Raw genomic sequence first — 57343 nt, forward strand, 5'->3', positions numbered from 1 at the left:
CGAAGAAATAGAGGGAAACAATAGAATGAGAAAGACTAGAGGTCTGTTTAAGAAAATTGGAGATACCAAGAGAACATTTCATGCAAGGATGGGCACAATAAAGGACAGAAACAGTATGGACCTAACAGAAACAGAAAACATTAAGAAGAGGTGTCAGGGATACACAGAAGAACTATACAAAAATGGTCTTAATGACCCAGGTCACCATGATGGTGTGGTCACTCACCTAAGCCAGACATCCTGGAGTGTGAAGTCAAGTGTGCCTTAGGAAGTATTACTATGAACAAAGCTAGATGGAATTCCAGCTGAACTATTTAAAATCCTAAAAGCTGTTGCCGTTAAAGTTCTGTACTCAACATGTCAGCAAATTTGGAAAACAGCAGTGGCCACAGGACTGGAAAAGGTCAGTTTTCATTCCAGTCCCAAAGTAGGGCAATGCCAAAGAATGTTCGAACTACGGTAGAAGTGTGCTCATTTCACATGCTAGCAAGGTAATGCTCAAAGTCCTCCAAGCTAGGCTTCAGCAGTACATGAACTGAGAACTTCCAGATGTACAAGCTGGGTTTAAAAAAGGCAGAGGACCCAGAGACCAAATTGCCAACATTCATTGGATCGTAGAGAAAGCAAGGGAATTCCAGAAAAACATCTACTTCTGCTTCATTGACTATGCTTAAAGCCTTTGACTGTGTGGATTACAACAAACTGGAAAATTCTTAAAGAGATGGGTATACCAGACCACCTTATCTGTCTCCTGAGAAACCTGTAAGCTGGTCAAGAAGCAACCGTTAGAACTGGGCATGGAACAACAGGCTGATTCACAATTGGGAAAGGAGTACTGCAAGGCTGCCTGCCGTCCATGGAGTGGCAAGGAGTCGAACAGTGTCAGCGAAACCTCCCCTCCCTTGCACTTGGGTTGACTAAGAGCGATGTCTATTCTTGAAGGTATCTGCTTTCTTGCAGCCTTTGTGTTGCCTGGAAACCGTGTCCGAGCAATAACAGTTGATCGTGTTTCCCATTGGCTACCGTTCCCTGAAGCCCTCCCTCACAAGGTGCCAGACGAGAGCAGGGCCAATCCTGGCTGACTGCGCTAAATGTGAGTTGGAAGCGGTGGGTAATCCTGGCAAGAGGCTACGGAACGTGGGAGGAAGGAGGCTTGGCGGGCAGGGGGAGCGTCCTCAGGGTCCTTCTGGGAAGTCGGCTCTCACGGGGGAACTGGGGACTCTGGCTGGGAACACTATTTACCACGTAGTGGTAAATTCCGAGCTATCTCCAAGCCCTTCCCGTTTCAAACTGTACTTGGTGGGCGCCCAAGCCCTTTGGACAGATCCACGTGGTTTCCTCGCTTCCAACTCGCCGGGACTCGGGATTAAAAGTAAAATCGGGAGGTTTTTCAGCTCACTTGAGTAAAGTACGCTTTTGTTTTTCCGCAGGTGTCTTCTCTGGCAGAACGCCCTGGGAGGGGGTGATGGTGGTGGCAGGGGTTTGGGTGGGGTGGGGGAGTGGGAGGGTTAGCCGACGGGTTCAGGTTTATTAAATAAAATAAATGCCTAATTAAGAGTGTGTTAGTACTCTGTGTATGTAGCTCCTCAACCTTTAAACAATCCTATTCTTGCTAGTTATATTATTTAGTGGGATATCTTCTAATAATTAATAATCATTTGGAATGATGTTGTTGTTGATAAGACAAATTTTTAGTTTTGGTTGTCCTAACAAGTTCTTAGGTTTCATAAAACCTTGCTTACTTTGAGAAGTTGCTGTGAAAGTCACAGCAAGTTACTTTGAATGTTTTTTCTTTTAAAGGATAATACATTTCTGATTTTGGTATCTTATTATTAGTAATGATACCCAATTTCTTTAAAATTTTATTTTTTTGGCAGATGTATAGAGAATGGCTTTTGTGAAAGGTACAGTCAGATAAGGACATTTGAGGATTTTTGTTGTTGTTTAAAAAATGTAATCCTGTAAAAAACAAGGTCCTACTGTATAGCACAGGGAACTGTATTCAATATCCTGAGATAAACCATAGTAGAGAAGAATATAAAGAATGTGTGTGTATATATATATATATATATATATATGTTTAGGTCCCTCGTGCTTCAAACTAAACTTACTTGGTGGGTGCCCAAACCCTTTGGACAGGTCCACGTGGTCTCCTAGCTTCCAACTTGCAGCGGCTTGGTATTAAAAGTAAAAACAGGAGGTTTGCAGCCCATTTGGGTAAAGCACCCTTTTGTTTTTCTGCAGTGTTAGTGTTAGTTGCTCAGTCGTTTCTGACTCTTTGTGACCCCCTGCACTGTAGCCTGCCAGGCTCCTCAGTCCATGGTGTTCTCTAGGCAAGAATACTGGAGTGGGTAGCCATTCCCTTCTCCAGGGGATCTTCCTAACCCAGGGATCGAACTCAGGTCTCCTAAATTGCAGGCAGGATTCCTTTACTGTCAGAGCCACCAGGAAAGCTGGTGTGTATGTGTGTGTGTATATATATATACACAACATAATCACTTTGCTGTAGAACAGAAATCAACACAACATTATAAATCAACTATACTGCAATAAAAAATGCATCCCTGGTTTTGATTCTTTTAATAATGGTAATAAAGCTCTTTTAAGACATTACTTGATAGATCCCTTATTTTCATGGGATTTATTTCATACACTTGGATGAGCGACCTCATGTGAGTTTTAAGTCCCTATCTTCATAAAGTATAAAGATTTGGGGGCTTTATAAAGTAGCCCTTACCCTCTTTACAGGCCTTGTCCTTAATTCTCAGCATCCCTCGGTTCCTGACACTGTACCTAAAATTAAATGGAGTTTTTGTTAGTTATGTGAGAGTTGTAGAAATATCTAGCACTAAACCACTGTCTCTCCCTGGTATTTCTCCACATACTGAATCCATTACTCAAATGGGTGTCCCTTTCCTGGATCTCTGGAAATCGTAATTGGACAGCCTTCTGACCTCCTTGCTGAGTTATTGTTCTTTTTCTCTCTTCTCTTGTCCAAACTTGAGTTAGTGACCTCAGCTCCTTTATGACCAGCCTTTCGATGCCTTTGGCTCCCTCTAACTCAGGAGTCCTTATTCCCAGTTCCATGAGCCAACTCTGGATTCCTACTTATCCCAAGTTCCATGAACCAAGTTTTAGAGGACCATGAGAAAACCCCATCTTAATGTTCATCTATGACGAACCTAGACAGAGTATTAAGAAGCAGAGACTTTACTTAGCTAACAAAGGTCCATCTAGCCAAAGCTATGGTTTTTCGAGCAGTCATGTATGGACCTGAGAGTTGGACCATAAAGAAGATTGAATGCAGAAGAATTGATGCTTTTGAACTGTGGTGTTGGAGAAGACTCTTGAGAGTCCCTTGGACTGTAAGGAGATCAAACCAGTCAATCCTAAAGGAAATCAATCTTGAGTATTCATTGCAAAGACTGATGCTGAAGCTGAAGCTTGAATACTTTGGCCACCTGATGTGAAGACCTAACTCATTTGAAAAGACCCTGATGCTGGGAAAGATTGAAGGCAACCGGAGAAGGGGATGACAGAGGATAAAATGGTTGGATGGCATCATCGAGAAAATGGACATGAGTTTCAGCAAACTCCAGGAGATGGTGATGGTGGGAAGCCTGGCATGCTGCAGTCCATAGGGTTGCAAAGAGTCAGACACAACTGAGCGACTGAACAACAACTGAAATGGAGTGTCCTTTCCATCCTGAATGTAGGCCATCTGGGTATGGGGCTTTGTTAGCAGTGGAATCCATAGCAGTTTTCATGTCATGGTACAACATCTGCACATAGGCTTGATGGTTGTCCCTGCTTCCCAATGATGGTTCCCTATGACAGCCTGCCACTCAGTGTTGTTCAGTTGCTAAGTTGTGTCCAACTCTTTGTGACCCCATGGACTGCAACATGCCAGTCTTCCTGCCCTCCACTATCTCCCTGAGTTTGCTCAAATTCATGTCCATTGAGTTGGTGATGCCATCCAACCACCACCCTCTATCGCTCCCTTCTCCTTTTGCCTTCAATCTTGCCCAGCATCAGGGTCTTTTCCAATGAGTTGGCTCTTCACATCAGGTGGCCAGAGCATTGGAGCTTTAGCTTCAGCATCAGTTCAGTTTAGTTGCTCAGTCACTCAGCTTCAGCATCAGTCCTTACAATGAATATTCAGGACTGATTTCCTTTAGGATGGACTGGTTGGATCTCCTTGCAGTCCAAGGGACTCTCAAGAGTCTTCTCCAACACCACAGTTCAAAAGCATCAGTTCTTTCGTGCTCAGCCTTCTTTATGGTCTAATTCTCACATCCATACATGACTACTGGAAAAACCATAGCTTTGATTATATGGATGTTGGCAAAGTGATGTCCCTGCTTTTTAATACATTATCTAGGTTTGTCATAGCTTTCCTTTCAAGGAACAAGCATCTCTTAATTTCATGGCTGCAGTTACCATCTGCAGTGATTTTGGAGCCCAAGAAAATCTGTCACTGTTTCCACTTTTCCCCCTTCTATTTGCCGTGAAGTAATGGGACCAGATGCCATGATCTTAGCTTTTTGAATGTTGAGTTTTAAGTCAGCTTTTTCACTCAGTGTTGTTGCTCATGTGTTAAAATGTTAAAGTGGCTGGTCCAGGGACTATGTTGCATAAGAAATTTCACCCAAATTTGTGCCACAAGCAAAATATTTTGCTCATGGGTTTTGTAGGGATAAAGAATTAAGACAAGACACAAGCGTGGCCAACTTTTCTCAGTTCCACAATTTTTGTGGCCCTCTCAGCAAGGAAGACTCAACAGCTAGCAGCTGGAACAATCTGGATATTCATTCCCTCATATCTGGTGCCTGGGCTGGAGTGTTTGGAAGCCTGGGCTCAGCTGGGACTGTCCCACTGGAGTGCCTATGTGTGACTTTTCCCTATGGCCTTGGCATCCCCAGAGCCTGGCAGTCTCAGGGTAGTCAGACTTATTACATGGCATAGGGTTCCAAAGGTGAGTGTTGCAGTGATTGATCAAGGTGGAAGCTGCATGGTCTTTTATGAAAGCCTTGTAAGTTACATAGAATCACTGCTGTACTCTGTTAGTTTCAAACAACAAATCCACCCAGGATCAAAGAGACAGGTTGTGGACCCTATCTCTTAATGGAAGGAGTGTCAAGAAATGTGCAGCCATTAAAAAGAAACACTGCTAAAGTGATAAGTCTTTTAATATATCCCCCCAAAAAATTGTGATAGATGCATTTCTATGTAGTTGCTTGAAATCCTACGAATTTCATGTCATGCATTTTATAACATTATTCTGAGAAGGATTCAAGGACTTTCTCAGATGTCAAAAGGAGTGCTCAGACATAGAAGGGGCTCAGACTTCTTCCCTGGGGTGCACAGTTTCTTCCCTGGTTTGTTGGTCAGGGCAGGACTTTAAAAAAAAATTTTATTTGACTACGCTGGGTCTTAGTTGTGGCATGTGGGATCTATAACCAGGGATGGAACCCTGGTCCCCTCCATTGGGAGTGCAGAGTCTTAGCCAGTGGACCACCAGGGAAGTCCCCAGGACTCATTTGCCTTGGACCCAGCAGTGTTTAGAAATTGGTCTGTGATCTTTTTTTTTTTTTTTTTTTGGTCTAATTTCCTTCTTTTTTTTCACACCTCAATAGAGATTAGGAGGTTCTTTTCCAGCCCTGTTCTTCTGTCTTGGATACATTTGAAGGCAAGCTTCCTTCTAAGCTAGTCTTTGGACTCATTTTTCTTGTTTTGTCAAATGGCATTTTCATCCTCATATTATGTTACATGTTTTCTTCTTTGACCATTCATCACTTTAAAAGTACATTTAGTTTCTTGAGTTTTCACTTTCTTATTTTTCTTCTGTCATGTCTAGCTCACAGAGCAACCATCAACCAAAAAGAATAACTTGAGAGATGTGGAGAAATACTTTCTTTGCACTTATCACCAAATGATGTTGATTTTCACTTATTGAGCATTAGGCACAGGCCTGGGAGGCCAATGGCCTCATTTAAATCCCAAATCCAGTCTTTATTACCTGTCTGACCTTGAACCTATCAGTGAACCTCTCTGTGGCTTTAATTCATCGTGGGAGAAACGGTAGCATCCAGAGGTTGCTGACTGCCAGGTTTACAGTAACGACCCAGGAGAAGTGCCTGGCCTTCATCTGTTCCTTTACTGCTCCAACCTTTATCCTGTTCATTGAAGAATGCTGTTATGAACACTTCCTGGAGATGTGGCTGGCATTTTATTCTCCATACAGTTTACAGAAAAGCTCCTTCACATTTTCAGTTTTTTTCCCCTGCTTTCTGTCATTCCTAAACCACTTCACTCAACCTGGTGTAATTGTTTTTTTTTTTTTTTTTTTACTATTTATTTATTTGACTGTGTCGGATCCTAGCTGTGGCATGCATGATCTTCATTGCGTCATGAGGGATCTTTCACTGAAGTGCACAGACTCTCCAGTAGTGGCACACGGGCTCCAGAGTGTGTGGGCTCAGTAGTTGTCACAGGTGGGCTTAGTTGCTCCACGGCCTGTGGGATCTTAGTTCCCTGACCTGAGATTGAACCCATGTCCCCTGCATTGCAAAGCTGATTCTTAACCACTGGACCACCAGGAAAGTCCCTGGTGTGATCTTAATTGTGTGTGTTTGCACAGATTCAGTTTTGGCTTATGTGTCTCTTCCAAGCCTGATGCCCACCCCTGACTTCTACCAGTGGAGTTTCTCAAGACCTACTTCCAAGTTGATCCGTAGAGTCTCCTACCCACCTCCGCCCACCAACAGTAACTTTATTGCTTAAACATTTCATGGTGGACATCTCTTCCTGAATTTGTATTAAATTATATTGGGTTATTGTTCTCTGTGTATCTGTGCTGTGCTATATTTCATGGAGGAAGGTAGGCCTGGTAAGAATTTGCCTTTTGCTCCTGAAGGAGGCTCATGAGTTGCTGTTGAACAGAGGGCAGAGACTGGACAGTTGTTACTTAAATTTTCCCCTCAGAAGGCCAAGGCTGAACCTTTTCAAGGAAATCTTGGTTTTTTATTCTTTTGGGTCGGAATTTTGGATGCATCTTTCTAGAGGTTAAAGAGGTAAGTCTAAGCTTTCAACATTCACCCTGAGAAAGCCCTGGGAAGTGACTTGAACCAAGTTTGGAGCAGCAAAACTGGATAGTAGGAAAGTAAATATAACAGAGAAGGGAAAGAGAAAAGACCCTCTGAAATCAAGGCAAAAGAGGTAGTTAAGAATCTGCCTGCCAATGCAGGGGACACTGGTTCTATCCCCAATCTGGGAAGATTCCACATTCCTTGGAGCAGCAAAGCTCATGAGCCACAACTACTGAGCCCTCTTGCCTAGAGCTAATACTGCATAACAAGAGAAGCCACCACAAGGAGAAGCCAAGCACCACAAGGAAGACACAGAGCAGCCAAAAATAAGTAAATGCATAAAAGAAATCAAGGCCAAAGTTCCAAAGTGTCTCTTTCTCCATGTAATTGCTAGAATGTGGATTACCTTCTCCCTTCCCCCTTCTCTCGCCCCAAAAGACAAGAGGCCACAGATTGCAATACCAGTGAGGGACAGAGGAGCTCTGGGCATGAGAATTTTATCCCTCATTCAAATGCACACCCAGATACATGTGTGTCACCTCCTGATGTTACCCCACGGGATAAGTGCTTCTCCAGACCTAGCTATATTTGGGTTGAGACATCCAGTCTATGTGGTACCTGATGGAACGGAGGGTGTTGCCTGCCACCCTGTGGCTGCAGGTGATACAACAGAGGTGTGGGCGGCTATCTGATTCCTAGTCTTGCCTCTGGACTTGAGTTCCCACATGTGTGGATTTAAGCACTGTTTTTCTGAGGAGAGGATGCTGCTCATTTTCTTCATCTCCTCTTGCGGAGCTGTTTCCTGTGTTTATTGAATCTTCATATGTGCCCTCACTTGCTAATGTTATCCATACTGCCTTCTGTCTATGTATAGGATGGGAAAGGCTCCACACTTGACTCTGGTTTTTCATCCAATGTTAACTCCTGAATATACCCTCCAGGGGTATATGTTGTCTTCCTTCCACAACTAGCATGATCTTCGTGTATCCACCTCTCCAAGGACTATTTCTTTAAAGTGATTTTGTGCACGAACTCCACATTCTTCCTGTCTTCTGCATCCCCATAAGCACCTCCCCCTGCCCTCATCTATTTGCTTCTTCCCTCTCTCATATCCTATTTTGTTGGTTTTCTGATCTGAAAGTTGACCGCTAGCGTCTTGGTTTTCTGCCTTAATTTCTAACTCATAGATTACTTTCGGGCTAAAAAGTTTGCCTCTAACCACTGTTTCAGTCATCATCATTCATTGGAAATTAAATTTGTAATAATTTGACTCATCAGTGATTTTTTTTAGTATTTATTTATTTGGCTGTATCAGATCTTAGTTGCGGCATGATGGATCTTTCATTGCAGTGCTAGGACTCTGGTTGTTCCACTCGGGCTCAATAGTTTCAGCACTCTGGCTTAGTTGCTCCATGCCATGTGCGATCTTAGTTCCCTGACCAGGGATCAAACTGGCATTACAAGGTGGATTCTTAGCCAGGGGACAACCAGGGAAGTCCTTCATCAGTGATTTAGACTAGCCCTTCCTCCCCAGTTCTGGAGTTTTGTTCTTCCCTTTTGTGATCATTTTTATCCAAACTTTTGACCTTACTGAAAGTAGAACTTAAGTTTTTGCCTTTTTTAATTGGCACTGAGGTAACCTCATTCCACAGGTTTCAATCTGAAGTATTTCACTATTGTTTCTTCCAATGATTTTGTAGATTGCAGGTCAGTTTCTCATTTGACTCATCAGTAACAGGGTAGTTTGTATAGCTTTTCGTTTCAAAGAATATTTTTTCACTTTTTCCCTTTTTAACTGACTTTTATCTGATGTTAATTTTAACCTGTTATGTTCCCTAAATAGGCATAACTAGAATTTTTTCCCATTGTTTATAATTTAAAGGGATTTTCATATGTCTGAGCCTCAGAACCCAGAGAGGAGTGTGGGAAATAGAATTCCTCAAAGCATAGAGATTAAATCTCAAAGCTCTGAGATTTATTAAGTAAACTCAGGTCCAGAGTTAAAGGGTTTTGTACCCCCAATTCCAATGTGTGGGGATTTTTTTCCCTCCACATATCCAAGCCATTCTGAGACACCAGATAAATATCCTACAAGTCAACTCAATTCTGACACTGTCTACCCAGAGATAGCATCAGATTCCACAGGTTATGGGCTCAGTCCTACAAGACTGTTCCCCACTCCCTCCACCCAAGATACCAGTCATAAGTCCAGGTTTTCACCTGGGCTTCTAACCAACAGGCTATAGATTGGAGGCCCCGAAGGCCCCCTCCTTGTTTAATTTGTTGGAATGGCAAAGAGAATGTCATTTTACTTACTAGAGAACCAGTTTATCATAAAAGATTACAACTCAGTAACAGCCAGATGGAAGAGATGCATAGGCCAAGGTATGGGGAAGGGGTGCAGAGCTTTCATGTTCTCGGAACACGTGCTTCTCCTGAATCTCTACCAGCTGGAAACCCCATCCTTTGCGGATTTTGTTGTTATTGTTTAGTCACTAAGTCATGTCTGATTCTCTTGAGACTCATGGACTGTAGCCTGCCTGGCACCTCTGTCCATGGGATTTCCCAGGCAAGAATACTGGCGTGGGTTGCCATTTCCTTCTCCAGTGGGTCTTTCCAACCCAGGGATCGAACCCAGGTTTCCCGCATTGCGGGCAGATGCTTTACCATCTGAGCCACCAGGGAAGCCCTTATAAGGATCTGGATTATCTCAGGATCCCACCTCCACAGCTCCCCTTCCCCTTCTAGCCCTTCTCTGACATTTTTCAGTCCCTCCATTTCATTTGTGCTCCTCTCTGTGCCACGCCTAACTTTGAGGCCCCTGGAGTTCTTTTACAAGCATTCTACATTTATCGACATGAAATCCTTGGGGAGGGCTGTCAAGAACTGGAATAGGGTGCTGGGCTGATCCTCCATTCTGAATTCCTATGCACTGGGGGAGGCTGATATTAACATGCAAGCCTTGTTCTTTTACTTCTTCAGACAAAGGGATACTGAAGAAGATTCTGAAGTAGAGTGTTAAGATTTAAGAGTAATCTTTGAATATTTGCACCATGATGGTCTAGGAAGTCCCTTTAGGGTGGTACTTTGAGTGGAATGGTTATTAGGAAATTGTGGATGTTAAGGAAGTCAGGAAAGAAACAATTTAGGGTAAGAAGGGTAGAGCAGAGTGACCCTAAATTCCTAAGACTCACTGTTCTGGAGTGTGTCCTAAAGGACTGGCTACTTAATGCCCAGAAGTCAAGCCCTCACCTCTGCTCAAAACTATAGGCCAGTAGGTGCTAATGAAGTTCACTGAGCGTCAGCTCTATTTAAGCCTTTCCTTAATGTGGGAATTTTGAGTACAGAATTTAAGGAAGCACCAAAACCAGTCAGTAAACAAGACAAATATTTTACTGTGTTATCTTAAAAATGATGATGAACAAAATCCACCCGCCCCTCCCCTCCAACTATGATGAACAAAACTGTCAAACTATGCCTCCTCTTCACCCCTCTCCCCCTCACCATCACTACCACCACCACCAGCTCGGAGGTATCTGTCCCAGGGATTTCTGGATCGAGCTCTTTGCCCAAATTCAGACTCTTCACTTCTCAAAATCTCAGGCACACTAGACCAGAGCCACTCCCACTGCCATTCTGTGAGCTGGCCCAAACCAATCCTGCTCTCTCCAAAAACAGCCCTGTCTATAGCGGCGCACCCTCCCACCGCCGGTGTAGCTCCTATCTGAGAGTCCCAATAGAGTATCACCCCGCAGCCCTATCCCCCAAGTACTTTACTCCGAGCCGCTCCCACACCCACTCGGCTCAGGCCCAGCCCGTGACTACCCTGGTTTCAGCTCCAGGAAGCGGACACCGGCAGAAGCTTGAGTGGGGGAACTTAGATCCCACCGCTGAAGCGCGCACAGTCTGGCCACCCGGCTGCAGGATCGTCTTTGCTAGAATCCTCGGGCGTGTCCAAGCCCGTGTGTAGATCTCATTGACCCTCAGCGGAGGAACTTGTGAACCCCGCAGTCCGGGCACCTTAACAATGGGTTCCTAACGTTGGCTGTGTATGAAGAGGTGCAAACGGCCGAGGCACCTTACTTGGGAGAAACTTACGCCTCCCTCTTCTCTATCCCAAGACTACACTCCCGAGAACCCTCAGCGGCCACTTCCGCCGTCCCTTCCGCTCGCCCCTTAGCGTGTGGAATTGACGTAGCAGGAACATTTCCGGTTGGTGGATTCCGCCCATTAGGTTTGTTGGTGGCGACTGGACCTTGCCATTCAGGTATTTCCTACACTTCTGCTCTTGGTTCCCGAGCTTCATCCTCAGGATTGGCAGCGTGCACTCCGAGTTCCGTGAGTTCCGTACAGTCACGGCCTCGTCCATTCAGGACGTTTCTCTGCTTCTCACTGTTTTACTCACGAGGGCACAGGTAGCGTCTGAACTCGGGAGCTCTCATGTAGGCACCTCAAGACCATCCATTTTCCTTTCATTCCAACTCACGGGGATAGAGACAAACCCTTACTCTGCTGCTGGGGGACATGGGTTTCACTGTCTGGCCAGAGCTTGGGGCTGAACTTGAGGGGCTCGGTCACCCTCGGCCCTTTCTCCAGGGCGCTGGATGGGAATGGGTTTGTGCTGGTGATTTCTGTGACACTCCCAACCCTCAGTAGTGAGCCTCTGGAGCAGACCCAGCCTGCACATGGGAAGGGTTTTCCAACTAGACATGCTCTCATTTCTTTTCACATCCTCAGATTTGCCTTCTGAGATTTGCCCTTCTTAGGGAGAGCACTCAGGAGATCAGGAAAATGACCACGGAGCTCCTGAAAGCCAAAAAAGAGGTGAGAATATGTGTAAAATTGCATCTTGGCTGCCGAGAGAATGAATACATTCCATTTTCTTGCGTTGGAGGCTGCTTTATTGGTAGTTGGGCAAAGGTCACTTTCCTGGTCCTGGAGGAGTGGCTTATTAATACGAGGAGTCCCTCAACATTTTCTGCCCCATGCATGCTTCAGTCATTTTCTAATTAAGTTAATTGTGAACAGCTCACATGGGGCATAAATACAAATACAGGGACGTCCAGGCTTAATTGTGCAGTGATAAGGATGCTTTTGAACTGTGGTGTTGGAGAAGACTCTTGAGAATCCCTTGGACTGCAAGGAGATCCAACCAGTCCATTCTAAAGGAGATCAGCCCTGGGTGTTCTTTGGAAGGAATGATGCTAAAGCTGAAACTCCAGTACTTTGGCCACCTCATGTGAAGAGTTGACTCATTGGAAAAGACTCTGATGCTGGGAGGGATTGGGGGCAGGAGGAAAAGGGGACGACAGAGGATGAGATGGCTGGATGGCATCACCGATTCGATGGACATGAGTTTGAGTGAACTCTGGGAGTTGGTGATGGACAGGGAGGCCTTGTGTGCCGCGATTCATGGGGTCGCAAAGAGTCGGACACGACTGAGTGACTGAACTGAACTGAACCGAAGGATGAAAGGCAGGGACAACATAGTAGTCTGTGGCCTGAAGTGGCTAAGGAGGACTTCTAGGAGTAGGGCTGTCTGAACAACCCCTGAGAATCTGTTAAATTGAAGAGTTGGTGAAGACATACCAGTGGGAAGGGCAGGCATCATGGTTAGTCTAAGGCTGGGCCACTAAGCACACTGCCCTTAACACAGTGTGGGAAGATTGTATTTTAGGTTGATTTTAAAATATGTACTGATGAAAATACAGACTAGCCACCCATACTTGGAACAGAGAGGAGTTTGCTATGGTCTGACCTGAATTTAACGTTTGCGAGCATTTTCAGCATCTGGCAGTAGGGAGATTTCACCAAAAATTCTGGATTGCTTGCCTCTCTGAGAATAAACTGCACTGTATTCTGGTGTAGGGGAATTTGAGCTGAATGGTGTCTGCATCATTTGAACAGGTCCTGCAGAGTCTGTACTTTCCCTAGTATCTTCCATACTTAAGTTGAAACTATTGACAGCTAACATTTGCCTGTCTCTCTCATATTCATTACCTACTTGGCCCCTGAAGGATTTTCATTTTCCACCTTTGGGTCTGGGTGGCCAGGTTGAGTGCCCTGCTGAGGAGTGTAGACTTTGAGTAGATGGGTTTTGAAGGATGTTGAGAAGGAATTTGACGTAGGAAATCAGAGATATAGGCATATAGGAACTGAAGGGGAAACTGTCTAACCCCAGAGAATAGTGACTGTGATGACTTAGACTTAATTGAATGTGACTAACACTTATTGAGCACCAACACAGTTGCCAGACTGCTTTACTGTCATTTTTGATATGCACTAACTTGGTTTTTTCAGATCTGCCTTCACTGTCTTGATTTATTCTTAATCTTGGTCTCTGTAGTAAAGATTTACAATTTCCTGGGCATTCTCAGAACAACTTTGAGAGTTCTGTGTTTCTCATTTTTAAAATAGTTTATTCATTTGAAAAGTGTCAGTACCAAGAATGCATAAAAAATCTGGGGGCATTTCCAAAGGTAACATTGAATCTTTTATGTGTACTTTCTTCACCACTCATAGTGTTAATAGGGAAGCATTCTGGTTTTTCTGGAAAAAGCCAGAAATTTGTATGAGCTGACTTTTTCCTTTTCCTGCCCTTAAGACTTAAAAAAAAAAAAAAAAAGGCATTATGAAGACTTGATCAAAGTGGACAAGCATTTGAATGGATAAGTGGTTTAGGATGAAACCTGTGTTCCTAAAGGAGTACCTGGCACACATGATATGTTTGGTGCATGACCTTAAATAAATTAATTTGAAGAAACTAAGTCACAAGGGAGTTTCTGTTGTTTTTTTCATATGTTATTTGGGACATATCATTAACCACATTTCAGGGGGGTTGGGAGGAATTCCAGGTATTCTAACACGCATGACATCTGAATTCCACAAAACAACTTAAGAAAATCCACAGTAGGATGTTAATTATCACCACCTGAGAGGATAAATTAGCCTTTGTAACAAATGAGTTGGATTGATAGGCACATGATGTTACTAATTCTTAGCATTTTCTCAGTTGATTCTGTTGAACAAATTTGCTGAATGTATACTGTTTACAGAAACTAGATAGACTACATTCAGTGACGGATAAAATACAGCATGCACTCCTATGAGTCTTTCATTTTATTTTTAGTTTTTTTATGTTGGGATTTGGTTTAATTTTACACATCACACCCATGGGGCTTCCCAGGTGGCACAGTGATAAAAGAATCCACCTGCCAACGCAGAAGACAGGAGACATGGATTTATTTCCTGGGTTGGGAAGATCTCCTGGAGAAGGAAATGGCAGCTCACTCCAGTATTCTTGCCTGGAAAATTCCATGGACAGGAGAGCCTGGCAAGATATAGTCCATGGAATTGCAAAGAGTTGGATGGGACTGAGTGACCGAGCATACATGCACACACACATCCCTTCATATATACATTTTGACAAATCTTAATGACAAGATCCTATTGTTTTAAAGCTACTGATCGTGTATCTACTCAGACCCATTTTCTTTCTTTCTTTCTTTTTTCAAGGTTTATTTATTTTTGGCTGCACTGGTTCTTCATTACTGCGAGAACTTTCTCTGCTTGCAGTGAGCGGGGCTGTTCTTTCTTGCGATAGATGGGCTTCTCATTACAGTGGCTTCTCTTGTTGCAGAGCACAGGCTCTAGGGTGCATAGGCTTTGGAGTTGTGGTGCATGGGCTTAGTTGCCACTCGGCATGTGGGATCTTCCCGGAGCAGGAATCGAACCTGTGTCCCTTGGATTGGGAGGCAGATCCTTAACCACTGGACCACCAGGGAAAACCACAGACCCATTTTCTAATAGGTGAAGGAACAGCCAGAATTTATCCCACTGAAAGTGATTTCTGTAATAGTGCTTTGAATGAATGATCCTATTGACTGTTTCCCAATTGAGGGGAACATTTAACTTGTTCCCAGTGTTTAACTATTGCAGATAATACTTCTGTGACCAACTTTGTGCATGAAATTCTTTTATAGATTGGTATTTACCCTCAAAAATATGACAAGGTGAAGAGAAATAAATGTTTTAAAGCAGTGACCACTCATGGCAGTTGGAGCTTTCTAACCCTGCCTGTTCCAAAACATTTGATCTTATCAATTATCTCTTCTTTGTTTGAGATTCCCTTTTCCCATCACGTTTTGCTTTACATGTTGCACTTTTTTGGTTTTTGTTACACTGTGCAGTGTTACATTCCCAGGATAGACCTGCTAGTATAGATCTTTTTCTTCTCTCATGTGAGTGTTCACCATAATGTCCCGATTTGTTTCCCCGTGTTCATATGTTCCTTTGTTACTCATTGCATCTGTAATCCTCATTCGCCTTGAACATTAAAGTTATATCAGTTTTCTGTTCAGAAGACTTCCTTTGGTGTGTCACAACAGTGTCTTAGATATTCAGGGCAGTCGTCACTTCAAATGTATTCTGTTTCTGACATCATGTTCTAATTATTCATTCTGAAAGCATGTTTTATTGACACCAAAGTGGAATATTCATATACATCTTTAATTTAGATAAATTCACTTTTTAGGCGCTTGGCTGGAAAAAGAGAGAAAAATAACTTTTAAGTCATTCAGGTGAATCTATCCTTTATCACCTAATGACTTTATGCCTGAAAGTGAGTGAGAAATGGGAAGACTAAATCTGTTGCTCTCTAAATCTGTCTCCTTGATCCAGGAAATCCTGCCTGTCCTTTAAGATCTTATTGCCCTCTCATGAAATTGTCTCTGATCTCTCTATCCTACAGTGACCTCTTTCTCTTGAGATTCCTCTGACATGGTGATTCACAACCATGACTGATCTTAGGAGCTCTTAAAAGTATAAAAGTCGTATCCCTAAAGAGTCTGATTTTATTGATTTGCAGTGGGACCATGCTTGGGGCACTGGATATTACAATCAGTTGTTCAGCCACTCAGTTGTGTCTGACTCTTTGCAGCCCCGTGGACTGTATGCAGCACACCAGGCTTCTCTGTCCTTCACTATCTCCCAGAGTTTGCTTAAACTCATGTCCATTGTGTTGATGATGCCATCCAACCATCTCATCCTCTGTCGTCCCTTTTTCCTCCTGCCCTCAATCTTTCCCGGCATCAGGATCTTTTGCAATGAGTCAGCTCTTTGGATCAGAGGCCAAAGTATTGGTGCTTCAGCTTCAGCATCAGTTATTCCAATGCATATTCAGGGTTGATTTCCTTTAGGATTGACTGGTTTGATCTGCTTGCTGTCCAAGGGACTCTCAAGAATCTTTTCCAGGACCTCCCTGGTGGTCCAGTGATTAAGAATCTGCCTGCCAACGCAGGGGACATAGGTTTGATCCCTAGTCTGGGAAGATTCCACATGCCTGAGCACCACAGCTACAGAAGTCTGAGTGTCTAGAGCCCGTGCTCTGCAGCAAGAGAAGCCACCTCAATGAAAAACCTGTGTACTGCAAAGAATAGCCCCCACTCGCTGCAAGTAGAGAAACCCTGTGTGCAGCAACGAAGACCCAGTGCAGCTATAAATAAATAAAAAAAAATTTAACAACAACAACAACAAAAAGTCTTCTCCAGCACCACAATTCAAAAGCATCAATTCTTTGGCGCTCAGCCTTCTTTATGGTCCATCTCTCACATCTATACATGACTACTGGAAAAACCGTAACTTCCCGTAAGATGTTACAAAAAAACTTCAACAAACTTTTTGGCCAACGCAGTACTTCATTCCTCAGGCTTGGGGAGAGTGAGTGGCAGAGTGAGGGAGGGGAAGGACTGAGCCCTGCCGTGAAGTACGCATAGCGCTGGGTCATTCACCCTTGCCCTGGAGGCTGAGCTGCTTCCTGTAGAATGTTAATGCATAGACCAAATAGTCTCTCACATTCTTCAAAGTCAGCAAGGAGATTATAATTTTACTTTAATTCTTTGTGTGTGATGTCCTCCTCCTCTTCCTGCCTACATTCGAAACTCCCAGTGTGAAAGAACTTTTGTTTTGTTTTTATCCCCTGTAGCAGCAAGCCTAGCATGCCGACAGTGATAGGTGCACAACGATGCTGGCTGGACGGAGATGGGAGACTAATGGTCTCTGAATTCTTGGCACCAAGGACATGTAGGGGAGGAGAAAAAGTCTTTTTTTCATTGGGTATAAATTAGACAAAAGACATTTTTGTGAGAAAAACAATCAGGAATTTATTAATATGTGCATCATGCATACACATGGGAGTACTCAGTAATGGGTAACTCAGAAGCGGTGGTTAGGACTTGAGCTTATATAGCATCTTAACAAAATAACGATAACTTTTTAGAGATGTGACAAGACAAAGGAAAAGGACTTTGAATTTCTAGAGCAGCAATTGTGGGAAGGTATAATAAATATATGGGGGAACTAATGGAAGAAAAGGGCCAGTTAGTAAATGTTTGCTATGTAGATTCCTCTGGTGGGGTCTGTGGGCCGATAAGGGTCTAGAGTTGTCTCTGATGATTAATTTCTGTCCTTGGTAAAATTGGGAAAAGGGACACCTTTACAAATTAATGTTGTGCTTTTAGGCAGATGGGAAAGGTCAGAGAGCTTTTCTTCTGTCTGCTTATTAATTGCCTTCAGCTCAAAATAATTGTTTTATGCCAAAGTGGCATATCTGGGACTGGTGTATTCTGTTACCCTTTATTCATCATCCATAGTAAAATCCCATGGACAGAGGGGCCTGATGGGCTACTGTCCATAGGGTCACAAAGAGTTGGACATGACTGAAGCAACTTAGCGCAGCACGTAATGAAGTCTAAAAATCTTCTCCACCTCCTCAGAGATGCCTTTTGTTCCCTCATCCTGCAGTGTGGACTGGGTGGACTCCTGGATGAACAGGGGTGTGTTTTGTATTAAAAGGCATTCGTGACATTACAAGATGTGGCTGTTGGGCTTCACCCAGGAGGAGTGGAAATTGTTGAGCCCTGCTGAGAGGACCCTGCACACGGAGGTGATGCTGGAGACTTACAGCCACTTGGTCTCACTAGGTAAGAATGGCTTTCCCTTAGCACTTAAAATCTGGCCTTCAGAATATTTTCTATAATCATGAAGAAAGGCTACTCACAATGCAGCTTTGTCTTAGGGTTGAGCTTAAAAACAATAATTTACCTTTGTCCTCATGGTATATCTGGATTCAGTAGAGTTGAAAACAGAGATTTATTCATATTATGTATGCCACTCTGCATTTTCAGGTCTCTTTCCCAAGTCAGGGGCTTTTTTTCTTTTTTTAAATTTTATCTTGCCCCAAACCTAGCAGATTTTTCATCTAGTAAGTATTGATAGGCTCTTTCTCTGATTGGAGTTTCCTTTTAGTACTCAACCCTTCGACTGCAGAGAGTTTACTATTCATGGGCCCTTTGTCCCACCCTCTTGGTTCTCCCCCACCCCCCTGCCATTTCGGCTGGGTTCTAGACTGGCCCCCTTAAATGTGTAACCAGAAGTCTCTTTGTTTTCTTTGCTTATGAGCAGACATTCTGTTTTCCAAACTGGAACTCATTTGTCAGCTGGAACAAGGGGAAGAGCCCTGGATAAAGGAGAGGCAGCGTTCACTGGGCCTGTGTCCAGGTGAGTGAGACTGGGTAGTTGGGACCGTCCACAGCATGGCAGGTAGGGAAGGAGGAGGTACTTTTAGGTACTGAGAGGTAGAGCTTTTCTAGGCCTCTTGGCCCTGGTAAGGCTGCCTGGCATGACCTCCCTTCCAGAATATCATCTTCAGGTAAGGGAGGGGGACTTCTCTGGCTTCTTTGTCTCTTTGCTCCACCAGAAGGCCTGCCTTCCTCTCACTCAGCTTGTTTTCTGCAGGGGACACTTGTGACCAATTCAGTTTGCTGCCATTTTCAGAAAAGGGCTTCATCCTATTTACTTTTTTCATCTTCTCTATTTATTTTGTAGTTTAAATATTCACCTGTAGTTTATGTTATTTTTTTCTAGGCTGCCACATAACATTGAGTAGAGTTTCATGTGCTGTCCTTGTTGGTTATCCATTTTGAGTAGAACAGTGTGTACACAACCATCCCATACTCACTCACTGTCCCTTCCCACCAGCAACCATAAGTTCATTTTCTAAGTCTGTGAGTCTCTTTCTGTTTTGTAAGTAAATTCATTTGTATCAGGAAATTACAAAAATTCTGCAAAAATAGTACAAAAAACACCTTTATATCCTCTACACACACACATATTACATATTATCCTTTACAGACACACGGCATATATATTACTACAAAATGGCATCATAAAATCACTTACTATTTCACCCAATTTGCTTTATCTTGGCATATGTGTCTCTTGTGAGCATGCTCTCCCTTCTCCCCCCACCATATGTATGTGTATATATTTATATATATCTTCATGTATATATATTTGGGTGTGCAGGTTCACATGTGGATGTGTGTTAAAAGATTTTCTAAGAATGGTGATATTTTCATATAACCATGGTATAGTTATCGATTTAAGTCTGTGGCTTGTCCTTTCATTCTGTTAATGGTGTCCTTTCAAGCATAACTTGATGCTTCATGATGATGATGTTCAGTTTTAAATTTTGATGATGTTCAGTTTAACTATTTTTTAAATTAATTGTGCTTTTGGTGGTATAACTAAGAAGTTTGCTTAACTCAGGGACACATACATTTTTTTTTTTCCCTTTGGTTTCTTCTAGAAGTTTTATACTCTTGGCTTTTACACTTAAGCGTGTGATCCACTTTTAGTTGATTTTATTTTTTGGTCATACTGCGTGGCTTGTGATATTTTAGTTAGCACTGAGAGCTCAGAGTCTAACCACTGGACCACCAGGGAATTCCCTGTCTAATTGTTTCTATTGTTGAGAATAGAATACTGAAATTTCTAATATTATTGTTGAATTATCGAATTCTTTTTTTTAGTTCTGTAAGTTTTTCTTTCTTGTATTTTGGGGCTCTTTTAAATTGTGTATACCTTTATAATTGTTAAATCATTCTGATTTATTGCCCTTTTGTCTTTATGAAGTGTCCATCTTTTTCTCTAGCAATAATCCTTGTCTTGAAACCTACTTTGCCTATTATTAATATAGTAGCCATTCCAGTTCTCTGGTGATTATTGTTTGCATGGTATATCTTTTTTCATCCTATACTTTTAACCTACTTGTGTTTTTTGGATCCAAAATGTGTCCCATGTTAATAACACATTGTTTGATGTTGCTTTTTTAATCTAGTGGGATAATCTCTGCCTTTCCTTTGGAGTGTTCAATTTGCTCATATTTAATATAATGATTAATATGGCTAAATCTGCCATTTTGCTATTTTAAAAAATATGTCTCAGGTCTATTTTTATACCCCCTTTTATGGCATATGATTTTTTTTTAAATTTAAGTGTACTATTTTAATTCTACTCTTGATTTTAAATTTGTTTTGGAGTTATTTTCTTTTTTATTTTTTTATAAATTTATTCATTTTAATTGGAGGCTAATTACTTTACAATATTGTAGTGGTTTTGCCATACATTGACATTAATCAGCCATGGGTGTACATGTGTTCCCCATCCTGAACCCCTCTCCCACCTCCCTCCCCATCCCATCCCTCTGGGTCATCCCACTGCAGTAGCCCTGAGTACCCTGTCCTATGCATCGAACCTGGACTGCCGATCTGTTTCACATATGATAATATACATGTTTCAATGCCATTCTGGAGTTATTTTCTTAATGCTGCTCTAGGAAATAAAATATACACATTAGTTTATCCTAATCTACTTGTAATTAATACTAATTTAGTTCCAATAAAATATTTATATATATATTCTAAAGCCCACAATATAGTATTATATTTATTGCCTTTATAATAGTCTTATGTGTTTTAGAGAAATTAAGAGAATAATATATATGCATTGTCTTTTATATTTACCCAGAGATATTTAATAGTTTCAGTGGTCCTCATTTCTTCTTGTGGATTTGACTTAGTATCAGTATATCTGGTGTCAATTTCTTTTCAGCCTGAAGGATTTATTAAGTATTTCTTATAAGGCATGTCTGCTGGCAGCAGATATTCTGAGTACTTGTTAATCCTTATATCAGTTTCATTTTTCAAGGATAGGTTTGTGAGAGTTCTTCATTGATAGCAGTCTTTCATTTTTTATTTCAGCACCTTAAATATGTTATTCCACTGCCTTCTGGTCTCCATTGTCTCTGATGAGAAGTTGTTGTTGTTCACTCTCTAAATCATGTCCAACTCTTAGTGACCCCATGGGCTGTAGTATGCCAGGCTTCTCTGTCCTTCACTATCTCCCTGAGTTTGCTCAAACTCATGTCCTTGGAGTCAGTGATGCCATCCAACCATCTCATCTTCTGTTGCCCTCTTCTCCTTTTGCCCTCAATCTTTCCCAGCATCAGGGTCTTTTCCAGTGAGTCAGCTCTTCACATCAGGTAACCAAAGATGAGAAGTTAACACTAGTCATATTGTTTTTCCTCTTGTACATGTTGGGTCATTTTTCTTTTGCTGCTTTCAAGGTTTTCCTTTTGTCTTGTTTTCTCTGATGGCCAACATTTTGGCTATGATTTATCTAGCTAGGGCTGTCTTTATGTTTATTTTGGGGTTTGTTGAGCTTCTTAGATATGTAGATGAATGTTTCTCATTCAATTTGGAACTTTTTAAGCTATAATTTCTTCAGATATTTTTTCTGCTCTTTTCTCTCTGTCTTCACCCTCTTGAGTTACCATTACACATAGGTTTGGTTTGCTTGATGGTGTCTTACAGGTTTCTGGAAATCTTTGTTTTTCTTCAGCCTTTCTTTAACTCTTCTCTTCAGTTTTTAGGTGATTTCTATTGATTTACCTTCGGGTTCACTGGTTCTGTTTCAAAGCCAAATATGCTGTTGTATCTCTCTAGTAACTTTGTAATTTTAATTATTTTACTTTTTAATTTCAGAATTTCCTTTTGTTTCTTATTAATAGTTTCTATTCTTGGGACTTCCCTGGTGGTCCAGTGGTTAAGACTGCGTGTTTCCAGTGCAAGGAGCATTGGGTTTGATCTCTGATCTGGGAACTAAGATCTCGTCTGCTGCATGATGAAGCCAAAAAAAAAAAAATGTTCTTATTCTTTATTGACATTCTCCATTTTAAGTTATAATACTCATCTTTAATTTTTCACATATTGTTTTCTTTAGTTCTTTGAATATATTAATAATATCAGCTTTGAAGACTTTTTTTCTCCCTAAATCAGTTTTCTATTGGCTGCAATTTTTTTTCTTAACTATGTCACTCTTTCCTGTTTCTTTGAAAACTGGATATAATAGATATTATATTGTAGCCATATAAAAAACAGATTGCAGGCTGGATTTGGTCCACTGATCAAGTTTACTGTAAAAATGTGATGCATAAAGTGAAATGCAAAATAGATCTTGGGAAGGATGGCTAGTGGGAGACAGCTTATGATGTAAACATATTATGAATGACCAGTGGGCAAAACAGAATGGCCAAGGCAGCCCTATCTATGACTAAAAACATTCTTTGTTTAGCAGGATCAAAGCTAGAAATTTAGCCTTGTCTCACCTGTCCTTTGGCATTCTCTTGCCAGCAAGCCCTCATCCAGCATGTGTGGTTCAGTCATCTCCCTCAGTTATTCTCAAGCTTAGGTGTAGGAAATCATCTCCATTCAGGGAAACACTGTTCAGAAGATCACAGACAGCAGCAGGAGCAACTCTTTGATCAAACCTGCTCGAGCCGCCAAGCAGAAATTCAAAAGAGAGAAGAAGATTCCAAGCTTTTGTTCAGGAGAATAAGCAAAAGCAGCGCTTCAAAGGCAATCTCCAGCCCCCCAGAAGAACAGCCAGTGACATCCAAGGAAGACAACACAGTGGTGGATATAGGGCCCAACCTGGCCCAGAGGACAGACCTCGAGGAAACAGACAAAATATTACGTGGTTTAGAAATCTCAAGATTTGGAGCAATCAAATATGGAAAGTTTGGGCTAGGCTTTATCAAGGAGTCAAACCAGCTCAGCCTCCAGAAGACACACACAAGAGAGACCGCTTACATGTACACTGAGCGGGGACAAAACTTCAGCAGTACGTCAGTCCTCGTCAAAAACCAAAGGACACATTCTGGGCAGAAGCCTTATGTATGCACAGAATGTGGACGAGGCTTTACCTGCAAGTCAAACCTCATCACACACCAGAGGATACACTCTGGGGAGAAACCATATATGTGCAAGGAGTGTGAACGAGGCTTTACTTGGAAATCAAACCTCTTCACGCATCAGAGGACACACTCAGGGCTCAAGCCTTATGTGTGCAAGGAGTGTGGCCAGAGCTTTAGCCTGAAGTCAAATCTTGTCACATACCAGAGGGCGCACTCTGGGTAGAGGCCTTACATTTGCAAGGAGTGTGGGCATGGCTTTCACCAGCTTTCACACCTCAACAGACATAAGAGGACACACTCAGGAGAGAAGCCTTATGTTTGCAGGGAGTGTGAGCAAGGCTTTAGCCAGAAGTCACACCTCATTTGACACTTAAGGACACACACAGGAGAGAAACCTTATGTGTGCACAGAATGTGGGCATCATTTTAGCTGGAAATCAAACCTCAAGACACACCAGAGGACACACTCAGGGGTTAAACCTTACATGTGCCTGGAGTGTGGGCAGCGCTTTAGTCTGAAGTCAAACCTCAACAAACACCAGAGGTCACACACAGGGGAGAAGACATTTGTATGCAGGGAATGTGGGAGAGCCTTTACTCTGAAGTCAACCCTCATCACACACCAGAGGACACATTCAGAGGAGAAGCCATTTGTATGCAGGGAGTGCAGGCGAGACTTTAATGATAAGTCTACTCTTGTCTCACACCAGAGAACACATTCAGGGGAAAAGCCTTTCATATGTAGGGAGTGTGGTAGAAGGTTTAGCCAGAAGCCAAACCTGTTAGGCACAAGAGGGCACACTCAGGGGATAGCCCCTTTGTGTGCAGGGAGTATGAACAAGAGTTTTATGATAAGCTAACTTTCATTACACACCAGAGGACACACTCAGGGGGGAAACCTCATGTGTGCAAGGAGTGTGGGCAAGGCTTTAGCCGGCAGTCACACCTCATTAGACATCATAGGATACATTCAGGAGAGAAGCCTTAACATTTTTAGTAAGTGTGGGCGAAGCTTTAGTTGGAAATCAAACCTCATCAGACATCAGAGGACACATTCAGGAGAGAAACTTTGTGTGTACAGGCAGTGAAACCTTTAGCCAGTAGTCATACTGCACGAGACAATGGAAGTCCCATCCAGGGCTGTAGCTTCAGTAATAAGTCAGCCATTGGCTAACACTAAAACAGAGACATCTATGTGTGATGGGAGTGTTCATGAGACTAATGATAAGGGTCAGTATCTCCATTCCACCTGAAGAAGAATTGTTGCTGGCCTGTTTTCAGGGACTCTGGTTTTCCCTACTGGGGATGGTAGATTTTGGAAGGTCTCTCATGTAACTTGATGAAGAGAGTACTTAAGTAGGTTGAAATTAGAGAATTGATATGATTCCAATATACTTCCCAAGTATACTTGAACACTTCTTCCACAGTATCCTGGATGTTGTAACAGCAGTTTTAGAGCCCATCTCTTGATGTCTGTTTGACCTGAGAACAAGAGACAGAAACCATGGCTGATTTAATGCTGGTTCCACAGAGCATGACCCAGCAGAGTCAGCTTCAGTTAAAGTTTGGAATATGGTCAGCTCATGGGGATAAGAGATAATGCATGGGTAGAGGGTTTTATTATACAAAGGGCTGACAGGCAAGAAAGATTGTAAGTATCCTAGCTCTAAGTTTGGGAAGAGTTATCCATTTTTTGAAATACAATATCTTTGCTTGCTTCCTGGGACTCTCTGGTTTCCAGGTTGAATCCATACTGTAGATACTTTTGTTGACTGAGTCTATGTAGACTGGAAATGTATTATGTAGTGTTATAAAGAAATATGCACACATATACAGAAATGTAAAATGCAATTATTTTCTATTCTTTTTGAGTTACAATATCCCAGTAGTAATTATTTGGTTTAAATTTTTCCAACCGTTGTAAAATATACTACTTTTTTGGTTGCGAATAGTCTCTTTTTGGAAATGGCAGTGTCCCACAAATTTATTTAGAATCTTGTCCCAAGGCCCAGTTTTTTTTTTCATGAAACTTGACTAAATGATTGTGAATTATGTTTTCTAAGGATAGGAAAATATAGGAATTGTATTACAACTTATTTTCTTGATTTGTGTACAGGTATTTAGAATAGATCTGAAAGCCATAGAAAAACAAAGTATATGGGTAGTTAGAAAATGGTGAAGCAGGATTTCAAGTGCAGTACTCAGTGCTTGGCTTTCAGTTTTGTTGTTGTTAAGTCATTCACTTGTGTCCAACTCTTTGCGACCCCATGGACTGCAGCACACCAGGCTCCTCTGTCCATGGCATTTTCCAGGCAAAGTACTGGAGTGGGGTGCCATTGCCTTCTCCGAGGCCTTCAGAGAAGGCCTCTCATAAGATCTAAGCCTCTAAGAGGCTTAGAACCTCTCGTAAGAGACAAGAGTTAAGACAGGTAACCTGAGGTGTCTGCCTGGGCCTAGCATTAAAATCTGTGCAAATCTGGAAACTGATTAGGAGATAAAACACCACATGGTATTCAGATATGGGAATCCTCAGTCTTGTTTTTGCATTTTTTTTTTTTTCAATCTGTGTCTGGACTAGCTATTCACTACTGCCCCATATTTCATAACCTGAGGTGATTTAAAACAGATGTTTAAAACAGACAGAAAAATTGCCCCAGAGCAACCACTACCCATCCTGCCAACCTTCTGGTAAGTAGGAGACTACATTGCAGAAAATTGTGAAGAAAAGATGATAAACAGTATGAAACAATGAATATTGCTTCAAATCTGTAAGTCTGTTATAGTCATCATGGAAATGTTCCATTTCAAAAGGAGTAGCAGTAAATGTTAATGGAACTGTTTCATTTAATTCAATTTTGACTTCTTATTATGGATCATTGGTTCCCTAAGTGTGATCAGAGGATTTGGTGGGGTGTGGGGGGGGACCCTTTCAAGTGATCTGCATGGTCAAAACACATTTCATTATAACACTAAGACATTACTTGCTTTTTGCTGAAATTTGTACTGATGGTGCAAAATCAGTCAGCAATCATGGGTAAAACTGCTGGGCTCTTAGCATGAATCAAAGCAGTGACACCAAACTGTTGTTCAGTCGCTCAGTTGTGTCAAACTGTGAGCCCATGGACTGCAGCAAACGGTACTACTAGCATTATTGTATTTTTTAACCACCCCCTATTGGTGGTAAAAAATGCAAGTTCCACTTAAGAATGTTCTCCATAAAATAGTAGAATTTTGTTAAATCTTGACCTTTGAGTACAGCAGTTTAAAATTATAATTTAAATTTTGAGATAACTAACGCACAGTTGCAAGAAATTATATCGGGAAATCTCATGTATTCTTTACTCAGTTTACTCTAATGGTAATATCTTATAAAATTATACTATCATATCACAGCCATGATACTAAAACTGGTATGTATACATCTTTTAAATATTTTGTGTGATGAAAAGAGAAATACATGTAAAGTCCTTCAAGGTGAAGTATGAAGCTGTTTCAAGGAGATGCACTCGTATGATTGTCTAATTTGTGAGCTGAATCAGCCACCTTTTTATGGACACCAATTTTATTTGAAAGATCAGCTGACAAGTTTTGGATAAGGTGACTCAGATTTGGATGTTTGGTAGACATTTTGTCAAAAATGAAGTGATTTTTTAAAAAAACTGCCAGCGAAGAAAACTGATGGTAATTTCTGTTAATTTGACTTTCAAACAAAGGATCAGAATATTGAAAAACAAGTTACCTGCCACCATGAACTTGACAGTTTCCCAGTACTTAGCCCTTTGTGATAAGATTGGTGATGATATTAATGAGCATGATTTTATAATACCATATAATGAAATATGATGATGGAAGATCTGCCTAATTCATTGAACCAGTATTCTGCAAACAATTAGTACATAATGCTGCAAAATCATCTGTGGGTATATTTATAAGATAGACCTGGATTTTAACAAGATAAAAGCAGGATTCCATGATTTTTGTTGAAGTATCAAAGGACAATGTTGTGATAATTACCTGAAAAGAGTATTAAAACACTCCCATTTTCTTACTATGTATCTACATGAGGCCAGATTTTATTTATGTCAACACATTAAATGCAGGAACACATATAAAATACCAAGTATATTCTATTAAATTGAATATTAAAGATTTGCAAACACATAAAAAAAGTCACCCTTTTTTTTTATGATGGAAACTGTTCAAACCCAAGTGAAAGTCAAACACTTTATTCTTCACCTTTAAGTGTGTTGTTTCTAGATATTTGTGGTCTATAACCCATACTGAAAATACTGTACACACACCAGAAAAAAGTTATGTGTTATAATACCAAACATTTTATTAACATCTGTGCTTTATATAATTTAAAATAGGCATAGGAGAAACAAATGCAGAAAAATGCTTACCATCCACTGACAGATGTAAACCTACAATTTGAGATATGCTGCTCTGTCTAGACAGAACACTGAAATGTGGGGCATATTCATTTCTAGAACTAAATGATATGATTACTTAATGGCTAGGCTTGTGGCTATGTCTGTTTAACTATTCTTGGCAATCATTTTTTTCTGTTTTTTTAATCAAAGAAGCAGCTTTATGCTTTTAATGATTTCTTCAATGTGTCTTTTTTATATTTGTTAATTTCTGTTAATATTTACTAATCTCAAGCTTTCTTTTTTATTGTATTGCATTTTCAATCTTATTTAATCATAATCTGGTTTATTTATTGCCTTTTTACTGTCCTGAAAGTCAGTTCATTTCTAAGTGGCATATAGTTTTCATTTTTTATTTTCTTTTATATAAGAATTACTATTTAAAAAAAAAGTTTTTTTTTAAAGAGTTGAGGCTTTGTAGTTTGGGTTGAGGGTCAGTGACTACTTATACATTTAATATGACAGGGTAAGTGAAAAAGAAAAAAAAATAAGAATTACTATTTCAGAGTACTTACAAGTGGCTAGATGGACATACTCATTTTTACAATATCCTAGTATTCAGCTTTTTATCTTATAGAATTGTAATCAATGTATTTTGTGATTTCTTCCATTTTAGTTCATAAAGTGTAGTTTTGAATGTGATTAAGCTTGAATCTTAAAGTATTTAATGTGAATGTATATATATATCTATTTTAGTAATATGCCAAGATTAACACAGACTTGTAAAATTTTATATTTTCTATATAGTTATTTTATTCTCCTTTTGTCTTGTATTAATGATCTGTTTTTATTTTTATTTATTAATTCATATTATATGTTTGAGGGACTTCCCAGGTGGTGCTAGTGGTAAAGAACCTGCCTACTAGTGTAGGAGATGTAACCCGTGTGGGTTTGATCCCTGGGTTGGGAAAATCCCGTGGAGAAGGGCATGGCAATCCACTCCAGTACCCAAGCAGTATTCTTGCCTGGAGAATCCCATGGACAGAGGAGCCTGATGGGCTACAGTCCATGGGGGCACAAAGAGTCAAACACAACTGAGCGACAAACACTTTGAACTCTTTCATTGGGGCTTCAGCTATTAGAGGACTCTTTCTGGGGAGGGGGTTGGAGAGGATCTCCAGAGATGTGTTTTTATTTCAAGAACTTCTCTTTACTTCCACATATACCAAGATCTTGACTTGGGTGCACCTTCCAGGTTTGTTTGTTTTTTTTTTTAACTTTCACTGACAAAGACTCTCCTTGACCAAACTTTAATCAGACTCCTCAGAACCCTCTTCTCAACTAGGCTTCAACCTTTGGGCTTCAGTGTTTGTCTTTGCATCACCCAGTTTTAGCAAGAATTCTGTCAAGTCAGTTTAGCTCATGTTCTTGATATCTGATCACTCATCACTCTGGCCTTCCCTCAGCAAGAATCCTATTAGTCAGCCTAGAAAGAATTCCCCCCTACCCCTTTATGTCTCCTCTTTATAATTTTCCATAAACTGACCACCCCCCAACCCTAACTTGCTCCTTGTCTATAAATCCTCTCTTGCTATATTTGGAATTGAGCCAGTTCTGTACTGAAGTCTCTTTTCTCCTATGGCAATAGTTCCTGAATTAAAAAAAAAAAAACCAACAAACAGGCCCCTTCAGGTATCACTCAGTTCTTATTTTCTTTAACATCACTCACAGGTTCACATTCTTGGCCTCTTGACTGTGGATAGTTTTCTTAAAGCTGGGCCCTAAATAAAGTTGTCAAGGTTTGTCATAGCTTTCCTTCCAAAGAGCAAGAGTCTTTTAATTTCATGGCTTCAGTTACTGTCCACAGTGATACTGGAGCTTTGACAAACCTAGACAGCATATTAAAAAGCAGAGACATCACTTTGCCAACAAAGGTCTGTATAATCAAAGCTGTGGTTTTTCCAGTAGTCATGTTTGGATGTGAGTTGGACTATAAAGAAGGCTGAGTGCCAAAGAATTGATGCTTTCAAATTGTGCTGAGGAAGACTCTTAAGAATCTCTTGGACTGCAAGGAGATCAAATCATTCAATCCTAAAGGAAATCAACCCTGAATATTCATGGGAAGGACTGATGCTGAAGCTGAAGCTCGACTACTTTAGCCATGTGATGCAAAGAGCCAACTCATTAGAAAAGACCCTGATGCTCGGAAAGACTGAAGGCAAAAGGAGAAGAGGGCAGCAGAGGATGAGATGGTTAGACAGCATCACCAACTTAATGCACATGAATTTGAGCAAATAGTGGGAGATGGTGAAGGACAGGGAAGCCTGGCATGCTGTAGTCCATGAGGTCACAAAGAGTTGGACATGATTTAGTGACTGAACAACACCAAAACAACAACAAATTAAAGTTGTAAAGTGAAAAGTTAGGAACAGTAATAAAAAAAACCCCAGAGATGCTGGCTACAATAATATAAATGGCTTTGATACAAGTGAGCATCTTCTTACAACTGAAATATAATTACTCTCTGTGCCTGCCATCACATTAGCGGCAAGTAGAGAAGGGATATGGGCTTTCCAGGTGGCACAGTGGTAAAGAATTTGCCTGCCAATGCAGAAGACGCCAGCGTCTCAGCTTCCATCCCTGGCTTGGGGAGATTCCCTGGAGTAGGAAATGGCAGCCCAATCCAGTATTCTTGCCTGGAAAATGCCATGGACAGAGGAGACTGGTGGGGTACAGTCAGTCCATGTGGTCGCAAAGAGTCTGACACGACTGAGTGACTGAACGGGTGCGCGTGTACGGGCGCGCGTACACACACACACACACACAATATAAAAATAAGGATAATACTGACCCCGCCCTGGCTGGGGTGAGAGGTTGGGCAGGGAAGACAGAACAGTTGGACCTGGAGACAGACAGACAGACACACATACACAGGACACACAGACAACTCTCCCACAGACTCAACTCTAAAGCCCAGAAACAAAGCTCCACCGCCAATTATGAGAAAACCTCCGCGGATCTCTGGGCTAAGAACACAGTTACAGAAACGTCATGCCCAAAGTCAGCCACAGTCCCTTACACATCCACAATCACTTTCCCATTCTTGGCAGATCCACAATCTCACACAATGACCCACAATCACAGGGCATGATTTAAAATACATAAGCTGACTACACTGACAGAACACGTCGCCCCGTGGTGCGCAAGCACGAAAGTGTGCAGCGACAGTCACACCCAAATCGCCACCCCTGAGCACTCAGTAACAGTCACGGACACGCGCAGCTTCAGCATTCCCTCACATACAGTTGCCCAGGGTCACTTAAATGCCCATTCACGATATCCCAGGTTATCACACAGTTCTGTGGGTACTCGGACTTGTGGCCGTGGCCTCCTGTCGTGCAGCCGTGTTGTTGGGGCGTGCTTCGCGGCCCTCTGGGAAATGTAGTTCATTCAGCAAGGAGGCCGAGGCGCAAAGCGTCTGGGACTTGTGGTCCTCGGGGTCGGAATGAAAAGCTGAGTCGCTAGTCTAGTTCCTTGCAGCTAGATGTTTCCCCAGCCGAACCCGGGGTCCGGTGAGCGTCAGTCCGCATCCCGCTGTGCCCCGCAGGGGATTCTGGGAGGCGACGTCGCAGGTCTCGGGTCGCTGGGCGGGTTTCCAGAGCCAGGGACACCGGGAGGTGAGTTGGGCCTGGCTGGCGCGAGAGCCAGAGATCAGGGCCGGGCTTGGGGGTGGCCCGGCAGGGATCGGGATGGGGACCAGGCGGGCGCCTCTGGGGAGACTGTGTGTCACCGTGTATGGCTGTGTGACAGTGTGTGTGTGTGACAGTGTGAACTTACGTGTCACTGTATGGTTGAACGCGACTCTGACCATCTGTCTCTGGCATAAAAGTGAGTCTGTTTCTGTGTGACGGTCTCCGCAGGTGTAATTGTGTTATTTGTGTATGGGTTTGTGAGAGACTACAGGTGTAACATTGTGTGTGTGTGTGACTGTTTGACCGCTTGTCCCTGTGGATGTAACTGCGTTTAAAGTTGTGATTATGTACCCATGATCATCAGTCTGCAGGCATAATTTTGTATGAGTAATTGTGGCAGGATGTGTGACCTTGTGTGGTATGTCACTGTGTATGAGGTTGTGTGTGACTGTCTCTCTGTTGGAGTAATTGTGTATCATCTCTCTTTGCATTAATGCCAGTGTGTGTGTATGCGACATTATGTTTGCGATTGTGTGGCCATGTTTGTATGCATATGATTGGGAGAGAATTTGTATGTGTAGGTCAGACCTAGTATGTGATTATGAGACACAGAAAGATTGAAATTGCTCACCCACCTTCACATGGTTACTAAGTGACAGAACTGGGACTTTAGCCCAGGCTATTTAGCTCCAGAGTCTTTGCTTTTAATTTTTCAACTCTCTTGATCTTTTCCACATTGTGAGAGTGAAAAATGGGGGCCCTGGGTTCTGAGGGTGTTGCAGAGGATTGTCTGTGGTCTTGGTCCAGGACCTTCTGGACATGGAAATTAATTTGGATCTCTTCCTTCCGTCCCCTTGTGAGTCACAGAACCCAGTCTAAAGACATTGTAGTGAGACCATCCTCACATTGGCTGCCTTTCTGGAGGAAAGCCCAGCTTTCCTGTCCTTAGGCCATTGATTTTGAGATTTTAGGGTTGTCTGTGTCAAAACTCTTCCATGTTTAGTGCTGAGAGAGGCTAATCCATGGCTCTTTTTCTTACATACTAAGGAAAATCCCATGGACGGAGGAGCCTGGTAGGCTGCAGTCCATGGGGTTGCTAAGAGTCGGACACGACTGAGCGACTTCACTTTCACTTTTCACTTTCATGCATTGGAGGAGGAAATGGCAACCCACTCCAGTGTTCTTGCCTGGAGAATCCCAGGGACGGCGGGCCTGGTGGGCTGCCGTCTATGGGGTCGCACAGAGTCGGACACGACTGAAGCGACTTAGCAGCAGCAGCAAGTGAACTAAGATTTTGGTTCTGACTTTTTAATAAGGAAAGATGTTCTCATTTCCTTTTCAAACGTGTGTGTAAAATCTAAATGGCAACAAGGGTGGCACTTCTCTGTGCCAGGAGTTGGCTCAGGCATTTTAACAATGAGGAAAGGTTCTGGCAGTTGGATTGATTTGCCCAAGGTCACCTAGCCAGTGAGGAAAGGACTGGAGAGTCAATGTGTGCCTGGGGACTATATAAAGCCCAAATCTTTTCCATCACCTTCTTTCAGAGACTGACGGTTCTTTCAGACTTGAAAAATATTCATGATGCACAGCTATTTGAAACAAATTTAAAAGATATTTATTTTATGCAGATGCTACTTGGAGCTCCCCGATTCTGAAAAGACTTCGTTGATTTTCTTCTCAGGTTGCAAAGGCCTTTGTGGACAATTTCAGGCTGCATTGCACTAAGAAAATAATTTTCTTGGAGGTTGAGTTGACTAGTGCAGAGTAGCCCAGGATTAGGGGATTATATATCTTAAATTCTGAGTCAAACACAACTGTCTTTGTTTTCAGAGTGAAGAAATGTTGGCTCTGAGAAGACAAGGAACTTGTTTCAGGCTGTATAGTTTCTTATTGGTTTGGTGTTGAAATTTGGCATGTTTACCTCAGGCTGAATTTCTGTGGAGAAATTAAGGTAACATCTTCCACCTCCAAAAATGCTTCTCTATAAAACATATAGCACTGATTTCTCAGGTTATGTTGATTATTTCCCATGCAAACACTGTGGTCTCTTGAAAGAGAACATTTTTTTTCCCCTAATATTTATTGTTGCTGTTGTTCAGTCACTAAGTAGTGTCTGACTACTTGCGACCCCGTGAGCTGCAGCACACCAGCCTTCCCTGTGTCTTTGACTAACTCCTGAAGTTTGCTCAAACTCATGTCTATTGATTTGGTGATGCCATCCCACCACCTCATCCTCTGTTGCCCCTTTCTCCTGCTGTCAATCTTTCCTAGCATCAGTGTCTTTTCCAGTGAGTTGGCTGTTCACATCAGGTGGCCAAAGTATTGGAGCTTCAGCTTCAGCATCAGTCCTTTCAATGAGTATTCAGGGTTGATTTCCTTGCAATCCAAGGGACTCTCAGAGTCTTAATATTTATTTTGTTTATTGATTTGGCTGGGCCAGGTCGTAGTTGTGGCATGTGGGATCTAGTTCCCAGACAGAGATCGAACCCAGGCCCCCTACATTGGGAGTCAGAGTCTTAGCCACTTGACCATCAGGGAAGTCTGGAGGACCAGTTTTTGAGTCACCCTGCAGTTTGACTCTTACGAATTTGAGTAAGCTGTCTAAGCTTTCTGAACCTCAGTTTCACTTGATATAAAATAGGTATAATAATACCTACCTTTGCAGTTTTGTGAAGATTAACTAAGATAATGACATATACAATATGTGTAACATTGCTATTTATATTACAGGAGCCACATTGAGATTTATTTATTTGTCTATCAAATCTGTTTTGAGCACTTGCAGTGGTTCTGGCATTATTATAGCCCTGGAGATACACAGGGACTTCCCTGGTGGCTCAGACAGTAAAGAATCTGCCTGCAATGCGGGAGACCTGGGTTCGATCTCTGGGTTGGGAAGATCCCCTGGAGGAGGGCATGGCAACCCACTCCAGCATTCTTGCCTGGAGAATCCCCATGGACAGAGGTGCCTGGCAGGCTACAGTCCATGGGGTTGCAAAGAACTGAGCAACTAAGCAACTGAGCAGTTAAGCACAGCACAGAGATACACAGTGAACCCAGTAAATCCTGGCTCTCTTAAATCTTGTACTATTACTTAGGAAGACAACAGAAAAAAAAGAAAGTAACATGTCCAGTGATGTTAAATGCTAAGAAGAAAAAGAAATCAAGATAAAGAAAAATAGTAACTGGGAAGGAGATTCTCTTTAGGTAAAATAAGGAGTTCCCTCCAATGTGATGCACAGACTGGTTCATATAAGGAAACTAGGGACCATAAAGGGGCAGGAAACCTCTCTGTGAGTCTCAGATCAGCAGCATAGGACTGCTGTTCCATTTTGTTGTTGTTCATATAACACCCCCTTTTTAGGACTTTTTTCTCCAAAAGAGAAAATTGAAGAAGGAAGGAAGAATGGCTGTTGGACTCTGTAAAGCCATGTCCCAGGTAAGTTGATGTTTTCAATTTGTTTTCAGAAATTCCATGTCATTTTTTAGGACTTTGGAGAGTCCCAGGTGGTCCGGTGAGCACTCTCTTCACTTCTCCCTCTCCACTGTTTGTTCAGATAATCCTTCTACAAAACATTTAGTATCTTTTTTTTTTTTTAAACTCAGTGTTGTGCTGAAATGTATAATGGAACAGAACGTTTCATCTTTAGATGGATTGTGATTTGTTGTGTTAGAATGAAAGGATGGAGTGTGATTATCAAGTGCCCTTTTAACTAGGGAGGTCGAGGAATTTTTGTTTGTTTGTTTTTGGAAGTGACATTTAAGCAAAGAGAAACCTCAGTGAACATAGGGAGGAAGTTTTGTTGAGATCTGGGAAAGAGCTTTAAAAGTAGAAGGTGTGATGGGGTGGGGCAGGAGGGAAATCCAAGAGGGAGGAGATATATGTATACAAATAGCTGATTCACTTCGTTGTACAGCAGAAACTAAAACAGTGTGGTAAAGCAATTAAATTCCGATTAAAAAAGACAAAAAATGGTGGAAGAAATAGCAAGTGCAAAGTTACTGTGGTGGGAGCATGTTTGATGTATTTCAGGGATAGCAATAAGCTAGTATCATCAGAGGAAAATATGCACTGTGAGATTAGGGGAATAGCTGGGGACCAAATTAAACAGGCCCTTGAAAGTCATGACCAGAGCTTTGATTTTTGTTCTAAGGGTGAAGGAGAACCACTAGAGTGTTGGTGATGTGATCTGATTTATATTTTAAAAGGAAGGGAAATCAAAAGCAAGGAAGTAAGAGTGGAAGCGACGCTTCGTAACCCAGGTGGAAGGTGACAGCTACCTGGATTACGGTGGTGGCACTGGAGCTTGTGAGATTCTGGGTATCTATTGGAGATAGGAAATATGGCATTTGATCAGGGTTTGGTTATGGAGTGAGAGAGAGAAAGAAATCATGAATAACTACAAAGATTTTGACCTGGGCAATTGTGTATATGGTCATGCTGTTTACTGAGATGGGAAGATGGGCTGGGATGAGATAAAAATCAAGATTTGAGTTCCACATAAACTAGAGAGACCTGTTGAATATCCAAGTGGAGTATTGGTTATATATCTAGAGTTTAGGACTGGAGATGTGAATTTGAGAGTTGTTAATGTATTTAAGGGCTTTCCCAGTGGCTCAGTGGTATAAGAATCTGCCTGCAATGCAGAGATACAGGAGACTTGGGTTCAATCCCTGGATGGAGAACATCCCTTGGAGGAGGGCATGGCAACCAATTCCAGTGGTGTTGCTGGGAAAATCCCATGAACAGAGGAGCCTGGTGGGCTACAGTCCATGGGGTCACAGAGTTGGACATGACTGAAATGACTGAACGCAGTGTAGTTAAAGCCATGGGACAGGTTAAGATTATCTTGAGGGTAGGTTGTCGTGAATATAGGTAGGAAAGGGGTCTAGGGAGTGAGCTTAGGGCATTCAAAGGCTGACAAAAGGCTGACAGGAAGAGGAGGAACCAGCAAAAGAGACTGAGAAGGACTGATGCAGAAGGAAATCCAAAAGAGTGTGTGGGTCCTGGGAGTCAAGAGGAGAAGGCATTTCAAGGAGGAGATGATCAACTGAGTTAAATTCTTCTGATAGAGATGGAGGAAGATGCTTGGACTGTCTGGGAGTACTTGGTAAACAAAAAATTTTTTCTTTTTCTCTTTTTTTGTCTATAACATGTAGTATGTGGGATCTTAGTTCCTTGACCAGAGATTAAACTCACACCCCCTGCATTGGAAACATTGGAAATTCTCAAGAATTTTTTTTTTTAATTTCAGGGATTGGTGACCTTCAGGGATGTAGCTCTGAATTTTTCCCAAGAGGAATGGGAATGGCTGGACTCATCTCAGAAGGATTTGTACAGAGATGTCATGTTGGAGAACTACAGGAACTTGGTATGGCTTGGTAAGGATGTATACCCCCATAATTCAAATCTTCCCTATGAAGTATATTAGTTTCCTCCATTGGGAACATCTAGGGCATCTGAAATGCTTAGCTGGATTTCTACTTCTTGTTCCCAGGAAATTATTCAAAATATTTTCACAGAGTTATAAATGTAGTATTCCTTTTGCCACTGAATGATGGTTTGGGATAGCAGCATGAGTATGTCGTGGGAATTTTTAAAATTGCAAATCATGAGGTCCCATTATAGACCTACAGTATCTGGGAATAGCCCCAATAGTCTGGTTTTAATGAGCCCTCCAAATGGTTCTGATGCTCATTAATATTTGAGAACCATTGTGATTTCTGATTCGGTAGGGTCTGGGTTGGGGCAGCCTGAGAATTTGCATTTCTGTTTGGTTCCAAGACAATGGTTCTTTTCTGCTCTAGTACTTTGAGAATTGCTGCTATGACAGAAGCTTTGTCTTTCTCATCCTCCTTAGAAGCTTCTTTTTATTCTCTGGCCCTTTCTCTAATATCCTTTCTTACCTAGTGACCAAGGGATTGACCAAGGGATTGCTGTCACTGGAACAGCAATAGCAAGTGGATTTGTTTATCTGTCTGTCTGTCTCTTGCTTGTTCTCATTTTTCTTCCCCAATAACAGGACTCTCCATTTCTAAGCCCAACATGATCTCCTTATTGGAACAAGGGAAGGAACCTTGGATGGTGGAGAGAGAGATGTCGGATGGTCAACATGCAGGTGAGTGACAGGACTGGGCAGGGAGGGCTGTTGTAAGGTGGCAGCCAATGTGGTCATGAAAAGACTGCCTTGAACTTGAGGTGGCTGCCCTGGGCATCAAGGGATTGTTCCTGCCCTATTTCTATCAAATTATACTCTCAAGGATGTGCGCATGTGTGCTAAGTCACTTCAGTCATGTCCGGCTCTTTGTGATCCTGTGGACTGTAGCCTGCCAGGCTCCTCTGTCCATGGGATTCTCCAAGCAAGACTTCTGGAGTGGGTTGACATGCCCTCCTCCAGTGGATCTTCCCGGCCCAGGAATCAAACCCACGTCTCTTGCATTTCAGGTGGATTCTTTACCACTGCGCCACTGGGGACACCCTACCTCTACCTAAACCTTGAATCTTCTTCCTTTACACTTCTTTCCCCTTTATGGACAGAATTATATTCATTTCTAAATTTCTTTTTTTTTTTCACTTCAAGATTTCTTTATAGAGTTTTTATCAAAGTTATATATGCACATTAGTTGAAGAGACAAGAATTCACATCTAAGTATCCAATTACATGCAGATTTTTTTCAATAAATACTATACAATTTAAGATTGGTTGAATCCATGGATGCTGAACTGCAGATTTGGAGGGCTGACTGTAAAATTATGCCCCTAGCCCCTGCATTGTTCATGGGTCAGCTGTACAGGAAATCACTCCATATTAGCTCCTAGAGAGCTTCTTCATTTTTCTAATGGCTGCAGAATACCCCATCATGTGGATATTATGGTAATTTATTCAGTATGTGGACATTTAGGATGTTTGCAGTAGTTTACAATTACAAACAATGCTGCAATAACTAACCTTGTACATACATATTTTCCTGTTGTTGAAGTGTTATTTTCAGGGTCATTTCTTAGATGTAAGATCACTAAGTAAGTGGATATGTAGTATTAGGAATTGCCAAATTCCTTCCCAAAAAAGTTGTACCAGTCTGCTTTCTGTATTAGTTTCTTATGGCTGCTGTAACAAATTACCATAAATTTGGTGGCTGAAAAAAAAACAGATTTATTTTATGTCTCTGGAGGTCAGAAGTTGAAAATGGATCTTGCAGGGCTAAAAACATTAGAAGCCTGCTTTCCTTCTGAAGGCCCTTGGGGAGAATCTGTTTCTTGCTTTTTTTATACTTTCTTTAGGGCCTTTACCCATCTTTTTATTTTCAACTGTGTAAAATCACTTTGATTTAAATGTGGGGTTTACAGGCAGTATATCAGTCTGGATCTCATTTCAATTTAATAAGTGAAAGTCCACCCACATTTTTTTATATGTTTAGGTTTAATTCTGTGTATTGTTGTATATTTTCTGATTTTTACAGTTTTTAAAAAAGACTTTCACTTGTCTGTTTTCCTAGCCTTTTTTTGGTCATGTAATACTGTAGTTTTTATAATAATTAGATTTTTCTTTTGATCTGGTGTTTCAACAGTGTTTAAAGAAAAACAGAAAGAGACCTTCATGTTTCTTTAAACAGTGTTTATTCCTTCTATTACTTGATTGATCAGCTTTAAAAATTAGCCTTTGATTTTTTTTTTTTTGCCTTTTACAGATGAAAAAGGTAAGCTATCCTTCCTTCCTAAAAGGCTTCCTTGATGGCTCAATTGGTAAAGAATCTGGCTGCAATGCAGGAGACCCTGGTTCAATTCCTGGGTTGGGAAGATCCACTGGAGAAGGGAATAGACTACCCACTCTAGTGTTCTTGGGGTTCCCTTGTGGCTCAGCTGGTAAAGAATCTGCCTGCAATGCGGGAGACCCTGGCTTGATCCCTGGGTTGGGAAGATGCCCTGGAGAAGGGAAAGGCTACCCACTCCAGTATTCTGGCCTGGAGAATTCCCTGGACTGTATAGCCCATGGGGTCGCAAAGAGTTGAACATGACTGAACGACTTTCACTTTACAGATGCGTCAAAAAGTAGCCTTATTATATTCCTCACCTTCTCTTCCCAAATTTTGTTAGTTGTATGGTTTTTACATTGTCCAGGCATATTATATTTACATGGTCTGGCGGCTCAGATGGTAAAGAATCTGCTGGCAGTGCAAAAGATCCAGGTTCAATCCCTGGGTCAGGAAGAACCCCTGAAGAAGGAAATGGCAAACCACTCCAGTATTCTTGCCTGGAGAATTCCATGGGCAGAGGTGCCTGGCAGATTACAGTCCATGGGGTCTCAAAGAGTCAAAGACGACTGAGCAACTAACACTTTGACTTTCTTTCACTTATTTTTTTGTCAAATTTATCCTAACTTTTTCTTTTGTTTTATTTCTGTAGCTAAATATATTTAGTGTTTTCCACTAGTTTCTTTTGTTGAAGTTTCTCTGGACATCTCTTGATTGACTGAGATCTGTTCTTTAGCAATTTCCTCAAAAAGTGTTCATGCAAATGATGTCCCCTAAGCTCTACCTTGTTCATAGTTGGCCGTTCTTTTCTTAAGTTTCTTATAGTGTATTGGTATTGAATGTTGTTACAAAGAATCCTGATGCCATCTTGATATTTTCTCTTCTGTGTAAGTACCTTTATATTTTGTTCTGATCTCTTAAAAGGTTCTTTTATTTTAAAGTCATTTTAGTGGGGCATGTTTCAGTCTTGACCATTTTGGGTCACTTTTTCCTAGTAGATATGTTCTCTTTCAGGATGGAGATTTGAGTTTTTATTTCAGGAAATATTTTTTTATTTTTATTGATGAATTAAAAAACATGAAAGTATAGAGAATAATATAATAATATAGTAAAGGGTTTCCTGCTGCTGCTGCTGCTAAGTCACTTCAGTCGTGTCCAACTCTGTGCAACCCCATAGACAGCAGCCCACCAGGCTCCCCCGTCCCTGGGATTCTCCAGGCAAGAACACTGGAGTGGGTTGCCATTTCCTTCTCCAATGCAGGAAAGTGAAAAGTGAAAGTGAAGTCGTTCAGTTGTGTCCGACTCTTAGCGACCCCATGGACTGCAGCCTACCAGGCTCCTCTGTCCATGGGATTTTCCAGGCAAGAGTACTGGAGTGGGGTGCCATTGCCTTCTCCGAAGGGATTCCTACTGATGAGCAATTTATGTATTTCTCAGTTGCTTACTTGGTTACTTGGTGTATTATTCATTTAATATACTACCTGATTTAAGTTTTGATATTTAAGAATCTTGCCTTTTATCTGTGAGACTGGTCTGATACAAGAACAGTGAAATAGGTCAGTAGAACAATAAAGAAATTTCAAAAATACACCCATGTATATGTGAGAATTTGGTATTTGATAAAAATAGCCTTTCACATTAGTGGTACAAAAAGATTTTTGTAAAAGTTATGGATAATATTTGCATAATATTGGATTTTGGAAAAATCTTTCTTAAAATGACTGCAAAGCCAGACTCTATAATGAAAAGACTGGGAGATTTGAGTTCAAACTTTATCAGAAGCATTATAAATGAAGATGACATGTGACAATAAAAAGTGATGATTTGAGGGAGAAAAATACTTATAAAGCTATACCACCTTATTTATAATGACTTCTATAAACCACTTAAAAGAAGATGCCAGTATAATTAAAATGTATGCAAAAATATATAAAAGGTACAAAAATGTATATGAAAATGCTCAATTTTCAGAGACTTGCAAAATAACATAATAATGAGGTACTCTTTACTTGTAGGGGCAAAGGTTTTTAGAATGATGTTAGCCAGTGTGAATCAGTTTGAAGACATGTATTTCATGTTGCTGACAGGAATGTAAATTGATAAAAAAAAGTCAGAAGCACTACTTTCTCCTCTCTTTCCCTCAAGTAAATTCTTTAATTCCTTCTATAATGATTTTCTTTCTCCTTGTAAAGGTGAAAAGGAGACATTTGCTTTCTTGATATTTTTCAGACTGGGAGTCTTGGTATGAGATCAAGGCATTATCTCCAAAGTGGTACACTGATGAAGAGGAAATATCACAGGGGGTGATAACAAAAAGACTTACAAGTTATAGCCTTGAATTCTCCAGTTTCAGAGAAGCCTGGAAATATGAGGCTGAATTTGAGCGGCATCAAGGAAATCAGGAGAGGCATTTCAGGCAAGTGGCAACTCTTAAGGAAATCTCTGCTGTGAAGAAAGACAGTGAATATAATAATTCTGAGAGAAACATTCTCTTGAAGTCAGTACTTTTAACACAACAGAGAGTTCCCCCTGTAGAGCAAGTACATAAATTTGGTATTTTTAACAAAATGTTCCCCCCAAATTCAGTTCTAATTGAACATAAAAGACTGCATGCCGAGAAGGAATCTTTGATAGGTAATGAATGTGAAGAATTCAACCAGAGCACATACCTTAGTAAAGATGTAGAAATTTCTCCTGGGGAGAAATCTTATGAAAGTAATGATTTTTCAAACCTCTTAAGTTTCCATTCATTACTTACTCAACATCAAGCAACTCATTTTGGAAAATCACCCCGTGGATATGATGAGTATGGCAATGCCTTTAGCTGTTACTCGTATTTTAGTCAACCTCAGAGAATTCATAATAGAGAGAAACCATATGCATGCAATGACTGTGGCAAGGGCTTCAGCCATGACTTTTTTCTCAGTGAGCATCAGAGAACTCATATTGGGGAGAAACCATATGAATGTAAGGAATGTAACAAAGCTTTCCGACAGAGTGCACACCTTGCTCAACATCAGAGAATCCACACTGGAGAGAAGCCCTTTGCATGCAATGAATGTGGGAAGGCCTTTAGCCGTTATGCCTTCCTTGTTGAACATCAGAGAATTCACACAGGAGAGAAACCATATGAATGTAAGGAATGTAACAAAGCCTTCAGACAGAGCGCACACCTTAATCAACATCAGAGAATTCACACTGGAGAGAAACCCTATGAATGTAATCAATGTGGAAAAGCCTTCAGTAGACGCATAGCCCTTACTCTGCATCAGAGAATTCATACAGGAGAGAAACCCTTTAAATGTAACGAATGTGGGAAGACCTTTGGCTATCGCTCACACCTTAATCAACATCAGAGAATTCACACCGGGGAAAAGCCCTATGAGTGCATCAAATGTGGGAAGTTTTTTAGGACTGACTCACAACTTAATCGACATCATAGAATTCATACTGGAGAGAGGCCTTTTGAATGCAATAAATGTGGGAAAGCATTCAGTGATGCTTTAGTTCTAATTCATCATAAAAGAAGTCATGCAGGAGAGAAACCCTATGAATGTAACAAATGTGGGAAGGCCTTCAGTTGTGGCTCATACCTTAATCAACATCAGAGAATTCATACTGGAGAGAAACCCTACGAATGTAATGAGTGTGGAAAGGCTTTCCATCAGGTCTTGTCCCTTAGGCTACACCAGAGAATTCATGCCGGAGAAAAACCCTATAACTGTAATGAATGTGGGAACAATTTTAGCCGTGCTTCAACCCTTAGACGACATCAGAAAATTCATAATAGAAAAATTCTCTGATTATGTGTAATAAGAAAACATGTAGTCACCACTTGGTCCTTATTAAATAAATATCAATGAATTCTTCAGTTAGTAATTCTACTAATATGAATGTAGTAAATATGGAAAAGTCTCCAGTTCACAAGCATCCCTTATTTTAAATAACCTGAGTAGTAGCCATCTATTACTTTTGGATCTGTCGTATGCTGCATTTGAGACTGAACCCATCCTCAGTACCTACCATTCTGATGAAATTATTTAATCAGGGAGAGTAGTGATCAATTATTTTCCTCAACCTAACTAGAAATGAGGGGTTTTCAGACGGCCCTGTCTAGACCAGTAGAGCCCTAGGAAGGTACGGTTATGGCTAATGAGAAAAGATCTTTTCTTTCCTCGCCCCCCCGCCCCCCACTGGAATTGCAAATGTCAAGGATTTGATAAAAACTCACCAGTAGCCTTTCTGTTACCACATAAAGCCTTCCCAAGATAAATCCAATACAAAGAAATTGGAGATAATAGAGAGAAATATGAGGATGTTGTTTGATCTGGATCCAGTCATGTCTGAAGCCTACACCATCTTTGACATGTTCATTTTTGTGATCTAATAAATTTTCTCTTTTTTTGCTTCAGTTAATTTGATTTGGAGTCCTGGTGTGTATATCCCATGTTTGCTACACATGTGAAAAAGCCTTAAATCTTTTATATGGCATAATTATTTATCCTGAGGAGAAACCTCATAACAAGTATATGAAAGTTAAATACACACTCTTCATAAAGGTGAAAGAATTGTTATGTTTTATTTGTTGATAAAAAACTAATATTTGTTTGTTTCACAATAAGAGTTTTTAAAAATTCACATAATAAAACTTATTACCAGGCTTTCTCCTAGGGAATTAAAATCTTTTGTGGCAGGGACTGGCTATAGACCTTTAAAGAAATATTGGGGGCTTCCCTGGTTGTCCAGTGGTTGAGAGTCCACTTTCTAATGCAGAGAATGCATGTTTGATCCCTAGTTGAGGAACTACGATCCCACATGCCATGAGACAGCTAAGTCAGCATACCTCAACTGGAGAGCCTGCATGCTGTGACTATGAAACCCATGCCTCTGGAGCCTGTGCACCACAATGAAAGATCCCACATGTCACAATAAAAAAATTTTTTTTAATTTATTTTTGGCTACACTGGGTCTTCATTGCTGTGTGAGGGCTTTCTCTAGTTGCAGCAAGTGGCTACTCTTTGTCGAGGTGCTTGGGCTTATTGCAATGGCCTCACTTATTGCCAAGCACGGGCTCTAGGTGTGTGGGCTTCAGTAGTTGTGGCACAGGGGCTTAATCGCTTTGAGGCGTGTGGAATCTTCCTGGGGCAGGGATGGAACCCATGTCCCCTGCATTGGCAGGTGGATTCATTGTTGTCATTGTTTTCAGGCAGGAGAATTTTTATCCACTGCACCAGCAAGGAACTCAAATGAAATACTTTATAAAAATAAAGATTGGTCAGCTAAGAGAATAATGGATCTTTCAGTTTAGTGAATGTTTCTTCATCTTACAGGGATTATTTAGTTTTCTACTTTCAGCATGGATTTAAACATTATATGATAGAATATAATATGATAGAATTGTAAATGAAGTCTTTAGTGGGTGGGTTGTAAACTTGGTTTAAGAAGCTTATGGGTAACTTCTTTGAAACTGGAGATATTAGGTAAGACATTGCTGGCAGAAAGAATGAGCCACTTTCAACTAATGGTTAAAGCATTTGGAGCCTAAAATTTTTAGAGTGTGAATCATTTCTATTCAGAGTAATGAGGAACAGAAAGGTGTGGGGAATATATTCCTGTTTTATCTGAGTGGATATATGAAGGTAAACTTTGATATGGAGACCTTGCCACTCTGAACAGTTAGAACCAGTTAGAATCTTGGGCATTTTCTGGAGATCTATAAAAGTAGATCAGGAAAATGAATTATGAAAAAGTGATAGATTCACATGTGTATGTATATGCATGGAATGAAACAACTATTAATGCTACAATTTAATAGTCAAATTATATGATCAGTTCGGTTCAGTTCAGTCGCTCAGTTGTGTCCGACTCTTTGTGACCCCATGAACTGCAGCACACCAACTCCCAGAGTCCACCCAAACCCATGTCCATTGTGTCGGTGATGCCATCCAACCATCTCATCCTCTGTTGTCCCCTTCTCCTGCTCTCAAACTTTCCCAGCATCAGGGTCTTTTCCAATGAGTCAGCTCTCTGCATAAGGTGGCCAAAGTATTGGAGTTTCAGCTTCAGCATCAGTCCCTCCAATGAGCACCCAGGACTAATCTCCTTTAGGATGAACTGGTTGGATCTCCTTGCAGTCCAAGGGACTCGCAAGAGTCTTCTCCAACACCACAGTTCAAAAGCATCAATTCTTTGGTGCTCAGCTTTCTTCACTGTCCAACTCTCACATCCATACATGACTACTGGAAAAACCATAGCCTTGACTAGATGGACCTTTGTTGGCAAAGTAATGTCTCTGCTTTTGAATATGCTATCTAGGTTGGTCATAACTTTCCTTCCAAGGAGTAAGTATCTTTTAATTTCATGGCTGCAATCACCATCTGCAGTGATTTTGGAGCCCAGAAAAATAAAGTCAGCCACTGTTTCCGCTGTTTCCCCATCTACTTGCCATGAAGTGATGGGACCGGATGCCATGATCTTAGTTTTCTGAATGTTGAGCTTTAAGCCAACTTTTTCACTCCCCTCTTTCACTTTCATCAAGAGGCTCTTTAGTTCCTCTTCACTTTCTGCCATAAGGGTGGTGTCATCTGCATATCTGAGGTTATTGATATTTCTTCCAGCAATCTTGATTCCAGCTTGTGCTTCCGCCAGCCCAGCATTTCTCATGATGTACTCTGCATGTAAGTTACATAAGCTGGGTGACAATATATAGCCTTGACATACTCCTTTTCCTATTTGGAACCAGTGGCTCAGATGGTAAAGCGTCTGCCTGCAGTGTGGGAGACCCAGGTTTGATCCCTGGGTTGGGAAGATCCTCTGGAGAAGGAAATGGCAACCCACTCCAGTACTCTTGCCTGGAAAATTCCATGGACAGAGGAGACTGGTAGGCTACAGTCCACGGGGTCACAAAGAGTCAGACATGACTGAGACTTCACTTTCTTTTCACTTTCTGTTGTTCCATGTCCAGTTCTAACTGTTGCTTCCTGACCTGCATACAGGTTTCTCAAGAGGCAGGTCAGGTGGTCTGGTATTCCCATCTCTTTCAGAATTTTCCAGTTTTTTGTGATCCACACAGTCAAAGGCTTTGGCATAGTCAATAAAGCAGAAATAGATTATATATTATATATATAATTATATATAAGATAATATTTATATCTAATAAAAATTTGAAAATTATTTTTCTTAAAGTGAATGTGAAGTCACTCAGTAATGTCCAACTCTTTGCGACCCTATGGACTGTAGCCCACCAGGCTCCTCCATCCATGGGATTTTCCAGGCAAGAGTACTGGAGTGGGTTGCCATTTACTTCTCCAGGGGATCTTCCTGACCCAGGAATCGAACTCAGGTCTCCCACATTGCAGGCAGACTCTTTACCGTCTAAGCAAGACAAATTCCCTCTGAACTACTTAAGAAATTTAAGTATAGTTGAATACTTCAAACCTTGAACACAAACAAATGTAATGGTTTTAAAACACTCAAACTTGCATTATATCTAATCTAAAATATATTAATATCGTAAGCCAAATTCACATCATCATTCCTTGATTCTCATTTTCTGGAGGTGTTCAGTTCAGTCGCTCAGTCGTGTCCGACTCTTTGCGACCCTATGAATCGCAGCACGCCAGGCCTCCCTGTCCATCACCAACTCCCGGAGTTCACTGAGACTCACGTCCATCGAGTCAGTGATACCACCCAGCCATCTCATCCTGTGTCGTCCCCTTCTCCTCCTGCCCCCAACTGCTCCCAGCATCAGAGTCTTTTCCAATGAGTCAACTCTTCGCATGAGGTGGCCAAAGTACTGGAGTTTCAGCTTTAGCATCATCCCTTCCAAAGAAATCCCAGGGATGATCTCCTTCAGAATGGATTGGTTGGATCTCCTTGCAGTCCAAGGGACTCTCAAGAGTCTTCTCCAACACCACAGTTCAAAAGCATCTATTCTTCGGCGCTCAGCTTTCTTCACAGTCCAACTCTCACATCCATAAATGACCACAGGAAAAACCATAGCCTTGACTAGACGGACCTTTGTTGGCAAAGTAATGTCTCTGCTTTTCAATATGCTATCTAGGTTGGTCATAACTTTTCTTCCAAGGAGTAAGCATCTTTTAATTTCATGGCTGCGGTAGGAATACTTAATACTTTCTAAGGATTAAGTTATAACTTATTCCAGAAAATTCCCTGGGGTTACTCTAAACTTACTTAGGCCTAAAGAAAAACAAATTACTCAGACCAGTGATGAATTCACTGATTTTTGATCTAAGTATGGTACCTAATTTCTTACTCCAAGCTGATATCAATCCAAGCCAGTTATTCTGTTTTTAAACTTAAACTTCACTTATTGTTGTTTTTAATATTTCTATGGCTGAGCTGGGTCTTAGTTGCAGCATGCAGAATCTTCAGTTTTCGTCGTGGCATACAAATCCTTAGTTGCAGCTTGTGGGATCTAGTTCCCTGCCCAGGGATCAAACCTGGTGCCCTGCATTGCGAGTGTATCATCTTAGCCACTGGACCACCAGGGAAGTCCAGTTTAAACTTCACTTGCAATGTTGATAAAATCTTTTACACCCATGCCTGTAGCACAGGTGTTTTTACTTTATACTCTGATGTTTTTCCTCATAATGAGGTACTAAATTTTGTTTATCTGCAGCTATACAACCCATTGTCTTATTGTGATATATTGGCTTGATCTTATAGCATTATTAAAAACTCATGCCTTACTAGTAGTTTGTAGATGTTAGGACCATCTAGCGATTTCCCATCCTAAGAAGATGAGAGTTTGAGTCTGGCTGTTAATTCTCTTTAGGACATGAACTAATTCATTTAGGGCACACTGATTAAACCTTTTCCACTTGGTTGAGTGTGATCAATGGCAATGAACTTTTTGATTTCTTTTTTAATCTGGTTATTGTGCTGAAAATATCTTACTGCTCTGTTACAGTTGATGAAATTTTTGCTGGTCATGTATATGATTTTCTTTATTTACTCTTGATTAAGCAGAAGGTTTATATTTGTGTTTATGTGTGTGTGTTATTTAAATTTTTTGTATAAAGTGCCTACTGTGTGCCAGCCTTTGTTCTAATCCAGGGTTTAGAGATAACAGTTTTGTGTGTTTAACAGAATTAAACAGAAATCCTTGCCTTCATGGAGCTAATTTCTAGTGAAGAAGATAGACATTTTAAAAAATAAGGAAGTCTTATACTATGTAAGAGAGTAAATTATAAGGAGAAAAAGATGAAGAGCTGGGTGACCAGGTTGATGTTTTATACTGTGCAACTGAAGAAGGCCTTTTAAAAAAAAATTTGGTTGAGTTGGGTCTTAGCTGAGACATTCAGTATCTTCATTGTTTCATGTGGATTGCCTGGACTCTCTAGTTGAGACAGACAGGCTTAATTGCCCCACATCATATGGGATCTTAGTTGCCCCAGCAAGCATGGAACCTGCACCCCCAGCATTGGAAGGTGTATTAACCACTGGACCACCAGCGAAGCCCCTCACTTTCTTGATAATGGCCTTTGATACACAAAAGGGTTTTTAAAAAGTTTTTATTTTTATGAAGTCCATTTACCCAACCAATGAGATGTGAGCAAAAGGGATGATTAGTATTTCTATGCTTCCTCTGCCCTTCCTCTACTCTATTACCTGGGAGATAATTAGATTTTTAATATTCACCTTTGCCCCAAAGATGAAAACTACTTGTTCAGGAAGACAGAGCTATCCCACCAGTCCTGGACTGCTCACCCCTAGACTCTTATATGAGGGAGAAATAAATGTATGATATTCAGATCATAATATCTTGGGATCTTTATTATATCAACTTAATCTACACCCTAACTTATACAAGTCCAGTGTACCATAATTACCATTTTCTGTTCTTGCCCTGGTCAAGGTTGGGAAGCACCGTGGTCTGCACCACTTCTTGGTCTCTTTTGGTAGCCCCTTCTCCTCTGTGTTATCAAGGGGAAAAAATCCTTTCCTTCCCATCCATCCAGTTATTCAGCTTATTCTGGTCCCAAGATATATACTGAATACCCCTAGTTCTAGAAAAGTTGAGCATATAATGGGCATTGGCCAGAGGAAGCCATTGCCTTGCCTTGGGTGGCGTTTATGATAAAGACTAGTGAGACCTGGTCTGAAAGTCCCCCTCCACCACCACCCTCAGGTGTCCAACACCCATGAAAGACTATAACTGGGTCATGGGTTGCCCTGGCATAGTGTTTCCTCCAGGGTTTCCTTCCTATTTGGAACATAAGCTCTACCTCATCCAAGAAGACATTCTCATTGGTTCTGCAGCCCTGACAAGTTTTTTTATCCTGCTGTGCTTGGCCTGAGACAAACAGTGATACCAGGGAAAACAAGCCTGTCAAAGTTGATCATTCAACTCTGAGCCTCCTTATAATGCAATACACTACCAAAACTAACGTGAACTGATAGCTCCTTGGCTTGTTGGTTCCCCTTGGACGAGCATCACCTGAGCCCTCCTCTCCTAGGAAGACCCTCCCACCTCTGGAGCCTGATCCCTTTCTTCCTGTCTCACCCCCTCCTCCTCTCCCTCTCACCTTCCCCACTTCTCTAAACGGAGCTCATTCCTTTCCTTTTTTTTTCTCCTAATTTTAATTTTTATGTATTTATTTGGCTGCACCTGGTCTTAGCTGCTGGCATGCAAACTCTTAGTTGTGGCACACGGGATCTAGTTCCCTGACCAAGGACCCAAGGGATGCGGTGGGGGTGGGGGTGGGGGTGCTGTTTTGGAAGCACAGAGTCTTAGCCAGTGGACCACCAGGGAAGTCCACATACCTAGTTTACAGTAGTTAGCAAAGTATACATAAATCAGATATGGCACTCTGTAAACAATCATGAAACATAGGTGATGAGTGTGTGCTTGTTTATTGCTCTCCTTTGTATATTTGAAAATTTTCATAATAAAAACGTTTTTTAAAGGCATAGGTAGATAATTTTCTTTTTAAAAGACTTTTAGAGAAGGTTTAGGTTTACAGGCAAATTAAGAGGAAGGTACAGAGGTTTGTCATATACCCCTTACCCCCGACACATGCATAGCCTCCCCCACTGCCACCATTACCCACCAGAGTGGTACATTTGTCACCATTGATAAACTTACATTGACACATTATAATCACCCAATGTCAGAAGTTTACATTAGGGTTCACTCTTTGTGTTGTACAATATATTTATCCATTGTTGTATAATCATAGAGTATTTTCACTACCCTAAAAATTCTCTGTGATCCACCTATTCATCCCGTCCCCATCCCTCATCCCTGGAAACCGCTGATCTTTTTAGTGTCTTCAGAGTTTTCCTTTTCCAGAATGTCATATGATTGGAGTCATACAGTTTATGGCTTTTCTTTTTTAGATTGGCTTCTTTCACTTCCCTGCATTTAAATTTTCCTCCTTGTTTTTTCATGGCACGATAGCTCATTTCTTCTTAGCACTGAATAGTATTCCATTGTCTGAATATACTGCAGTTTTGTTTATTCCCTTATGAAGGTCATCTTGGTTGCTCCCAAATTTTGGCAGTTGTGAATAAAGCTGCTATTAACATCCATGTGTGGACATAGTTTTCAGCTCATTTGGGTAAATACCAAGGAGTGATTGCTGAATCAATGGTCAGAGTATGTTTAGTTTTGTAAGAAATTGTTGAACTAGCTTTTGAAGAACCTGTTTCATTTTGCATTCCCACCAGCAATGAATGGTGTTGCTTATCCTTGTCAGTGTTCTAGATTTTTAGCTATGCTAATAGGTGTGTGGTCCACTGGAGAAGGGAATGGCAAACCACTTCAGTATTCTTGCCTTGAGAATCCCATGAACAGTATGAAAAGGCAAAATGATAGGATACTGAAAGAGAAACTCCCCAGGTCAGTAGGTGCCCAATATGCTACTGGAGATCAGTGGAGAAATAACTCCAGAAAGAATGAAGGGATGGAGCCAAAGCAAAAAGAATACCCAGCTGTGGATGTGACTGGTGATAGAAGCAAGGTCCGATGCTGTGAAGAGCAATATTGCATAGGAACCTGGAATGTCAGGTCCATGAATCAAGGCAAATTGGAAGTGGTCAAACAAGAGATGGCAAGAGTGAATGTTGACATTCTAGGAATCAGGGACTCAAATGGACTGGAACGGGTGAATTTAACTCAGATGACCATTATATCTACTACTGCGGGCAGGAATCCCTCAGAAGAAATGGAGTAGCCATCATGGTCAACAAAACAGTCAGAAATGCAGTACTTGGATGCAGTCTCAAAAATGATAGAATGATCTCTGTTCGTTTCCAAGGCAAACCATTCAATATCACAGTAATCCAAGTCTATGCCCCAACCAGTAATGCTGAAGAAGCTGAAGTTGAATGGTTCTATGAAGACCTACAAGACCTTTTAGAACTAACACCCAAAAAAGATGTCCTTTTCATTATAGGGGACTGGAATGCAAAAGTAGGAACTCAAGAAACACCTGGAGTAACAGGCACATTTGGCCTTGGAATATGCAATGAAGCAGGGCAAAGAATAATAGAGTTTTGCCAAGAAAATGCACTGGTCATAACAAACACCCTCTTCCAACAACACAAGAGAAGACTCTATACATGGACATCACCAGATGGTCAACACCGAAATCAGATTGATTATATTCTTTGCAGCCAAAGATGGAGAAGCTCTATACAGTCAGCAAAAACAAGACCAGGAGCTGACTGTGGCTCAGACCATGAACTCCTTATTGCCAAATTCAGACGTAAATTGAAGAAAGTAGGGAAAACCACTAGACCATTCAGGTTAGACCTAAATCAAATCCCTTATGATTATACACTGGAAGTGAGAAATAGATTTAAGGGCCCAGATCTGATAGATAGAGTGCCTGATGAACTATGGAATGAGGTTCGTGACATGGTACAGGAGACAGGGATCAAGACCATCCCCATGGAAAAGAAATGCAAAAAAGCAAAATAGCTGTCTGGGGAGGCCTTACAAATAGCTGTGAAAAGAAGAGAAGCAAAAAGCAAAGGAGAAAAGGAAAGATATAAACATCTGAATGCAGAGTTCCAAAGAATAGCAAGAAGAGATAAGAAAGCCTTCTTCAGCGATCAATGCAAAGAAATAGAGGAAAACGACAGAATGGGAAAGACTAGAGATCTCTTCAAGAAAATCAGAGATACCAAAGGAACATTTCATGCAAAGATGGGCTCGATAAAGGACAGAAATGGTATGGACCTAACAGAAGCAGAAGATATTAAGAAGAGATGGTAAGAATACACAGAAGAACTGTACAAAAAAGATCTTCACGACCCAGATAATCACGATGGTATGATCACTGACCTAGAGCCAGACATCCTGGAATGTGAAGTCAAGTGGGCCTTAGAAAGCATCACTACAAACAAAGCTAGTGGAGATGATAGAATTCCAGTTGAGCTATTCCAAATCCTGAAAGATGATGCTGTGAAAGTGCTGCACTCAATATGCCAGCACATTTGGAAAACTCAGCAGTGGCCACAGGACTGGAAAAGGTCAGTTTTCATTCCAATCCCAAAGAAAGGCAATGCCAAAGAATGCTCAAACTACCGCACAATTGCACTCATCTCACACGCTAGTAAAGTAATGCTCAAAATTGTCCAAGCCAGGCTTCAGCAATATGTGAACCGTGAACTTCTTGATGTGCAAGCTGGTTTTAGAAAAGGCAGAGGCACCAGAGATCAAATTGCCAACATCCGCTGGATCATGGAAAAAGCAAGAGAGTTCCAGAAAAACATCTATTTCTGCTTTATTGACTATGCCAAAGCCTTTGACTGTGTGGATCACAATAAACTGTGGAAAATTCTGAAAGAGATGGGAATACCAGACCACCTGATCTGCCTGTTGAGAAATTTGTATGCAGGTCAGGAAGCAACAGTTAGAACTGGACATGGAACAACAGACTGGTTCAAAATAGGAAAAGGAGTACGTCAAGGCTGTATATTGTCACCCTGTTTGTTTAACTTATATGCAGAGTACATTATGAGAAACGCTGGACTGGAAGAACCACAAGCTGGAATCAAGATTGCCGGGAGAAATATCAATAACCTCAGATATGCAGATGACAACACCCTTATGGCAGAAAGTGAAGAGGAACTAAAAAGCCTCTTGATGAAAGTGAAAGTGGAGAGTGAAAAAGTTGGCTTAAAGCTCAACATTCAGAAAACAAAGATCATGGCATCCGGTCCCATCACTTCACGGGAAATAGATGGGGAAACAGTGGAAACAGTGTCAGACTTTATTTTTCTGGGCTCCAAAATCACTGCAGATGGTGACTGCAGCCATGAAATTAAAAGACGCTTACTCCTTGGAAGCAAAGTTATGACCAACCTAGATAGCATATTCAAAAGCAGAGACATTACTTTGCCAACAAAGGTTCATCTAGTCAAGGCTATGGTTTTTCCTGTGGTCATGTATGGATGTGAGAGTTGGACTGTGAAGAAGGCTGAGCGCCGAAGAATTGATGCTTTTGAACTGTGGTGTTGGAGAAGACTCTTAAGAGTCCCTTGGACTGCAAGGAGATCCAACCAGTCCATTCTGAAGGAGATCAGCCCTGGGATTTCTTTGGAAGGAATGATGCTAAAGCTGAAACTCCAGTACTTTGGCCACCTCATGCGAACAGTTGACTCATTGGAAAAGACTCTGGTGCTGGGAGGGATTGGGGGCAGGAGGAGAAGGGGACGGCAGAGGATGAGATGGCTGGATGGCATCACTGACTCGATGGACGTGAGTCTGGGTGAACTCCGGGAGTTGGTGATGGACAGGGAGGCCTGGCGTGCTGCGATTCATGGGGTTGCAGAGTCGGACACGACTGAGCGACTGATCTGATCTGATCTGAATAGGTGTGTAGTGGTATCTTGTTTTAATTTGCACTTCCCTGATGACATACGATATGGAGCATCTTCTCATGTGCTTATTTACCATCTGTTATCTTTTTTGGTGAGGTGTCTGTTCAGGTCTTTTTGTCTTTTTAAAATGAGGTTGTTTTCTTATTTTGATTTTTCAGACTTTTTGTATATTTTGGATAACTCCCTTACCAGATATATTTTTTGCAAATATATCTGATGTGCAGCTTGCCTTCTCATTCTCTTGACATATTTTTCCTGTTTTTGAAATAAATCACTTAAAATAAGTAGTATCATTAGGGAAAATATTAGATGACATACACAGCAATAAATCAGACTACTCCAGAAATTAAATTGTTTTTAAGTAGTGTTTATGGAGAAATGTGTGTTTTTGTTTTTCAGTTGCTAAGTTGTGTCCAACTCTTTGTGACCCCGTGAACTGCAGCACACCAAGCTTCTCTGTCCTTCACTGTCTCCCAGAGTTTGCTCAAACTATGTCCATCGAGTTGGTGATGGCATCCAACCATCTTGTCCTCTGTTGCCCTCCTTCTCCTCCTGCCCTCGGTCTCTTCCCAGCATCAGGAGAAAAGTATAAACATTTTTAAAGATCTTATAAATATGTGTACTGTGAAACATTGTTGCCCACCATCCAGTTCTACCAGGATTAAGTCACTGGCAATTGATTGGAAGAAATTCAGGACAAAAAACAGGGGATAAGATACACCAGCCCTGTAGTCTTTGCCGGGGTTGAGGGGGGTCTTCTCTGGTCCCCACACAGGCCACCAAAATATTGACCTAAAACAGACTGCCAGATGTTTCCCCAAATGGGTGTATTCAGGATCAGCAGGGAATTGCAGTTTGGGTATGCAATCATTATGAGCCTTATGTAAGAACCCCCCATGGCAATGGAGGGGGAAAGGATGTTGGGAGGGCTGTAGTAAACGAAGCTAGGCAAGAAGAGTCTTGCTTCCTGTTGAGCTCTGTCATTGTGGGGTTGTGGTGTAAGAGCTCCCCCTTCTGATCTCCTGACTCTTTAATTGAGGTTTCTGTTTATCAGTGTTTTACATGTTGAACTGGAGAACACAAGCCCCCCTGGCCATCAGAATCAGGCTATGAAGGGATGTGCCTCTGGGCGACAGCTACAAAAGCTGGGGCATTCAGTGCGTGCACACACTTTTTCTCAGAGATACCTGTCGGGTGGGGCAGAGAAGGGCATAAAGATGGCAGCCATCAGCCTCCATATTAGCTGCAAGCCTCTGTGGTCCCTGGAAAGGACTGCATTTGGCCCCTAGAGGTGTGTTTAATTAGAAGCCTAGCCCTTGGGCCACCGTTATAAAGCTAAGCTCATAGACCTCTTTCACAGAAAGACTGGGCATCTCAGTCAGCTCCGTCTGCACTGTGCCCGGGGAGGGAAGGGGCATGGCTTGTTACAAACTTTTTCTCTTGCTACAGTCCTGTAGAACCTGTGAATGTAAGCCCTGCTGGCTACCAGAGCCAGGTAATCAAGATTTTGGCAGCAGCCACAAAATCTGGGACTCTAGGTGTGTGCACAAGCTCCTTTCTGAGAGATGCCAGCAATGTGGAGTAAGGCAGGGGGCTATTGCAAATGTGGACTGCCAGCCTTTCTGCTCTTTACTTTAATAGACCTCTGCTACTGCTGCTGCTGCTAAGTCGCTTCAGTTGTGTCCGACTCTGTGCAACCCCATAGATGGCAGCCCACCAGGCTCCCCTATTCCTGGGATTCTCCAGGCAAGAACACTGGAGTGGGTTGCCATTTCCTTCTCCAATGCGTGAAAGTGAAGTCGCTCAGTCGAGTCGACCCTCAGCGACCCCATGGACTACAGCCTTCCAGGCTTCTCTGTCCATGGTATTTTCTAGGTAAGAGTACTGGAGTGGGGTGCCATCACCTTCTCCATCAGTAGACTTCTAGAGGTGTGTGAAATCAGAAGCCTGCCCCTCAGGCTGAAGCTTTCAGATAAGCAAATAGGCCTCTTTCACCGAAAAACGGGGGTGGATGCCATTCTGCTACCTCTGCTGTTTCTCGTAAAAGTAGCCAGTAACTGTTTCTGTTACCGAAACAAACTTTGGTCCACGTGCCTGTGCGCAGTGAAGCCCATCTTCTGACACTGGCTTGTGGTGAAGTAAACTGCAGCATTTATTGCTGGGTGCCAGCAAGGAGTACAGGGCAGTTAGTGCTTAAAAGACCTAAACTCTCCAAAGGCTCTCAGGGTAAAGTTTATAAAAACAGGGTGAGGGAGGGGGTTTGTGGGCTGTGTGATCAGCTCATGGACATTCTTCATTGGTTGGTGGTGTGGTAACTGGGAGTCAGCACCATCAGCCTTCTGGTTCCAAATAGTCTAGACTCTACGTGCTTATGGGCAGTATACAGTTAACTTCTTCCACCTGGTGGGGGTTCCAGTCTCTGCAGACAGCTCAAAGGACATGGCTCAGAATATTATCTATAATCCCTGAGGAAGAACTAAAGATCCTGACTTTGGTTTAATGGCTAAAGTACTTTTGTCTTGTTTGACTTTTCCTTTCTTTCTGCATTTTCTCACTTCTTTGATTAAATTTATTATTTGACTAAGCTTGTTCTACAGACAGAAGGCAGGCAGAGGACATAGGTGGAGGTCTATCCTGGGAAGGCTTTATAGGGTCTTGCTTGGTTACTTTTCTCTGTTTGTTATAGTCCAGTGGGATCAGCAAACTTAAGCCCTGCTGGCCACAAGAGCCAGGTGATCAGGGGGTGTACCCTGCAGCCATCAAGAATCAGGGCACCAAATGTGTGCACAAGTTCCATTCTGGAGATTCAGGTTACTGGAGGGATACTGAGGGAGAGCATAAAGTTAGTGCCTGCCTCCCAGTCTCTGGAGAGGATTACAGCCAGCCCTAATATATGTGTTTAATTAGAAGCTGGGGGAATTCCCTGGGGGTCCAGTGGTTAGGACTTGGTGCTTTCATTGTGGTGGGACTGGGTTTGGATTTGATCCCTGGTCAGGGAGCTTGGGGCTTCCCTGGTGGCTCAATGGTAAAGAATCTGCCTGTGATGCAGGAGCTACAGGAGACACAGGCTCAATGCCTGGGTCAGGAAGATCCCCTGGAGAAGGGCATGGCAACCCACTCTGGTATTCTTGCCTGGAGAATAGATAGAGGAGGCTTGTGGGCTACAGTCCATGGGGTCACAAAGAGTCGGACATGACTGAAGCGACTTAGCATGCACACAGGGAGCTAAGATCCCACAGTCTGTGTGGTTGAGCAAAACAAAAAACAACTGGGCCCTCAGGCTGCAGCTGTGAAGATAAGCTGCTGCTACTGCTAAGTCACTTCAGTTGTGTCCGACTCTGTGCGACCCCATAGATGGCAGCCCACCAGGCTCCCGTCCCTGGGATTCTCCAGGCAAGAATACTGGAGTGGGTTGCCATTTCCGTCTCCAATGCATGAAAGTGAAAAGTGAAAGTGAAGTTGCTCAGTCATGTCCGACTCTTCGCCACCCCAT

General features: G+C 41.7%; 2 protein-coding genes across 11 annotated transcripts; both read left to right on the plus strand.

Annotated features, from left to right (window-relative positions):
• Positions 1-10539: 10539 nt before the first annotated feature.
• Positions 10540-26028, plus strand: ZNF875 (zinc finger protein 875). Its single transcript, XM_059877314.1, is given in 7 exon segments — positions 10540-10620; positions 11100-11269; positions 11323-11503; positions 11826-11912; positions 22583-23963; positions 23966-24165; positions 24167-26028. Coding segments are annotated over 7 exon segments (2202 nt in total). The 3' UTR covers positions 24269-26028.
• ZNF527 (zinc finger protein 527) lies at positions 11307-43555 on the plus strand. Of its 10 annotated transcripts, none has more exons than XM_059876862.1 (9): positions 11307-11912; positions 17940-18067; positions 18549-18644; positions 21997-31227; positions 33073-33193; positions 34607-34681; positions 36498-36624; positions 37266-37361; positions 41224-43410. In XM_059876862.1, the coding sequence occupies exons 6-9, from the start codon at positions 34649-34651 to the stop codon at positions 42795-42797; spliced, it is 1830 nt and encodes a 609-aa protein (XP_059732845.1). In that variant the 5' UTR covers positions 11307-11912; positions 17940-18067; positions 18549-18644; positions 21997-31227; positions 33073-33193; positions 34607-34648; the 3' UTR covers positions 42798-43410. The 10 variants fall into 10 exon arrangements, with proteins under 10 accessions (XP_059732845.1, XP_024834192.1, XP_059732847.1 ...); XM_024978424.2 differs by having other exon boundaries at positions 36498-36614; positions 37283-37361; XM_059876864.1 differs by having other exon boundaries at positions 22560-31227.
• The last annotated feature ends 13788 nt before the right edge of the window (positions 43556-57343 follow it).

Source organism: Bos taurus, chromosome 18 (genome assembly GCF_002263795.3).
Source record: "Bos taurus isolate L1 Dominette 01449 registration number 42190680 breed Hereford chromosome 18, ARS-UCD2.0, whole genome shotgun sequence".
In the NCBI taxonomy this organism is placed as follows: Eukaryota; Metazoa; Chordata; class Mammalia; order Artiodactyla; family Bovidae; genus Bos; species Bos taurus.

Coding starts and splice junctions, on each gene's coding strand:
- ZNF527 (XM_059876862.1), top strand. CDS start 34,649: ATGGCTGTTGGACTCTGTAAAGCCATGTCCCAG. Junction 34,682..36,497: donor TCTGTAAAGCCATGTCCCAG/GTAAGTTGATGT, acceptor TTTTAATTTCAG/GGATTGGTGACCTTCAGGGA. Junction 37,362..41,223: donor GTCGGATGGTCAACATGCAG/GTGAGTGACAGG, acceptor GATATTTTTCAG/ACTGGGAGTCTTGGTATGAG.